This window comes from Amaranthus tricolor, chromosome 12 (assembly GCF_026212465.1).
Source record: "Amaranthus tricolor cultivar Red isolate AtriRed21 chromosome 12, ASM2621246v1, whole genome shotgun sequence".
Classification (NCBI taxonomy): Eukaryota; Viridiplantae; Streptophyta; class Magnoliopsida; order Caryophyllales; family Amaranthaceae; genus Amaranthus; species Amaranthus tricolor.
The window spans coordinates 12,116,026-12,188,114 of record NC_080058.1 but is presented as its reverse complement, the minus strand read 5'-3'; the positions used below and the strand labels follow the sequence as shown (position 1 = coordinate 12,188,114).

Sequence of the window (72,089 nt, the reverse complement as noted above, 5' to 3'; positions counted from 1 at the left end):
AATTAAATTAAAAATAAATATTTACAATATTTTAAAATGCACATTATATAAACAACCGAAATAAAACAATCCGGGTAATGCACGGGCACCTAAACTAGTCGTCTATAATGTATTAATTTTTTTTATTTAGATGATATATTAACAGGCTGTTACAGATCACCCCTCTTAAAAGAAGTTACGCCCTCGTAACTTGCCCAAAGTCCACACTAAAAGTATTTGACGACACCACTCAATGGTTCGATCATAAACAAAACATATTGACAACATATTAACGATTCTTATCACGGACGTCACGATCACAATATACTGACAACACACATCAACTTATCTAATAATTTGCGCGAAATTCTATCGCTTTCGACCCTTCTTAAGGAAGTTATGTCCCTGTAACTTTACTAACCTGAAACAAGTGTGGGTACTTCTCTCACATGGAGGATTCAGTCTCCCATGTAGCCACCTATCTCTCTCGTAATTTTCCCTTAGGACTTTAACTATGGTAATATCGTTCCTCCTAGTACTATGGACCTTCGTATCCAAAATACGAACAAGTTTTGTTAAGCATAAGATAAGGTAGCGTCAAGTTCTAAAGGCTTTAAGTCTAAAACATGAGATGATGCGGCAAAATAACGCTTCAACCGTGAGACATGGAAAACAACATGGAATTTTTCTAACGAATTGAAAAACAACATGGATTACGAGGTAAAACGGGAAACGGTTTAACGATGGATTGTGATGATAAGAAGATTCAGTTCGTCGGTGCAACATTTGAAGTGTTTTCAGATAATGTATTTGTGCTTTTATTGTTTCTTGTCAATCATTTTTTTGATATGTTAAAGAGTATACTTTTCTAGATCGAGAATTATGTCTTCTTATTAGTTGTTATCGGTTTACCATCAACAGCCATCTTTTCATCAACGGTAAAGATTATAGATTGATACATGAAAGCGAGGACCAAATTGTTGTAAAGGATCAATAGGGCTTTCGTTATAATAGAGTTGAACTTTGATCATGTTTATATTTAGTAGAAGAGTTAGTGGAAACAAAGTACTACAAGTCATTGTGATAGAAAAGCCTAAGATAAGAGCATGATATAATTATTAAGCCTAGTGATTGAGTTGCATATAATGTTCATATTTTGATGTAAACGGTGAACTTTTCAGTGTTGGATCTTGCCATACGTTATGGATTTAGACTAGTTTGTTCGGATATTGAAGCCTATAGATTTAGTTGAGCTTTTAGAAATTCATGTGATGATTGCTAAGAATGTACAAATTTTTTTTACATATTAGTAGAATAAATATATCTTGTGAAAGTGTAGTACAAAATCAACAACTAACCCTTGTTGACACCCTGCAGTACGAAGGGACATATGTTCAGATTTTAGATTGGATAACGCATGATACTCAACGGGGTAGTGTAGCACTTGTGAAAGTGCTATTGTCTAACCATGTTACCGAGGAAGCCACATGGAAGGCATAAGATGCATGAAACGTGACTATCTTTGGTTTTTTTACTCATGTATTAGTATGTTTATAATTTTTATAAATATTACATCTCCTTAGTCTTTGAGAAGTAAGTTCGGGGACTAACTTTATTCTATGTTGGGTAGAATCTTAAGATTTTAGGGGGAACTAGTTCTTGGTTAGGTCTTGGTAAGAGTCTTAAGGTTAGTTAGTTAACATAATTTTTTATGTTGTGCATAATACTACTGTATACTCGAGAATTTATTGAGTCAAGACTTTGGGGTTGAGTTTAACTTCGAGGACGAAGTTCATTTCAAGTTTGGTAGAATGTAACATTTCAAATTTGAATATGGGATTGAGTTTAACTTCGAGAACAAAGTTTGTTTCAAGTTTGGTATAATGTAATAATTGCATTTTTGGATTATTCAATCAATTAATTAACGAGGCATTATTATATATTTCAATTGACAAGATTTGAATAAAATAAGACAATTGAACAACTTTTTTCCCAAAATAAGCTCCGTGAAAACTTAATTACCATAATAAGCGTCCGTACATCCAAAGCACTGGTTTGGTATAAGTCGCTGTTAGTAACAGTGAAAGACCAAAAAAAAATATATTAAAAGCCATAAGTCGTTATTATTAACAGCGACTTAAGGGGTTGACTGGTCAACTCCTTAAGTCGCTGTTAGTAACAGCGACTTATCTCTTTTATTTTATTTATTTATTTTTTGTACGAATTAAACTAGCCGTTGTTAATTAGAAAAATAGCCGTTACAAACTTGAAAATAGCCGTTGTAATGATGTTCTATAAATAACTCCATCATTTCCATACTTCATTATATCCAATCTACATCAATCTTGTTCTATTGAATCATTTTTAAAGGTAACATAAGGTATTATGTTAGTCTTACTCTCAATTTATAAATGTTAATATTATTTTTGAAAGTTTACTTACGTTACTATATTATATGTGTTCCGTAGATGTCAAAGGAGCATTGTATTGAAGAGCTTTGTGATTGTGGTTATGAAGTTGAGATTAATACAGATTGGAGTGACTTCGATCCAGGCCGTGATTTTGTTGCTTGCCCTTTCTACTTGGTTGAAGGATTAGGATGCACATACTTTAGATGGATTGATCCGGAGGGTACCAAATGGCAGAGACACTTAATAATACGGCTTGAAAAGGAAAAACAAGAGATTAAAGATGAGGTTTTTAATCTCAAGAGACAAATAGATGATATGACACATAGGAAAGAAGAGACTGAAAGGATTATGAGAAAGTCTAAGAAGCAATCCTAGTTAGCGACGTTGGTTTAGCTTAACAAATGAACTATTTAATTTGATATGTATTCGTTGAACATGAATGAAATTCAGTTGAATTTTCGAGAGCATTTTCCATATTTGAATATGATTGTCTTTTTATTTTTGATTTAATTCATACTGCATTCTTGGTGGAATGATTCATCGCCGAAAAGTCTAAGTACTTAACATCATTTCATTCATAATAAACGTGTGATAATACGATAAAAATATATACATCTACATATATGTTACAATTTATACACAAAAGACCAAATGTTACAAATATTGAGTTTGTACAAATATTCAAAATATACAAACAGTATTCTAATGCTAATCCTCCTCCTGTACCCTATCTAATTATGACGGTTTACGACATCTCCTACGATAGTAAGAGGCCGTAGCATGACGCTCGGGTAGGGGAGGTGATTAATACTGTGATGATGTGGCACCTTGTGAGGACCCGACACCGTAGTTCGGGCACCGTAGTTCTTGGCGGAATGATTCATCGCCGAAAAGTCTGAGTACCACGGCATGTAATCCGCCGAAGTAGGTGCGTCTACAGCCTCGATCGGCGCACCTTGAGCCAGCAGCTCTAGCCTGTGCTCCCAATGAGCGACATGGCGAACGTTGATCTCCAGCCAGTTCTTGGGCTCCCGACCCTTGCGAGAGTTATGGAGCTCCACCTCTGTGTCACATGGCGGCGGGATGCCCTGTACCATCCCAATCTGGCGCAGTACGCGCTCAGGGAGATGCACTTCAACTATGTCGAAGCAGATTAGAGGTACATATGCTCTCCACGCCCCGTACAATATGCCCGAGTGCTGAGGCAATGCAGCGTATGCCTCAGCGGGGTAAGGGTCCCATCGAAACTAAACGTGAAAGTTCGATTAATAAATTACGCAATGTGATAGTTACAAAATAAGTTGTAGTGAGGTTCTTACCTGGTCAGCTCGTAGTAGATCGAGTTGATCGCGGTAGAAACCCACGCCTGATCCTGTGTGGGTCCTTGTTCGTCTTTCAAAGGACCACCGCGATCCATACGGCACATGTGGGGGTGGAAGAATTGGTGGCGCAAATGCACCACGTCCCACACTCCTCATCGGTTGACCAATGAGAATGTGCTCCCACGCCCAAAGCTATGAATTACAATTATAAGTAAGTAAAAGAAACACAAAAACATTTAATAAAAGAAACAAAGTGATAACATGTAAAGTTAGTATTACCTGCAGAATAATCAGGGGCCCAGCGATCTCCTTCACGTTCTTCCGTGAAGCTTCACAAAGTCTCCTGTACAGATACGCTAGGGCTGCCGAATCCCAGCTGTACCCTGAGATGACCTCCCATGACGTATCAAGCAACGTCAAGTACACTAGTTGTACTTGGTTGCCAGTCTTGTCGGAGAACAAGACAGCACCAATCAAATATAAGAGATAGGCCCTAGCGTATCTCTCAATGGTGGCCTCATTAGCACCTTCAGGGAGGTGCGAGAAGTTCTGCGCAAGCCATGTAACGCGCAAGGTGCTCCCTTTGGTTACCTCTGCAGGAGGTCGGACTCCTAATAATCTATAGACGTTGTCTTGCCAACTTTCGAGTTGGCATCTATCGGTGCACACGGCATGTCCCTTGATGGGAAGCCGTGTAAGCACAGCTACGTCAAGTAAGGTGACGGTAGCCTCACCTAGAGGTAGGTGGAAAGTATGGGTCTCCTGGCGCCACCGCTCGACTAAAGCCGTGACTATCGCCCGATCGACTCTCTCGTACGCGATAAGGTGGAAGTCATACAACCTCGCGAGCTGAAGATATGGGAAGATCCGTGCGACAATCGCCTACGGAGTAGAATCGGGATGCCTGGTGTACATGGTCTCCGTGTCGGACACCTAAACGCAAATATTGTGTTAGTTTAAAGTTAAAGTATTAAGGCATATAAATTCAAAAAGGGTAAATTCAATTACCTGGACATCCCAAAGCACACTGCTCCTATGATCCGCCTGCATCGTAAGCACACTAGGGTCGAGAGGGCCTGGAGCTGTTGGATCCATCTCTGCTGCAATTCAACAATAACTAAGCGTTATTTATTCTAAAAAATACTTAAGAAGTACTCAAATTGTTTACTTATGTTATTTATTTGTTTGATAATCTTTATGTTTATATACTCAAATACAGATACTGTTTACCTTGATGTGCAAGTTCTAGTGTTGTAACCGACACTACCACATCGTCGACAAGTGTTGCGTCTCCGCGATCCTTCGTCCATTTCGTTCGTGATCCTCCTAGACTTAGGTCTTCCTAGTCCATGAATGTGATCTGGATCGTGTATCACCTCACCACCGGTGTATTGAGGCCATGATCTCTTATCAATCAACGACAAGTTAATGGATTCATATGTGTTGACATATCTCTGGGTCGTGTAGCAGGAGTCCACAAAACGCTCATACAATAAATGTCGTTTAATACATACGGCAAGAACATGAGAACAAGGTAAGTGATATATGGAGGGTTTGTTACAAGTGCATTTCATCTCTCTCATATCCACACTTTGTATTTTACCACCCTTGGCGGATCCTCTATTACCACGTCCAGTCTTAACTTGGAAAAGGCCTTGTCTGTAGTCAAATGCGACGATCTCATGGTAGTTTGCCTTCTCGGTGTTACGGGTGATAATTCTAGTGGCGTGTGAAGTGTACTTATTTCCCCCAATTAGCCACGCGTTTGCATTCTCACGTCTTTTAACAAAGTAATCATTAACACGATAGAAGGTGAACTCCACAAGAGTAGTTATGGGCAAGAAACGTACACCCTTCATCACGTTATTGAACACTTCGGCTAAGTTGGTATTAGTAACACCATACCTATACCCTCCATCATGACATATTGACCATTTACACATATCACCAACTTGATCAATCCAAAAAAGAGCCTCTCGATTAGCAACACCAATGGCCTTCAATCCCTCGATGACCTTATGTGCTTGTCTTTGCTCTGCAGTCCGTCCAAACATCTTCTTCAACTTCACATTACCCATTTGACGGTTGAAGTTACTTAACAAATGCCGCAAGCAAAACCTATGATGGGCGTTCGGAGGTCGCCATTCCGGCTCCTCTATGGTTGCTAGAATGCCCGCATGTCTATCGGAAATAACGCATAACCCTGGACTATGCATCACATGCTTACGAAGACACGCCATAAACCAAGACTACGCGGCTATGCATTCTTTTTCGACCAAAGCAAAGGCAAGCGGGAAGATTCCCTTGTTCCCATCTTGAGCAATCGCAGTCAACAACGTATGGCGATACTTACCATACAAATGTGTTCCATCAATGGCAATAAGGGGTTCGCAATGCTTGAATCTCTCAATACTAGGTTGGAAAGACCAAAACACGCGTTGGAAAGTTCTAATACTAGGACGGACATACACACCGACATCATTATCTTCCTTAAAGAACCACTCAACTACAGTCCCAGGGTTTGAAACTTGCAATGCCTTCAAGAAGCATGGAAGAAGAGGATAAGAATCTTCCCATGTACCATAGATGGAGAGAAGGGCTTGCTGTTTAGCACACCATGCCCGCTTATAGGTCACTTCGACACCAAATTGGTCTTTGACCATTTGACGCACGACAGAGACCTTAATTGATGGGTCTTGAGCAACACAACTTCTAATAAGATTGTTAATCACGGAAGATGTCAAATGAATGTGTCCAGCTGACACATTTTCAGTACTTAATACACAACCCCTATGCTTCCCTTTATATGTAACAATCTCCCATGATGGTGAATAGGAGCTCTTCCTAGCCCTAAGCCTCCAACCACACCCTCTCTTACACTTCAGGGTGAGCACGGTTTGATTTGAAGTCTCAGTTCAGTACTCAACGTTCCTACGAATATGATACAATCTAACAGCGTCCAACAAGGCATCCTTGTTATCATACCCTTTTGAAACTCTCCTTCGTCGGTGTAGGTTGTATCACAATCCCAAGACCTCCAAGAGTTGTCCTCCATGTGTTCATCTAGAGGGGGAACCAGTGCATAGGGTGTAGGAGCAACGATTGTTGGAATGTTTCCTAAGGTCATGTCATTAGCTAGAGCCTCCTTGTCAACACCCACATCGTCCTCAGAAGGAGCTTCAACGAATTCATTACTCTCACTATTAACATCATCCCAAGGCTCATTTGTATCTTCTAAGTTAAAAGTATCATCATTTGAGACTTGAAATTGAAGTTGATTGGGTTCATTAGAAGGATAAGAGGAAGATGGCATAAAAGGATTTTAGGTTTCTTGGGTAGGGAAGGGCGTATGAGAAGGAGCAGAAGAAGTTATATTTATGAATGCATTTGTTTCTACAACATTGATATCTTCATTCCCTAGGGGTACCTCTTCTACATATAACTCTAAAGAAGGAGTAGGGGTAGACCTTGAATACTCCCACAGTGCATCTATAGCCTCCTCATCCTCAACTGAAAAGCTAACAAATCTCCACTTAGATTGTACTTAAAACTTAAATTAACAGTACTTCTTGTAGTGTAAATGTCAATCTTAGAGCATATAAAATGTTTAAATTCATTCAAATCCATGTATGAGTTGCATGCAAACAGTTTACGTCTTCCCCCAACATACTTAACATTGTTACTAGTTGATCGAATTGAACAATTCCAAAAGCATACAATAGTCACACGAAATGAATCCATTTCTACAACAACACATACAAAATCAACATCACCATCATGTTCATAAATATATGACCACTTTACATTTTAAATTCAACAACAAATTCACGAACAAACTTTTAATTATGAAGATCAAGGTAAATAAAAACTGCATTCGACATATTCGTATAGTTTAAGTGTAAATGACCACTATACATGACATACATTTTGAAAATCAACACCAAATAAAAAAATTTATAATAAAAACGTACCTCAATAAGCTGTAGATCAACAAGAATTAGTAAATTGCAAGTTTATGAACCTACATTAATGTGAAAGATGATTAATATTCAGTAAACCCTAATATTCCGAAAATGGAAAAAAAAAAAAAAGAAAAAAAAACCTTAGGACGAATTAGGAAGATGACAGAATTAATTAGTGGTACAAACTTGAAATTTGATGAGTTTAGTTGAAGGATTGAAGTTGATTTTAATGGTGGAAAGAAGAGGGAGATTTCGGAAGGTGATTGGGGAAAACAAATACGCGTGAAGTGAAATGAAGGAGAAGGAAACTGGAAAATTATAACAGTCATAAGTCGCTGTTACTAACAGCGACTTATCTCTTTTATTTATTTTTTTTTTTTATTTTTTTTGTCTTTCGCTGTTAGTAACAATGACTTTTACTAAACTTATGTTTGGATGTGCGGACGCTTATTTTTGAAATTAAATTTTCACGGAGCTTATTTTGAAAAAAAAGTTATTCAATTGTCTTATTTTTTTCAATTGTTCTTTGAATTGATTGGGTAACACATAAGTTGGGCTTACTTGTTCTTAGTAATAGAATAAATAAATAATTTTGGGTTCAGGGATATTAGCAATTTCTTTTCTTTTCTTTTATATTATTAATATTAATATTTGTTTTCTTTCTAAGAAAGCCCTAAACATCAATCTTCCTTTTCCCCTTGCACTATTCATTTCCTTCCTTAAACTCATAACCAAATAATCTTGGCAGCCATCTCATTCCTGCTCTCTTTGAAATTTCGATCCAGTTGCACAACATTTCCCTGCCCATTGATTCTCTGTTTTCGAAAATGCCCTAATCGCCATTGTTGCTTGTAGAGTGTCGAGTACAACATCACCTTCCTTTACTTTTCTCAAACCTTAATTGCTCGCCTTCTCCCTCATTTCTTCCTTCCTTACCTCATTGAATCTTACAATGGCGAATCCTGCTGAATCTCTACAAAAACCATAGCACATCGACCACTGTTCTTCTTCTGAAGTTTGTTTCAGATTCTGCAAAAATTCTTCTTATTTCTTGCGCTTGCATTTCTTTTGATTGTGGACCAGAGATTCGAATTGAATAACAACGTAACCCCCTTCTTTTCTAAATTTCATTCGAGTTCAGGTTGTACAACACTTAATGCTTGAAATTCAGCAACTCTTTTTCTTGGTTGAACAATACCCAAAACTCATTGAATAAGGTATCATTTCTTTTTTTAATTTTGCTAATTCTTACATTGATATATACATATTCCCACTTTAACTTTTACTATGTTTTTGTTTCATTAATTCTATTTGCCAAATCATTAGTCTTGATTGAAGACCACCTTACTATCTCAACTTGTTTACTACACTTGTTTTAGTTATATATTGGACAGATGACAAATATTAGCAAATTATTGGATATTGGGTTAAGTTTGTTAATCTTGATGGTTAAGTACAAAGTTATGAAATTATTGAGATTAGGGGTTTTTGGGAAAGGTTTAGTACTTGTGAAAGTATTGAATAGTTTGGTGTCTATAAATAAATTCGGAGATTCTTCTGACAACCATTGATTGTAGGATAGAACGATTGTTGTTATATTGACTAGATAGTTTGATATTCTTGAAGAAGATTATTAAATTTTTTTGAGGATTCTTGAGTTTGGGTTTGAATGTACACATGGAGTTTAGTTGAAAATATAAATAGGATAATGGAGGTGAGTAATCTCTAAAAGAATGTGAATTAGTTCATATTATAGTTATAATGTTTTGATGATAAATTGGGGGTTTGAATTAGAACATGCACAATTGTTTTATAAATAGAAATGTTAGAAAGGAATATTGGTTTAAGCTACAGTCGAGCAGATGTAATTATATGTTAAGTTTAGTAACATCGAACGCACCTCAGTGACATTATATTTATTGTTATGCTTTAGGAGATGACTTCGTCGAAAATCCCTTCTAGTTGATAGCTGTGAGCTGGACTCAATTTGTTGAAGCGACGTTATTGTTGAGCAGTTGCAATCTCTTGAAAAAAAAACTCTTCCCAGACTACATTTCTTGAAATTATTTTCATTAAAGTTCCTTTGTGATAAAAATTTGTTTAGTTTACTCTGCTTTTATTGTGATATGGTCAATGAATCGGGCTTATAAGCTGGTCATTGACGGAGTAGGGGACCATTTTCCATACTTCCTATGTTTGAGGCGTGCATTGAAATATTGACTAGCTTTACCCAAGAGATACATTGAAATATTGAAATAAGAGTTATGGGGTTCCTTTCAACTAGACTCCTAGTGCGCATAAAATCTAGAACTGATGTTGCTTTTGAGTTTTTTATTTTGTTTTATCATGTTTTGTTTTGTTTTGGATTACTTGTTCTCATTCAGTGAATTCTGACTCCCTGTTATTTACTTCTTTTAGATTTCTCGCAGACCAGTCTTGATCGGGAAAAAGAGAGATAACAAAGGTGATTAGAGCACTTTTTGAGGATTTTTCGATTTTGTGTTAGATAGTTTTTGTAGAGACCATGTGGTCCATAGTGAAGCTTTGTAATAGTTTGATTTTGTAGACTTATCTTAGACTTGTGTAGTTTCTGAATGTGTTTTGAATTGAATTTTAGCTGTTTGGCTTTGAGATTAGTTATTATAGTTAGGTTTAGACCTTTTAATACCTCTCTGGAGGTCATGGTTTGAGATATGTTTCCTTCGAGTTAAGCAAACCCCGTAATAACCTATCTTAATCAGTCAATAACTAAGTCGGGCTGTTATACCGAATTGTTGGTCGTATCAAACATATTTGAATAACCTTAATCAACACTCTCTCCTTACTACATCTTTAAACTCTTTTAAAAGAATATCCTTTACCCAATTTCATTTTTCTCTTATTTAATACTCCCTCTTATTAAGCACATGTGTTCCATTTTTATTTTGAGTCAAGCCATTTCAAATGTCTCATTTTTATTTTAGGTATTTTTTTTAACCATAATTGAACTCTCTCTCCAACACATGTGGTTACGTTTGACTATAAATTGAACTTTCTCTCCTACACATATGTTAAACCTCACTCTAAATTGGATTCTCTCTATCCTACACATGTGGTCTTATTTCATCATCTAAAAATTGGTAAAAAGTCAAATGGGACACATGTGGTCAATAGGAGGGAGAATTTTTTTTCACAATCATACATCATACAATACTATTAAATTGTTAGAAAATTCCAGGTGTCATCTTTTAATAAGGCATAACAAATCATACAATACAATAAACATTGGAAATTACAAGCCTCATTTTTTAAAGAGGCATGACAAATGAAAAAATATCATTGAATGTGAAATGATTACATGTCATATTAATTAATTTTCATTTATTAATAGTATGACTAAAAATCATACATTAATCAAACAAACAATCAATCAAACAATATTATAAAAGTGTTGAAAAATTCCAAGTGTTATTTTCTAAATAGGCATGACAAATGGAAAATATCATCGGATGTGAAATGATTACATGTCATATTGATTAATTTTTATTTAGTAAATGACTAAAATGGTAAATGAATAAATTGAAATATATAACAATAATTAAGAAAATAAATATAGTAAAAATTTTGACTTAATGCATGTTTTGTCTTAGGATGAGAAATAAGATCAAAAGATTATGTATAGTAGATAATAGTTAATTATAATTTATATTACAATATTTGTCTTATTTAAAAACTAATATTTTTTGTTTAAAATCGCAGCTAAATTAGGTAAAGTATTTGTATGATTTACTATAGTAATTTTATTTAGTTAACTTAGAATTTAATATGATTAATTGAATGAGAAAAAGTTGTATATTAGATAAATAAGTTTAAAAAGTCAATAATTATGTTTTAATTTAAAAAAGTGATGTAATTGGTAAATTCAATAATGATAGTATATACTTACATTATTATTTAAAACTTTTTGTATTATAATCCCTCCAATTCATAAAAAAAGGACATACTTTTTCACACTATTCAATGTACTTATTCAATGCTTTAATATCTCTTATTATACATAACAAATTATTATAAAAAGTGGATATTATTAATATTTACATTGAGATGAATCAAACAAGATCCCCTTGACTATGTTTTAATTTATGGATTAAGAATAAAATACAAATTAAGAGTAGTAGGTGAATAGTGTTAAAAAGCAAATGTCCCATTTTCTATAAATTAGAGGTTATACTAACAAATTAATATGATTACACGAGTTTCTATACTAGTTACTTATAATTTTTCATAAAAATCAGTCACTTTATATTGATTTCATTTCATTGGCATAGAGGGGTGAAACCTACAAGGGTATTATTATTCATTTTGTCACCCTTTTTATTTTATCACCACCCCCAAATGAAATTACGAATTTGCCTCTGGACTTAAAACTTGTTTAACAAATGTAAATCGCACTTAATAACACTATTATCACTTAATAACATTATTATCGCGACTCTATATATATATTGAATTTTCAGAAGCGTCCTTGTAGGATATACGAATTCAAACACGGTACTATCTCTCTAAAAGCTCTCTAAAAGCTATAAAATCTCTCTAAAACTCTCTAAAAACACTACGTTAACTTAAACAAGCTAAAATTGTATATCGAACAACAATGGCATACCAAAACGAGCATGATAACGATTCGGTAAGTAATTAATCAATTCAAAATTTTTCAAAAAAAAAAAAATATTCCAGAAAGTCCAGTCACACAAAATGTGCGACCAAACCTAGGTAGAGTCGCATAAAAAGTGCGACTGGTATTAAATTTCTTTATTTATTTATTTATTTTTTTTTTGAATTTCGAATTATAAAATTTCTTTTGTTTAATTATTTATTTTTTAAGTTATTTTTATTTAATAAATGTTGTAATAAATTATTTTATTTTAATATATTATTACATCATGATAATGTTATTATAATAATTAGTTTTGAATTTAAATAATTTATTTAAATGTTTGTTATTTTTTAATATAATAATAATATATTAATTAAAATTTAGTTATTAATTAATTTTAAATTTTTTATTAATAGTTTAATAAAAAATAATAAAAAAATAATACCAGTCACACAAAAAGTGCGACTGGACCTAGGTAGAGTCGCACTTTTTGTGCGACTGGTATTAATTTTTTTTTTTGAACTTCGAATTATAAAATTTCTTTTGTTTAATTAATTTTTTTTAAATTATTGTTATTTAATAAATGTTGTAATAATTTATTTTATTTTAATATATTATTATATTATGATAATGTTATTATGATAATTAGTTTAGAATTTAAATAATTTATTTAAATGTTTGATTATTTTTTTGAAAAATTAATTCTTTTTATTTATTATAATTATTTTTTAAGTTATTATTATTTATTAAATACTATAGTAAATTATTTTATTTACTCATATATTTATATATTTTTTTGTGTTTACTTAAATATTTATTTATGTTATTTTAATTTATTATATTTTATATATGTATTTTATTTATTTAAATTTTTTTATTTCATATTTTTTTATTGATATTGTTAATATATTGAAATTTGAATTATTAAACTAATTGATATTGTTAATATATTAAATAGTTTAATCTTTTAGTTATTATGAATAAATTTATATTTGCAGGACTTTGAAAACTTAGGGGATAATGTAGATTATTCTGATAGATTTCTTACCGATAGAGAATTTGATTCTGTAGATGATTTACATGCTTGGGCTGATGAGATAGCACTAAGAATTGGTTTTCAATTTACACTTGCTTCATATAAACAAAAGGAAGGACGTTCTAGAGTGAGTTTGTAATTAAGATGTCATCGCTACGGTAATATAAGGGGTGATTTGCATAACTTAAACAATGCTGCCCGACCTGGTTCCAAAAGTAGGGCTTGTGAGTGTAAATTTATGATTATAGGAAGTAGTCGTAAACCAGGGGAAAGACCTTGGACGGTAAGAGTGTTTCCTGGTGAAAAAGAAAGACATAACCACCGGTTCTTGATGTACAGAGATGGTCAAATAAGAGTAAATAGGATGACTGTCGATATTAGGCAGCACATACGAGATCTCAGTGCAATTGGCATGCAACCAGCGTTTATAATGACATCAATTAGAAGGAATTTTCCTGGTTTTTTTGCTAGTATAAATCAAATTTATAATGTAAGACAATCAATAAGGAGAGAAGAGATGGATGGTAGGACTCCTCTTCAACACTGTCTATATATGGCCACAGAGCATAATTATGTAGTCTAGACAGACTTGGATAGTGAGGGGCAGTTGAGTAGATTATTGATTGCGAATCCAACATCTATGTAGATGATACGTTCGTGGCCCCATGTTGTGTTGATAGACACAACTTACAAAACTAATAAGCAAAAGTGGCCCCTTTGCGAAATCATTGGAATGACGCCAACCAATTACAACTTCTTAGTTGCGTTCTGTTTGATGCGAGATGAGGCAGCTGTATCTTATTCTTAGGTGTTGGAGAGGTTGAGGGATATTTACGGCAGAGTTCAGACGCCTAACGTAATCGTAACGGATCGGGATGAGGGTTTGTCTGCAGCTATTCTTGTTGTCTTTCCAGTAAACAGGTTGTAATGATTAATTATTGTCGATCTATATACTATATATATATCTCAATTAATTTTAACTTTCTGTTTAATGCAGATATATGACATTTATTATGCGTATGGCATATTGGCAACGACGTGGAGAACATGACCGACAAATTGTGCAGCGGCAAGAGAAATCAACAGGGGCAGATATTCAGGCAAACAAAATGGAACCCCTTGGTTAACAGTCTGAAGATCCCTGAATTTGAAAACAGGTGGGAAGGGATTGTGTCTACTTGGTCGACTAGGAACAGGAGGGTCGTGCGATATTTGGCTGGAACATGGATTCCTCATAAAGAGAAATTTGTGCATGCGTGGACGAATAAATGTTTTCACTTGGGTAACCAGACTACCAGTAGAGTTGAAAGCCAACACTCTTCCTTCAAGGACGTCACAGCTTAATTTTTTGAGACCGTTGTATCATCATGTTTCCATATTTGCCTTGGAACAATTGATGATGGAGCACAACCGGATGTTAAACTTGGGGAGTTATGTTTTTGACAAATGCGGTTGTGTCATTCAAAGAACCCACAGATTACCCTGCGCGTATTACTGTTACTTGTCAATCAGGTCTCATGGTGCTTTGTACTTGGACGATATACATCCATTTTGGAAAACGTTAAAGTACTTAGAGGCAGAAGAAGACGCCAACGAAGAATTACGGCATGCAAACGCCGATGATAAAGAGTACTTTCAATCGTTGGTGGATGAAGTTTTTAAAAGCTGACCCCGTAGTTGTACGACGCATGTCTCAGGTACTTGAACATGAACTACACCCTGATGATACCGATATACCTGAGCCACAAGCAAGTCCACCGAGGAAGGGAAGACCAACGACAAGCAGAACCCTCAGGAGAAATAAAAGTGCGTTTGAGTACAGTAGATCGTCCTCAAGGGGTTGCGGATCCAGATCTTCATCACGCGGGAGATCTAGTGGTAGATCTAGCAACCGAATAAACCAATCGTCAGTTGGAATTAACTTTTGTTTCAACTTATCTGGTACCCGTATTTCCTTTCCTATAATCATATATGTTTTAGATCAATTGATTGATATTAATATACTGTTAGTTTTTCAGATGGTTCAGCAGGTCGTGATTTTTCACTTTTTTCGTGGCCAAATCACATTCCGTATATTCTTCCGCCGTACCTGTTTGATTGGATTGATGTTATAGGTGACGGTAACTGTGGATTTAGAGCTATTGCCATCACAGAGTTAAGGGGCGAGGAGGCATGGCCTCTTTTATGACATGCAATGAGTTTGGAAATGGAAATGCATAGAGATCAATATGCACGCGTATATCTATCAGCAGGTTTGGTGGAGGATGCTATATACAGAATTGGTGCGCATAGCAAAGGACCTGCCCCGTATAGTCATTGGATGGAAATGATAACATTTTATTCTGCAGCAACGTTTCTCAACATTGCAATTGTGTATTATGGCTCTGCCGATGGTAATCCAATGTATAATTGTTTAGTTCTTCCGTTAAGGAGAACAGGGGGAATGCATAGTGTTAATAAACTTGTACATATTCTTTGGGTGAACGGGAATCATTATGTTCAGCTTTTAATGAACGATGATTCATCTCCACTGCCGCAAGTCCAGCAAAATTCGAGAGCAGTAGCAAACAATTCATGTAGAGATTTAGAGAGACAGTATCGCAACAGGATATCACTTTGGAATAGATTGTGCGGCGTACAACGACCACAACAAAATAACACCGCCAAAGATGCAGTTAATTTAGATACTCTATAGTACAATGTTGTGTAGTTATTGTGTTGATTGTGTTATTATACTGATTGTACTTAGTGTTTTCATTTTATTAATTGTATTCATTGTAGTAATTGTTTTTACAGTATTCATTCCATAATTATGTTAGTGAATAAATATGTTAGTCAATAAATATGTTAGTGAATCAAACGTAACACGTAATAATACAAATTCTTCATCAATACAAACATAAATGTCTGGGTTGTGCTCTCTAAACGCTTGCCATTCGGCAAACAAATCTCTAAGTTCATCCAAATACATATCAACAACCTGTCTTTCCCGGAGCGTCATATCAACAACAGCTGGCATCCTGAGCAATGGTGCGAGTCGAGTTGGAAATTCAGCTGCAAACTGTACAAACAAAACAATTATATTATCAAAAAATTAGACAACAATTTTGGTAATGACACATAAAAATGAAATAGATAAACAAAAACACTAACGTATTCAACTCTGTTATCCGCTGCACCAAACGCAGCAGTAGGTCCTTCACCGGGGATGAGAAATGTGTGGGAAGACACTCTAAACCAGTCGATATACTCAGGGACAACCTTGATGGAACCGATGCTCGACGCAGTGTCTAATCACCAACGCGGGCACAATAGGGGAACCTACTCCACATCTCTGTGTACATAGACATAGAAGCGAATGTCACTGAATAGGAACCCTGTGCTGGTCGCAGAGCTTGGGTAGGTCTCAACGGAGGGGGGGAATAGCTTATGCAAAACCAAGCTGTCTGACTGTCCTCTCAAGCAAATACACCTCCACGATATCAAAACAGGTGATACCCCTGATATAGGCGGTGCATGGGTGCTCGTTCAATAAAGCCTTAGGAGAAGTCATGTACGGAGTCCATTCCACTTGCTTACAAAGAAAATTAACATAAACAACATAATATAAAATTAAAATAATTAGTATAACGATGTGTGAGGTCATGTACAAAATCTGTGTTCTGTCATGGAGTCCAGTATACTCCTACAGTCTCTCAGTCTGCTCAGCTCACGGATTGGCTTCTGCGGGGACCACATCTCCGCCTTAGTCTTATTAGGCATATCAACTTGACGAGGATGGGGGGCAGAAGGATGAGAAGTACTCGTAAATCCATGTCTGCAACAGTGTCAGACAACCAGCAATAGTCTTGCACCCAGTCCTTGTCGCCATACCCAGTTGGTGATACATGTTAGCCAGCGTCACTGCACCCCAAGCAATCTCATCCTGATCAGCAGTCACAGCAAGTATAGGGTGAGGTCGCATCCCGACTCTAGTCTTATCCACCAGTGCGTGGAACCCACTATAGCCATGTAATACGCAGTAGCCTGAGTCTCCAGAGACTGAGAACGGTGGCATAGCTGCAACATTTCACCAACTTTAATGCTTCCGCTGGTGAAGTACCCCTTCCTACGCAGCTCCGAAATTGGCTCCCCAAACAGACCAGCCAGACCAAGCTTCCAGTCACCACCAGCAGGTTCAGCGGGAAGTGAACCGTCAATGCCAACTCCTAAAATGCGTTGCACGTCGTGCAACATTATGGTCATCTCCCCCCATGGCATGTGGAAGGTGTTGGTATCAGGCTGCCACCTCTCCACAAATGCCGTAATAAGAGCACTATCAATATATTGGTGCATTATATACGGCAAACGACCTAGAGGAGTGACAGGTAACACCCCGTACAGCTCATCAGACATGTCCTGTAGTCTGATGATTGCATCCAACGTCCTCTTCCTAGGACGACATTCCAAAATCGGAGGCGTGCGCTCCGATCCCTCAAATATAACCTTTGCTACGTGCCCACTATAGCTGGGTATTAAAGTGGTGTCAACAGTGTAACACCCCTGAATTTTCAACCCCTTAACGAAACCAAACCGTAAAGGAAGGGCCCCCGGGCTGGGGTGATGTGATCAAGCAGTCCATGTCCGCGGACTGTGAGCGCCTCCTCCCCCGTGGAGCCGCATCCTCAACCTGGCTGACTTCTGCGTGATCAGAAGTGCTAGCCGTGCTATGCCCTCTAATCCTAAACTGATCGGCATGCTCTCTGATGAGCGTCAAATCAACAGTATGACCGGCAGACTCATCCTGACCGACAGACTCTTCTCGACTAACAGAATCTTCGTAATCAGTATCATCGTCACCTGAGCTGACCATATTACTACGCAGGCTAGTCTAGCACTCAAAGCGACTATGCACATGGTCTAGGGTACTCGAACGTTGGGCCTGACTATGTCTGGCCGCCTGTTCCTGCCTGGCTCACCTTGTAGAACCCATAACCCCCCTCTCAGTAAATTAGGCCTAGAACTATTGCCGCTCAATAACCCTCTAAAAAACGCTTTTTCTTTTCCTTGATTTCTAGCCATTTTCTACAATTTTCATATTTTAATAAACTATTAATAAAAAATTAAAAGCATAAAAAAATACATTAAGTTATATTCATTTTAATTACACTTACAATATTAATTTAATAAACATTTAAGAAAATTTAATAAACACTTACAATCATATAAATTATTAACAACTCAAATAATTCACACATATAAAAACAAATAAACAAATATTATATTAATAAATAATTAAACAACTAAAATTTAATTAACAACTAAAATAAAATTTTATTAACAATTATTATATTAAAAATTAATTAACAACTAAATTTTAATTAATATATTATTATTATATTAAAAAATAATTAAACATTTAAATAAATTATTTAAATCCAAAACTAATTATTATAATAACATTATCATAATATAATAATATATTAAAATAAAATAATTTATTACAACATTTTTTAAATAACAATAACTTAAAAAATAAATTAATTAAACAAAAGAAAATTTATAATTCGAAATTCAAAAAAAAAAAATTTAAATACCAGTTGCACAAAAAGTGCGAATGTACCTAGGTACAGTCGCACTTTTTGTGCGACTCAACCTAGGTACAGTTGTAGTTTTTGTGCGAATGTATTATTATTATTATTATTATTATTATTTTAAATTATTAATAAAAAATTTAAAATTAATTAACAACTAAATTTTATTAATATATTATTATTATATTAAAAAATAATTAAACATTTAAATAAATTTTTTAAATTCAACACTAATTATTTTAATAACATTATCATAATATATAATATGTTAAAATAAAATAATTTATTACAACATTTATTAAATAACAATAACTTAATAAATAAATTAATTAAACAAAATAAATTTTATAATTCGAAATTCAAAAAATAAAAATTTAAATACCAGTGCACTTTTTGTGCGACTGGTATAATTTTTTTTTTAATTTTTTTTATTTTCGAATTTCATTAAAATAAAAATTACCTCGAGGTTTTGTTAATGACTTCGATTCCAAAACTTTAGCTCCGATTAATTTTATGTGTAGATTTTGCGTTTTTGGAAGTGATAAGAGTGTTATTGAGTGAAATTTGTAATTTCTAAAGTAAAATGGAAAGGATGGCGAAAAATAAGAATTGGGACTTACAATACTAAAGTAAAATTGAATCTGACCTCAAAATCTGAATCACCAGGCAAAAGCAGCCAAAAGACAAGCATCCAAGAAGAAAAATGAAAAAATTGTGCTTCAAGGAGGCCCCTACGAAGGCGAATAATAATAATACCAAAAAAAGCAGTTGATTTGTTTACCAAAACCAAAATTAAAAGTCAATATCATCAGTGTAACTGATATTACCTCCCCATGTTCTGCATTCTGCATTCTATTTGGCGGCCACGATCAGAAACTGTGTATTGATTTCCCTGTAATGAAACAGTAGTATCAATGGGGCGAGAAGGTTACGTTGTTCCAGTCGACCCTAATTTGGGCGTTGTTCTAAAGAAGAAAACTGCGTTAAGCTCACGCAGTTGGATATTGCTTGATTCAACTGGTCAGGGTACAAATCTTGATCTCGATAAGTATGCTATTATGGATCGTGTTCAAATTCATGCTCGTGATCTTCGTATTCTAGATCCTCTTCTCTCTTACCCTTCTACTATTCTGGGTCGTGAGAAAGCAATTGTTTTAAATTTGGAGGTTTTTTCCCCTTTTTTTTTTTTTTTTTTTTTTCTCACTTTTAATTTTCATTTTTGCCTCTATTTTTTGGTTTTTGCTAATGAACTTTTGTATTTTTTTTTGTGTTGGGTGATTAGCATATCAAGACAATCATCACAGCTGATGAGGTATTTATCTGAATTTGACTATTTTTCAATGTTGTTTTTAGTTCTCTGTTTACTGGTTTGCTTTGATTTCTGTAAAAGGATGTATTAGTCAGTTGGACGAGTTTGATTTTCACGCTGTAATGGTTCAGTCAACTTTGTTTTATAAAAATGAAAAATAATTCATTGCAAATCTCTGGATTGAATGGTTGACTTGTACTACTATTTATGTCTGTCATATTTGAATAATTCCTGTTCTGTGATGGGTTTTAAGGTACATTCCTTATGTTTAGAGAAATAATTCTAGGCTTGGTTTTACACTTGCTAGCTTTAAGTTTGTATAAAAGGTGATCATTTCCTAAAGACACCTTTAAAAATGTTTTATATGACTAAATTGATATAAGTTGGTGTCGCATATTATTTTATACATTTAACAAGACTAAGATATTCGTTATTTATTTTTCTGAAAGACTGAGGCTTGGTGAGTTGATGTTTATAAGAATGTTGGTTGTTTTTAAATACAATAGGTTTTGCTTCGAGACCCTTCGGAAGAAAATGTAATTCCTGTTGTTCAAGAACTTCAGAGGCGATTATGTCCTGCAAGTTCTGCACTTAGAGTTCAAAGTGATGGGAAGGAGTTGGGAGGACATGATGTGGAAGCTACAGAAGAAGATGGTGAGCTACTTGCACAGCAAATTTTCAATTTCATGTGGAGCCTGACATATGCTTTTATGATAACATATAACAACATTTTTGGTTATTGTGTATTGGTTTTTATAGCAATGTCATTCTTGATAGAGCCAAAGATCTATATTTCTTTTATTTAACACTATATTGGACTTATGTAAAATGGCTCGATGAAGGGTAATAGTAAATCAGTCTTGGAGAGAGTCTTGTAAGTGAGTCTTTGTCCAAGATTATTAATGGTGAAGTAAATGAAAATGTTGAGTCTTGAATTAAATCTTGAAAAATAAGACTCACTTCAAGACTTTTGAGATGGGACAATGTGATGTTTATTTCCTTGTTTCCTTGAAAAATAAAGAAAAAGTATAAAATAGAGTTTAAAGTAAGTTTGGGAATATAGTGTAATACTAGAAAGAGTCTTGTATGAGCCTGAATAAAAAAAAATGGATAAAAGTTGGTGGAAATATGATATGGTAGAGTCTTAAGTTTGAGGTTTGAGTATACGGATATTTACACCGTAAGTTATTTATGCGTCCTTATAATGTGATGTTTTAGAGGATATTTGCAACCATGGATCAATTAAAAACAACCTCTTTGTTATTTACAAGGGTAAGGCTGTAGAAATTACCTTCCAAAACCACCTAAGAAGTAGCCACTTAGCATTGAGGTAGCAGGTGATGGATATGGTGGCTTAATTGTTTTCTTTTTAAATTTTTTTATTTTTTTTATTTTTACTATTTTGTTTCTTCTTCATATGTCAACTCTTTTGTATCACTTCTCTTTAGTTTATCTCTATTAATTTTGTAGAATCTCCCTTTGAATTCCGTGCCCTTGAGGTGGCTTTGGACTCAATCTGTAGCTTTCTTGCTGCACGTACTACTGAACTAGAAGCGGCCGCTTATCCTGCCTTGGATGAGCTCACTTCCAAGGTTAGTGTACCTTGATAGTCCTTTTTGACTATTTTTAGTTCTCTTGTTCTTCAAATGCCTTCAACCAAGTGAGCTTAATATTATGCACAATTTTTTTTTTCATTTGTGCCATTTGTGGGCATGGAAAGTGCCTTAAAAATCTGGAGGCACATTACCACAATTTGATACTCTTTCCATTTTTGTTTTCGGTATTTTGACTTTTATGTCTGGACTTTAACAACTTCGACCAACATTATTTAAAAACAATTATAAAATAGGAAAAATCACCGTGAATAATACAACCTTTCGTTATTTTCCATATAATAATACCAAATTTTGATTAACCATGAATAACACTAACTTAAGGAGTTGTTTTCCTAGAATAATACCAACTTTAGTTTATTAACTAATTTACCATTTTTTTTGTCATCTAATCTCCTATAGTTTAATTTTTAACACGTTAGGGATATTCTAAGGAAACACCCCCTCGGTTGGTATTATTCATGGTTAATCAAAAGTTGGTATTATTGTAGGGAAATAAGTAAAAGGTTGTATTATTCCTGGTAATTTTTTCTATAAAATAAGTGATAAAAGTATAATTGAAAAATTTGCATAAAACTATTTTTTTCATATAAGTACATTTTATTAGTATACATTGATTTGTACATTTAAAATAAGGAGTGATCAAAATCATTAAATTCAAATTATCAAAAGCGTAAAATTATCAAAAATATCGTGGTCATAAAAGTCTTAATAAAAAAGACTAGAAAATCAATTTAAAATTTTGTATAAAAATGCATTTTCGTAATGTTAAATTTTATATATACTTATTTTCCTACATTTAGAATAGATTTAGGATATGTGAGAGTTTTTAAAATTTGTCTATAAAAGTCAAAATTCCAACAACAGCAAAAGAAAGGAAGGAGTTAATATTGATTATAGCTATTGAGATTAGGGCACTAAAAGTCAAAGCTAATAGTAAAAATTAACATTTAAGCATACAAAATGAGTTTATCAGGTGTTGAGCAAATGATCTTAGATTTTTATTTTGAAAACCCTAACCAACTGATGTACTTGGCAGCAATGATAGATTGGGTATAATTTGCATGATGAGGCCTTTTATTGTTTAGGGCCAGACCATTGTCAACCTTATTAATGCATGCTCCTGAATTTAGGGTTTAAGAATATGTGGATGTACTTTATATGACATTGATTTATTTTTTTTGCATTCCATTTATGTCACGTGGCCACGTGGGATAAACTTCCTTATTTATTTCTCTTATTCAATGTTGATGTCCCTCTACTAGCATAAAATTGTACTATATAGCCTTATACTTTTTTGGATTGTCATGTTCCTGTTGTGAGATATTTTGTTCATTATATTTACTATTGTTTTAATTAAATTATTAAGTTTTCTTTAGATTTTGATATTTAGTTGATGTTTTTGACTCATAAGCTTCGTTTAAGATAAAATGAAGTATGCACACGTTAGATTGTCTACATTGTTCTTGAACATAAGTAGATCATATGAATAATATGGTTAGGTTTCTATCATTAAGGAACATCATATAAGGAATTGCTTTCATCCAGAAGCAATACCTTTTGAAAATGTAGTGCTCTTTGATCACCTTAAATGAGTTATTTTCTCATGTTATATGTCACAATGACTAAGTGTAAAAAATTCTATGCTATTTGTTTCCGCATTTTTATGGTTTTCATGTTCTAATTATGCATGCTCTCTATCTTCCTCGATTTTTTAGTACTATTGTTGAAGCTACATTGTTCTTGTAGTTTCTCATAAAAAAAAGTCACTTCATGTGAGTTAATTGTGCAATTTTTTGTTGGCCGTGGCTATAAGGTAGTCTATGTAGCTAGTGTTATTTATTCTAATGTCATTGATGTATGATGCTTTTGGTGCCTATTCTCGAATTCTCATTAGGTTTATCTTTAATTTGCCAAAAATTTATTGATGATTATTAATCTAGGTATGGCATTTTAGGTGTTATTTATGCATTGTTTACATTTTAGTTCTCCGACATTGTTGTTGTATTGTTTACTTTCTTGACATGTTTGTAGTTTGTGATTTTGTGTGCAGATTAGTAGTAGAAACTTAGACAGAGTAAGAAAACTGAAGAGTGCAATGACGAGGTTGACTGCTCGTGTTCAGAAGGTACTACTTTTCTTTGTTTGAGACAACTTTTTAGAAAACTTATCTCCGAGTATATTGAGTAGTCCTCACCTTTTTTTCATGTACAGAAATGGGGATGGACTGTTAAGAGTGTTTGCAACTAGATATCATTTTATGTGCTTAGAGATTGTTCATCGACACTTGAATTATAGTTCACTCTAACTGAATGTTTTCCAGGCTCATACAAGCAAGATAATCAGATAAAAACTTGTAAAATGACTACAATTTTGGCCCTTTGAGTGTAACACAACTTTACTGTTAAATTTATTATTTAGCCATTTGTTTGATGAACAACCAACAACAATAACAATGTTAAAGCCTTAATTCCATCATATAGCGTTTGCTATGTGATCCAAAACAATCAACATGAAAGACCATGCTTTATCAAATACTTCACAACTAAGAAAATAGATCCAATGATCATCATATTTTCCTAGTTGTTTTTGGAAATCTATTTGAGAGTGTAACAATGATAATCCTGATATCTTTTCTTATATGTTCTTGGAAAGCAATTTGAGAGTGTTACTATGAACTATGGAATCTAAGTTGTGAAAAGACAAGCAAATTATCAAGAGACAAGCAACGAGTCATAAAGGAATTGGCTAAAGTATTATACTCCCTCCGAACCAATTTAGTTGTCCCATTTCCTTATTTGACAAAGTCTTTTTAGTTGTCCCATTTCTATTTTTGTCAATCTTTTTTTACCTAAATATCCTTAGTTCACACAAGTAATTACGAATATATCCCCATATACCTTACTTACCCAACTACCCTTCACTACTTACCCTTTTTAATGGACCCCACACCATCCTTAATAACCGTGCCCAAGCAAATGGGACATCTAAATTGGTTCGGTGGGAGTATTTAGTTTAGTTATTATGAGCAATATTTCTATTTCATTAGTTTTATGGTGGTTTTGCTTTCGCTCTTACAAGCAGTGGGTTTTACAAAAAACATTTTTCGTCAATGTAAGAATAAGGGATTGTGGTGGACATATTTTTAATTTGTATGTCCATAAAATTCTAGTATTCGTAGAAGTGTAGTTGAGTAGGCGTCTTAGCGGTTGAAGAGTTGTATCATATGCAAAGTTGTGTCTTGCATGTTAGCATTCTAGCAATTAGCATGCAGAGTGTCATAGTTTACATTGAGTTCTAACTTAGGCGCCTTCATTGGGTCTAACCAGACTATATCGTGTCTCATTTATCTTTTGTCCTAGAGCCAAACCAAGACCTAGATCTAGACCAATAGGATCACACTTTAATGAGTGTAGGGTCTTAAAAGGTCCTTAATGGGTAATAATATGATTGTTGTTACTTTATAATTTCTACTTTTTAAAGGTCTAATCAAGTCTAAAATGAGTCTTTAGTCAAGTTTAGGTCTATAATGGTTGAAATGAATATAAAATAGGTATAAAATAAGTTTATCATAGATTATAGGTGAGTTATGGATTAATTCTAGGGTGAGTTTGCGTCTACAAAACCTTGAACCTTGACTCAATTTTTTTTCAACCAAGATTCATTGGCTCTAAAATTTGACTAGACCATATATCTATAATATCAATTTTTCCTTTTTTTTTTTTTTAAATTATGCACAATTAAAGATTTAAGGATTACAATAATTCATTGGACAGCTTGAAAAGAAGTTTAACCAGGTTTATCCCCAAAGAAAACCAAAAGCACTAAAACAAAAAAGTACAAGGTGAAAACATGGGTAAAAAGCGCACATGCACCTTATATATTTTGCTTAGCCTAGATTTAATCAATTTTTCTAGAGCCCCTCAGAGGGACAAAAGTAAATGTATCTTGTTAAAGAAGACAACCTGTTAAAAGGAAGGGAGTCAAGGAAATTAGAATTCTATACAATTAGAGGGAATGTGAGAGGGAAATAGGGTTATTGTTGGCAGTTTTGTAAAAGCACGTTTCTCCCATAGAAGATAATTTGATAATGTGATCTCTCAAAAGCGTGTTACATATTGTTTATCTCTGTGTTTTAAGTTCGATTCCATGTTCACCATCATGTTCTTCCTTTTTAGCTTATGGGAAGCCTCTTATACTGAGGTTAATAGGTTGCAAGCAGGCACATGCAATAATATTTCTGTGTTTAAAAATTGATTTTTGGAAAGATGCAGAATTATAGCTATGACACTGGAAGATGTAGGATAACATTTAAGTAATTTACATTGATCCTTAGGAAGATTCGTAATTGTTGTATGTTTTAGTAGATTATGATGCTTTCTGACAAACATTATTTGATGCGAACTAGGCTAGTTACTAGTAGTGATTAATGACAAGGATGAAATGAATTACGACTCCTTAAGTAATTTATGAAAGCCTTTTGAGTTGAGGAGTTATAAACACTTTCGTTCTCTACTCTCCAAATCGAGTTGCAATTCCTAGCAAATTATACATCAATCTTATTGCTTTGAAGGAGCTAGAATGATATTTTGTATTTCTTTGAATATAGAACAAACCTATGATTCATACTTGAATCTAGCAAATAAAACAACAAAATAAGGGTTTTGATGAATTGCTTCTTTTTTTGTTTGGGCCTCTATTGTCACTCTCATTCTTTCTTTTAGTTTTGATCATGTTTCCATTACATAAAATAGTGCTATTAAGATTTTAGATTCACCATTAAACCTAATGCTCCCAATTGTGCAAGTGCACGTGGTTAATAAAAGCGGTTGAAATTGATAAGGACAATATTAATAGACATCAACTAGAATTTAAATTGTGTTTTGAACTCTTTGAATGGGTTTGTATATTGTAAAGCTTAGTTGGATTTAACCTAAATTCGGTAAAGTTGTTGCTTGAGAGTAAATACAACTTAGAATGTTTGATCTAAATCCAGTAGAATTGTCACTAAGAATTACACAGTTTGAACCTAAATCTGGTAGCATATACAGGGCCATTCTTATTAAAATAAGGTTTGTATTTGATGATTTCAATGTCTTAGCAAGGGTAGTTTTTTATTTTGCAATGAATATCCTTACTAGGGTGACTTTCTTAAATAAGCCTCTAAATTTATCTTGGTTCATCATGTTCCTTATGTATGGGGAAGAAATCTTTGAGCCACATAATACGTTAGTACATTGCCTTCATGACTCAGTGTCTCATAATCTTGGGATTTTGTACATCCGTTCTCCCCAAACCCTGCCTAGGTGGGAGCCTAGGTATGAGCCGCTTAGAAGCATTGGTGTAATTGTGTAATAAAATTTTGTAGTCGTAGATCAAAGCAAGATGTTTGTTCATTCATTACCAAGAAAATTTATTTGAATAAAATATGCATGTTTGTATTTTTACATACATTCTTTGAGTGTAGGTGAGAGACGAGCTTGAACAACTTTTAGATGATGACGATGATATGGCCGACCTTTACTTGTCCAGAAAGTTGGCTCCTTCTTCTCCTGTAAGTGGATCAGGAGCAGCTTGGTTCCCTGGTTCTCCTACAATTGGCTCTAAAATATCAAGAGCTAGTAGAGCTAGTGTGATCACTGGTCGTGGTGACGAGAATGATGTGGAGGAACTTGAGATGTTGCTAGAGGTTATAACCATATCCTTTATGAGTTTATAGATTTAACGTACTCTAATGTGTTGTTTTCTTGCATTATTTTGTCTTCAATAATTTGATATTTCATGTGTTTCAATTTGGTGCAAAGTGTAAATTACAATCTTTATTTTCTTTGGATTTCACTTTCAGGCTTACTTCATGCAAATTGATGGGACATTGAATAAATTGACAGCGGTATGTGCTATAAAGATTTATTAGATCTTATTATGTGATTTTTTAGTTACGTTGCGTTCTTTTGCTATTCTACTTGTATCCATGTGAAAATGTTTATTTGGTATACGGAGGGACCTCAACATCGGTCTAGAGGTTAAGGGAAGAAATATAAAAAAAAAATTCAAATAATTATAAGAAATAAAGAATTTTGTTGGAAATAAGAGGATATGAGTTGAAGTGACACACAAGATAATAGTTTGTTCAAGGCATCATGCCATCATCTCTTACCTAATATCTACTTTTCTAATTATATTTCTACTTTTCTAATTATAGTTCCTAACCAAAGCTCAACCCAAGAACATTTTGCCGAGCCCTTAACGAGTGTCGTTCATTGTGAAAAAAATACGGTAACATTCAATCGCGGTAACAACACGATGATGTAGTAGTGGGCTTGATGAAATTATTGTAATTCATAACACCACATAGCTAATGAAGGAGTAAGATATCCCTTTGTATGGCTCAAAATGCAATGTGTTACACCTTTAGAATGTGGGAAATATCGATTTGATTATTTAAAAACCTTTATAAGGGGATAAATCGATGCGATGTGGCCTTAAATTTGCACTATGTTGTCAAATTTTCCTTTTGTCTTGAAAGAAATACCCTTACTAGGTAGAAACAATATCCGATTAGTATCAACAACGTTCATAGCATCAGTAGATTTGTGATAAGAAGCATCTTACATATGGAGGAAATAAGTGTGATTTAGATGTTTACATTTTTTTGGTTTTAATTGGGTATATAAGCTCTTGTAAGTTAGCTACGACTATGTTCACTTCGTAATAAATATATGAATACCAGTACCTTATATACATACTTTGATCACTGAATTAAATTTGTAAACATTAGTATTGTTCAATGAAATTCAATTTTAAATTAGTTTGCTAGCGAATAGTACCAAAGAATATGTATAAATCAATTTTAATCTTTAAAAAATATATTTGAAATCAGCAGGATAAGTATCATTAGATTCAAAAAGCGCGAGGCAAAACAAGACACAAAAGGTTATTAGAATATGAAGAATGACCAAAATTATTTTCTTCTTTTTCCTTGAACTTCATATTCAAGTGAACTTAAATTTCAAGTTTTAATTCTTTTTCATAAAGCAAGCTTAAGTTAATTACCCAGCTTAAAGAGGAGGCGAACAAGGCATAAAATGCATTGAGGCACACCTCTTGTAGTGGGATTTGAACAAGGAAGTGCACACTTTTACTATTAAAGTGTCATTCTACAAAAATCATATCACCAAAAGAAAGTTTGATCAACAATAACAATTTTTGTTTTGTAAAAATCTATTGAGGTGAATTGGATCTACTTGCATGCACTTAGAGTGTGAGTCGCATTGTTTTGATCATATTAACATTTTTTATTTTTGCAAAAAATTATTTGTGCACTAATTAGTTAAGGGGGAGAAAGGGAAAAAAAAATAAAGATATAATATAATTTAAACATGATGACAAGCTATTGATTTCAATTTCATTTATAGACTAATGCATACATTTCTCACTCCATCACAAATCATAAATTTAGACCTCCATGTATGTGTAACTATGAAACTATCTCTAAACCACCTCAATTTGCAACTGCTACAAACTTATTTATATTGGAAATTTAGAATCACATCACTATCAATATCACTTCTTCAAAAATTAACTCTAAGGTAGTCAATTTGGTTTACTTTCAAATCTACGATTTTTGTGGCAAATTTCGACAACAATGTCAATGGCTTAATCCCAAAAATTTAAACGCTTTTCAATACTGTACAACTTACACAATCGATTCCAATGATTATCCACATATATTTGTCCCCTTCGTTCGTTTCAATCTACTATCATATGCTCCAACAAATTTCAAATTTTTATCTATTTTTCAATTATGTTATTCATGTCATTGGTCTACCTCTTTCTTATCTAAAGGCTTAATTAAGAACATCATTCTATTAGGTAGAGCTCTATAAGGTTGCCGTTTGAGATTTTCCAAGACTTTTATTTAATTTTGTGATCTTTTTTGGCCTCCTTTCTTATCATTTTAGTTCTTGCTCTTTTTTTATATTTTCAAGTAATTAGCTAGAATCATAGTACAAAAATACGGTAACGGTCGCGACCGTGGTAACTGAAGTGATGCAGCTATCTTAATATATATATCAGTTGAAAGCATGAAATGTCCCTTGATACAACCCAAAATGTGTTTTTTTACACCTTTAAATTGGGAATATTGATTCTTATTTTTGGAAAACTTTAACAACACGGCTGATACAATGCGATGCGACTTTCTTTTTGCAATATGGCGGGATGAAGTGTGATGATGATGCATGTGTATCCTTCGTGTTTGGAGTCGAGGTTCGATGGTGATCAACTGATTGTGTGGTTGCCTATATGGTGAGGTATGGTTTATGAAGGTGGTGCATAGGATGCAGTGAGCTCCATAGATGGTAGTCAATGTTAGACAAAGGTTCCATGGTGAAAGAGGATTATAGCATTTTTTGAACTCATTGGATGATGGGCTTATAGTAGAGTGTATAGGAATTTAATGGAGTTTTAAAAGAAGATACATGGAAAGGGAAGTAAACCATTAATAGTACACTACCTAAGGGTGACCTTGATTTTTATTGTTTGCCTTTCTTAGTACCCCCACAACAAATGCCCCCTTAATATTTATGACTTATTTAGGAAACTATTGTAGATGTTCATATCATTGTCATGGAAAATGGTGCAACGTTGGTGCATTAGGAGTCTAAACTGCAATAGCTTTTTTCCATTTTTGTTCCTTGAGGTTAGGAAAGAAACAAGAATAATTCCGTAGTTGGTTAGTTGAATCATGTCCTTGTTGGTTGGTCATTCTGGTAATGAATATTGTCTTGATATATGCATAATATGCAGTTCATCTAAAGGAATGTTTTATGACCAATAGTTGACGTTTTTCAATTTGAGCTTGCAGCTTCGTGAATATATAGATGACACTGAGGATTACATCAACATTCAGGTAATTTTGTCCATTGAAACCAATTTAGTCTAAACATTACCTTTTTTTGATTTATGAATATCTTTTTTTCGTACTGAATCTTGATATTAACCGTGCAGCTTGACAATCATCGAAACCAGTTGATTCAGGTGTGCTCCCTTCACCCAGTTCCACTTCTAACACACACAAAAAATCTTCCTTAAAGATTCTATTAAAATTTCCTCTTAATGATATACACTATAATAGGGGAAATAGTTGTATTTAACAGAGGGGAATGTCTACTATATTTTGTTTTTGGTGCCACCTGTATGATGTCATTCTATAGTCTTTATCTTCAAGTCTGTTTTATGATAACTCGATAGTCTTTGATGTTTTCCCTTGATTTTCAGATCTTCCCATCCAATCTTCTATGATTCAAATTTGTAATTAATTTAGAGTGGTGCAAATAATTTTTACTTCGAGATACCTAGTCATAGTTGATAATTCTACAAATTTACAACATGAACATGGGGACATAGCCACTAATATTCAGTATTTTAAACTCTTTCTACTATTACCAATTTGCCTTTTAAGTTCATACCACATACTTTTTTTTTGAATAATACCTAATTCATTAATTAAGAGTCATACGACATCTACATTAGAGATAAAAATTAGTAAGTACATAACAATTTTAACCAAATATAATTCACAATTAACAAAACTACGGTCGTTGTATATGAGATCTGACAAATCTGAATTTCCTCTTCCTCATCGTTGTTTGACACAGCTCTTTATGATGGGGTCTTTCGATCTGTTGTAGTCTTGAGATAGAATTGAATTTGATGTAGTTGATGGTGATTACAATTTTAGTGTCTGCTGCATTATCGCATTAATCTCAACCAACAAATCAATTAGAAACCAAATTTTATGACTCCAAACTCTCACAAGGAGAGAGAGATCAAAACCCAATATTTGGGTAGAAACCCAATATTTGGGTAGAATCAATCCAATGAATGGGTAGAACAACTCTCCTGAAGAGAGAAGACAAATATTTATTCTAATCATATTCAAAAAGCTTAAAACGCACAAATTAGGGGCTTACCATCAACCAAAAGGTTGATGATAGTCCCAAACCAACTATGGAGATTAGAGTTTTTTTTAGAGATAGAAGAGAGAAAAGGAGAGGAAGGCGACTAGGGTTTTAGACTTGCTATTACTTAGAAGTATTAGTTCATACCACATACTTTGTTATTGATCAAGTGTTTGATTTACTTTTTTTTTACTAGATGTATCTTAAACATGGATGTGCATGTGAGCTCTGTGGGTGAAAGTGTGTGCATAGCATACATGTGCGTTTTATGTAAACAAGAATACCACAATCAATGTTACTTCTCTTTTAAGGATCACACTGCCAAATCTTTCCCTCTCGGTGATTATTAGGTCAATCTTTCAATTTGAATTGTGATGTTTCTGTGGAGCGGAGCTGGAGAGAAGATTAACTAATCTATAGTCTAGGATTTTGTGCTTAATTTCGGTGGAATCAATTAGTAAAAACTTTGTTTAGTAGATGGAAAAACATTGAAACAAGTTTAAAAATTTGATTCTAAAAACTGGTTTCTAGAGTTTGGAAAACTAAGATTAGTTCTTACGTTAAGTTTGTGGTGCAGTTGAACCTATAAGGATTCACTTCCTCTTACATATTTAGGTTCTTATTGTAGTCCAATACTCCAACGAATTGAGTCTCTTATCTCTCTTTACTAGCTCTTTCATCTATGTTATTTCACGTTATGAACAAGCTTTCAAGTTGAAAAGTGTGAATTATCGATACATATATCTGCATAATTTCAGATCCATCGACCCAATTTTCAAGCAATTAAAAGATTAAATCAACTACCTTAGGAATTATTCTAAATTGACAAAAACTAAAATAACATCACATTAAATTGAAATATAAGAATGATTTTTAAGAGCACTTGGGCCTTCAAGAAAACCCTTAGACTATCTTGAACCCAATGCCAGCCTTTGCTTAGTAAACCCTATGTAAATTTCAGCTTTTGTTTGTCTCTAATAAAATATTTCTTATTTGGCATACTCTTTATTCTTTTATTCGATTCCAATTCCACTTTTACTCCCACCAACTCCCATTATTATCTCACCACCTCTTATTTATTAATTTTCTTTATTTTCACTCTTTGATTCATTGTATCAAATTGTATCATCGTTGTCTCATCCTCCTTGATAATTGTAGCAACAACTACAAATACACAAAAAGGGACGTAAGGAGTAATGCATGCAACTATGTAAGACCATGCGATTCCTCTAATCCAAGCTAAAAAATGGGTTAGAAATCATTGAATCCCAACTGTGCTTATTAAGACTTCTTATTCCATTTCCATTTTCAACCAATGATGGTTGTTATGAATACCTACTATTATAGTTTGGTAATGTTCGTCTAACCCTTGTCCTCACCACTTGTTTTCTAACTCTATAAGTTCCTTTGCATTTTCCCCTCAATCAAATTAGATCATGGGCAATGTCAAGAGAAATGGGTGGGCTAAATTTTTCAATAAGGTCAAAGGAGTAAACTCAAGGGATGCTAAAGGAGACTAGGGGGTACCATTTGGACATGGCACGTGTACTTGCCAAGTCTGAGCATCAAAATTGCCTTTTCCTGTAAATCTTGAATTAACATAAGCCTTATCTTATTGGTGTATTGATGTCATGAATAATAGTTATACTACCTCTGTTTTTTTTAATAACACTTCTCCTGTCTATGAGAGAGCTTTTTGAGGCAAGTACAGTTGTTTAAAAATGAAGTATAGTATTGTAATAAAAGTGTTCCTTGTTAATAGCTTATAACTTGGTTTCTACTTGAAAAATGTACTTATATACATTCTCCTTATCAAGTTTCTTCTCATTTGTGTCTTTAAGTGCACCTTATCCCCAAATTGATCGAAACCAACGAGGCCTCTCCACCCTCACATTGATGCTGAATGTTGAATTTTTGATGATAGCCAATGGTTTCCTTCCTAATTTTCCACTTTATTAATTTTTTCGTTTATTGTAGCTGGTATGATATAAGCTTCTTGAGATTGGTTGTGACTTTGCTGAAGTGATACTTCATTTAGTTTTCTTCGTTGTTCCTTTGTATTCTCTTTCATTTTTATTGACTTACGTATGAGATGGTATTGGCATATCAAAGAAACAATTTGGATTTATGGCAGGGAGATTTATAATGGAAGCAATTCATCTTTTAGAGAAATGGAGTGTTATAGGGTTTAAAAAAGAGACTTGCACATAAATTTATTGAATTGGAAAAAGCATATAATAAGGTACTAAGAAAAGTATTTTGATGGGCAAAGGAAAAAAAGGGTATTTCCAAGAAATACATAAATATAGTGCAAGATATGTATCAAGAAATAAAGATGAATGTTAGGACATGTAGAGGGGCAACAAAGGATTTTCCAATCGCAATTGACCTATGTAAAGGCTTAGCCTATGCCCCATTCTCTTTGTAGTGGTCGCCGATCCTGGATGAGATAAATAGATCGATACAAGAAGATATGTCTTGATGCATTTTGTTTATTATGGCATTGTTTTAGTAGATGAGAATAGGCATGGGGTAAATGTTGAGTTAAAACGATGGAGACAAGAGTTGAGTTATGAGGGTTGTCGAAGTAAGGAAAAAGCACATGAAGTGTAACTTTTAACAAAAACAAATAACGAGAGGCACTATAGTTAGAAGAGAAATATATCGCTCCAAGTGGTTCTTCAAATACCTCGAGCCCATATTTTAGAGTTGTGGGGACATCTAGCAAGATGTGAATCATTGAGTGAATTGTGGGTGACAAAAATGGAGAATGACTACTGGGATATTATATGATCGAGATATGCCCCTAAAGCTAAAAGGAAAGTTTTGTTGAACGACCATTAGACCATCGCTACTATATCGATCAAATGTTGGGGCTTTTAGAAAAGATCATAGTATAATAGATAGAAGTAGCGAAAATGTGAATGTTTCGATGGATAAGTGGACATACCTTGAGGGGTGGAATTCAAAATAAAAGAAATGTTTTAGAAGTTGTAAATATAGAAGAAACGGTGAAAGAGAATCGTTTATGATGGTTTGACATATGCAAAGACTGGGTATTCGCAAACCCATAAGGAAAATAGAAAGTTGGAGATCAGGAGATTTAGAAAGAGGGCGAAGAAGAATGAAGATGCCTTGGAGGGTATGAGTGGAAACGAATGTGAAAAATCTAGACATACAGATTGAGATGGTAGAATATGTAATGAATGAAGAAGAAGAATCCATGTGCATGACCACTGGAACTGATATACTTTTTCTTGTAGACGACCCCATTTTTTTGGGACTAAAGCTTTGGCATTCTTGTTGTTGTGTATACATGGACTTACGTTGACGTTGTATGTTTGAGAACAATCTTGCCATGATTTTATTTAAAGCCTTGTGAGATGCAATACTTTTTTTTAGTATAGAATGGACTGCGGGAAGGGGAGCAGCAAGAACTCTCTTGAATGTTGGAGAAGGGGAAGTTGATAATATCTTTTGGACTCTCATAAGGATTAGGAGTTGACTATGTCTTGGTCATTCTGGGGTTCTTTGAGGATACTTGATATTCTTGCTTGTATATAGGATGTTTTATTACTCGTGCGTACACAATGTGTAGCTTATTCTCGGATTTGGAAAGATGTTGAAGTGATAGAAAGCTGTATTAGCTATAACTCGCAAATGACCTCATCAGATCCATTCATCATATCAAGGTATTACTACTTATTGATAATTTTTGTGTTAAGATTAGAATTTTCTTGAATGTGTATAAGGGTTAAGCATCCCAAGAGTATTGGAGTCTCAAGCTGTTGAGCCATAGTTCATGCTAGGTGTATTACTAGGGCCGGCCCTATAAGGGGGCAAGAGAGGCTTGTGTCCCGGGGGCCGGGCCCATTCAAAAATTTTAGAAAAAACGACGCTTTAGTAGTTAATAGTTAATGGCCCACAATAGTATATTTAATAGTTGGTATGCTGCCCATAATTAATATTTTGCCCTTGGCCTCACAAATCTCAGGGCCGCCCTATGTATTACCATGCATTTCTAGCATAAAATTCAAGTATCTTTTTGTTATAGAGCACATGTGTTGACCCAGTGTTGAATGGTATTTTTTTTTTGAACAAGTCTTGCTATTTTTATTTTTCCGTTGTACACTGATTTTACCAAAGTCCTAAACTTGGCTTGGGGTTTAATTTTATGGCTATGATTGGGGTTTGATTGGTTTGATATTAAAAATATAATTGATGCTATTTGTCAATGACAATCTCTCACGTTAATTTGTTTTAGTTCATACAGTCAATCACATATTGTTAGGTTTAAGGCTTTGGCATTGTTGTTGCTAGCATTGTTGTGTATCTATAATTTGTTTATATAGTTTTACTAGATTAGGGTTGTACTAAAAATCCTTGATGAATATGGATTGAGTACATATCTTTTCTTAGCTACTTTGTTTGAGTATCTTCTAACTTGTGTCTGGGACTTCTTACTTTAAGTTTATTCATCAAAGCATTGTGCATATTGTTAATTTGATCAAAATCCTCTCAAATGTGTATGGTCGAATGCTTGTATGCCTCAAATGCATTTCTACACTCTCTTTTGTACATGCAGTAAATGGGTGAAAGACATGGACTTAATCTCAGAAACAACTGTTAAGTGCTAGTTTTTAGTCGTTCTTGAGCCTTAAAGAACAGTCAATGCTTTCGTTATAGTCAGAAATTCGGCATAAATATGGACCGAGTATGATTTAATAATTCATAGTTGAAATGAGTCTGCATTCTCTGTGCTCCTTTGTCTTGCAAAATTGCCAAGGCTTAATAGTGCTGGTAGTCTGTGGTTATATGTTTGCTATTTGAGCTGCAACTGATTGAGGAAATGATCCTGAATGCATATGGACAGCATGTGTGATGTTGCAGTCAATTGTATCCAGTTTAGCACCTTTGCTTGTCATATAGGAAATATAGTACGGCAATTTGCAAGCAACTGGCTGACCAATATCTTGTACCAATTCCGAAACCAACAAAGTTTATCTGGTAGTCTGATTTGCGGATGCTCCAAAAATGCTATGTTGCATCGTATGAGGAAACTCTAGTAAAGATGCTTAGACCAGAGAAAATAAGCATTCACCTTTTTGTTGGACTTTCATTTCGACTTCCTGAATAAATTATAACGGGTTAGAAGAAGTTAACTGCAACCATGTTCCTTAAATGAGCCTAGTACCGGCAATGACTGCCCACCTAACATTCATTTGCACTAAAATCAACGATGTGGCAAAGTCTTATGCTTGTTTTCACCGACCAACGCTAACTGTTTACCTGTGCTTGGGATGTGCAATGGTGGCTATCTGGTAAGACTCTCCAGCATTGTCAAGACTTTCCATAGAATTGCTATTTTTTTATCTGAATATATTTTTGTTTTTCTTTGATGACGTATAGATCAACCCTGATAGTTTACTATCTTTTGATTTAATTTTTGTTCTGATACAGAGATTAACATATTGTTGTAATTATTAACCCAAAAATATACTTGGCATGCAGCTGGAGCTCTTCTTAAGTTCTGGAACTGTTTGCATATCAATATACTCTTTGGTGGCTGCAATTTTTGGAATGAATATACCTTATACATGGATGTCCGATCACAGCTACATTTTTAAATGGGTACTTGTCGTAAATTAAACATATTCAGTAAGATTCTCATTTTATCTCCCTATCTAATATAACTCATTGGAGTTTCATTCAATTGCAGGTTGTCATACTTTCAGGACTAGTTTCTGCAATATTGTTTGTAGTTATTATGTCATATGCACGATTTAAAGGTCTTGTGGGATCATGAGATTAGTTTAACTAAATTAATCTTTTCCTTCGAGATTGATTTAGAGGTCTCGATTTATACATGCATTGTTTCCGTCTCTCCTAGTCTTTGTGGATTACCGAACAGGCTTAACTTCACTGATGTCGAGCCACGCAGCCATTTCATGGCTTCTTGTACCGATATTGATACCAAAATACATTCAACAAGACACATTGTCGTTGACTGTACTTCTACATCAGAAGAACCTCTGGAGGTTCGCAGTTTGCACAGGCATTTGTAGTTTTTGTTTTGGATGTTCTCTTGTAAATTTAGGTAACCTCACATATATAATGTGATCTTGTGAATGCTACTGCCAAATTCAGACTGCCGGAATTGTATTACTCCTATGTTGTTCCTGATGTGTTAAATAAACCTCACATATTATATGCTCTTTTGAATTTACTCTTGACTTTAAACACAACAATAAAGTTGATGTGAATCTGTTGATGTGTATTTGGTCATATTGGCCCGACTTAGAAAAGTTTTAACCATAAAAGGTTTGTTGATGATTTGATCTTTTGGTTTTTATTCCAAAGATTTTTTTAATGAGCTTTTACAATTTTTTTTTATCAATACACTAGTCTTTAGCTATATAGAAAAATAGATATTCACCTAACTATAATGAAAAACAAGTGCTTACACTTTTTTGTAATTCACTATGACATTTAGATTTTTAATTTATTTATAACTATATAAAAAAGACAAAAAAATATCTTTATGTTATATCAATTAATAATAAAATACAGAAAAAAAATCGACACAACTAGAGGCAAATTGCATAATATATTTTATAGTTTTTTAAAACAAAAAATAATTTTGGACCCAGAAGAAGATTAAATACCTATTAGACCTTAGAAAATTTGAAAAAAAATAAGATTATTTAACAATTTAATTCCAAAAATAAGTTCCGTGAAAACTTATTTTCCAAAATAAGCGTCTGTACATCCAAGCCTAGCCTCGAGAAGAGTAGCTGTTAGTAACAGCGAAAGTGAAAAAAAAAAAAAAAATTAAAATCCCAAAGTCGCTGTTAGTGACAGCGACTTAAAAAAAAATTTTAAAGCTCAAAGTCGCTGTTACTAACAGCGACTTAAAAAAAAATATTATTTTTTTTTTTAAAATGTGTATTAGCATATGGTAAAGTCACTGTTTACTGTTGATAATAAAATCAATTATAAAACTTTCAATAATCAAAATGTAAATAATCAAATCTTATTTCACAATATTTTAACTGTATGTCAATACTTCAATGAAGAACTAACCATTTTCTCTCATAAAGAAGAAGAATGACCAGAAGAGGATTCTAAAGGTGCACAAGCACAACTTTTAAGATTCAAACATTGAACTTTATTAATTCCATACTTCAATCTACGGAATTCACTCATTTGTGCACCAATTTGCAATTCACCTTCCGGATTTCAGAGAATGGAAAAGGGTTTGTCATGTTTATGACAAGAGTAAAGAAGCAAGAAATTCAGAAGAAACATTTTAAAAATCGGGAAATCGGGAAGAAAAAAAAATTTGACAAATGAAATTGACAACTCAGATATAAGCTGCTTCTCAAGCAATCCAGCTGTGTCCTCGATTCCCGAACTTCTCATGTTACTAAGGAAAAAAAAAAAAATTTTTTTTTATGTCGCTCTTAGTAACAGTGACTTTGGGCTTTTAATTTTTTTTTTCTCTTTTGTTGTTATTAACAGCGACTCTTGCCGAACCTAGGCTTGGATGTACGGACGCTTATTTTGGGAAATAAGTTTTTACGGAGTTTATTTTGGAAAAAAAATTGTTAAATCGTATTACTTTTTTCAAATTTTCTAGACCTTAAGGGCTTGGGTCATGGTCCAAATTTTGCAGATCTTATGATTCTGGGTTTAATAAAAAAATTTGGATTTGACTCTAGTTGGACCTGACTAATGCCCATATCAATCTATGACGCTCAAGTGAGTAAATAGAAAGGTCAATCTCAACAGCACGATGACCTTAGCCTGGAGAAACTTATGAGGGTGTATTAATGGAGTGAGGTCTAGTAAATGTTCATTAATGTAAGAAGATAAAGCTAAAAATAAATAAAAATAATTTAGTTTGGAAAAATTTAAGGGATCATTAATATGTCACAAACTATAAGGAATAATTGTCTTATATAGAATCTTTTCCCAAAATATTGTAAATTAGGAAAATAATTCTCATTTTATGTCAAATGGAAAAATAATTTCCTATCTACCGTCCACGTAGAACTGGCAGAGAGAATTTTTTTTTTTCCTTTTTTTTGCTAGAACCGCCGCTTAAAACATCAATTTTGGTGTAATATCTAATATAAAACGCTACCTCACTTGGCGTTTTATTTAAAACAATACTTTAAAAAGAAAAATTATAATATTACTAAACCGCCATCTAAGGTGGCGGTTTTAGTTGGTACATAAAAACACCAAGATGACGGTTTACTTTAGTATAATTATTTTTGCTTCGTGTAATAATTTTGAGATTTTCGTCATCTCAAAATACAAAGTTAAATTAGTGCGTAGGTATTATTCCTTCTTCCTTTGCTTCAGTTGTTAACACTTAAGTTGCTAAGCTGTGAGGTTGTGAGATCGAAAACTGCGCCCCACATTTTTAGCATTTTCGTTGCTTTTTTTAAATTATAGAATAAAGCAAACCGCTATCTCAGATAGCGGTTCGATTAAATTACCAAATCGCCATCTAGGATGGCAGTTTGCTCTAAATATTTTTTTTTTGAAAAAACTGTCAGACGTGGACGATAGATAGAGAATTATTTTCCTAAATTACAATATTTTGAGAAAAGATTCTCTTATATACATGATCAGTTATAACTTTTTATAGGTATCAATTTGAACCTGATAAATATCAACTATGACCTTAAATTGATCAATTTAGTGATTGTGTATCGTAAAAAATTGAAATTAGGCCAATTTAACTATTGTATCATTGATTTCACAAAAAAAATCTCACACAATATAATGGATAAAAATGACAATTCAAATTGAAAATATGAGTTGTTAGATGAAATCAAATGAAAGTGTAAAGTTTGCTGAATCGCTTGTACTTGTTAGTAGGGATGTGCAAAAGTATTCAATCTGAAATATTCGGTGTCCGGTTTTACAAATTGAATATATATTTTATCCTTTTTTTTTGGGAATCCGATAATTCGGATCGAATATTTGATTTTCAGCTTTTAAAAATTTTTATTTTTAAAATATACATTTTTAAACTGAAAAATTTATGTAGTTTTGAAAATCCAACTATATTTCCGAAATAATTTGTTTTTAAACTTTAAAATATAAGCTTGGTTAAAGAAAAAAAACGAAGTGAGTTTAAATATTAAAGCGTAATAATGTGCAATTTTTTTAAAGAGGCAAAAGAAAATAAGAATGTAAAAATTAGATATCAGCATAAATTGTAAATCTGAATTCAAGATATTTGATTTTTTAGATCGAAACTGGCTTATGATTTATACTATCCGTAAAACAAAATATCTGAATTTCAGATCCGGTTCAATCCGATATCCTATTTGAAACACTCCAACCACTAAAGTTTCTTTTTGGAGGCTAATTGAAAGTGAGATAGGAAGGCTGTCAAAACACAAATTGGGAATATAAAGCTGTCAATCTTAAAGCAATTACACTCAATTTCAGATTCAGATTCTGATTTTGATGATTCTAATGATGATGATATTCAGAAAGACCGAGCACAAGCTCAGTTTCTGAACTTAACTGATCAATTCAATACACAATATGTATTCTTATACATAGATAAATCTGGAATTGTTGTTCTTCAAAGTAATGATATTTGTTTCTGTGAAGAAACGAGGAAGTGCAAAAAACACTTAAAATACCTGGAGATAGGTAGAAGTGTGATCAAGAGGAGCGACTCGTGGAAGGAAGCGACTTGAATTCCTGCAAAACAACACGTTAGCCTTGTCCGGGGGTGATCTCCCGGAAAACCCCTCCGACGCTCAAGTTAGAACGTTAATGTGAGATTGAATAGAGGATTATAAACTGAATGTAATTGAGTTTCGAGATTGATATAGCTTGGATTTCAGTGGGCTAATGAAATGGAGAGTGAGTAAGGATACTAAGAAGGATTATTTTCCAGATGTCCTCTCCTCTCTGATGGCTGTCCCTTTTTATAATGCTCAAGGAGGAGGTTACATCAGAGAGGGGGAGTTGAAGATCATGGGAGACATGGACAGTTAGTTCCTATGGAAGAAGGGTGACCATGCATTTAAGGGGAAGTGGGAGGTTACCAACCTTGGAAGAAGGATAGCCAAGGAATGAGGGAGAGTGGGAAGTTACTTTACTGGAAGGTAGTTAAGGTATTGAGGGGTCACTAATCCATGGCCCATTCAAGGGAGATAGAAAATTCAGAAAAAGGCCCGTTGACCGAAAGTCAAAGTCAATGCGAAAGGTCAAGGGGCAATAAGGTAATATGACATAAATAATTTAAATAAATAAATAAATAAAATAAATGATACCATGACAGTTAGCCCCACGCGCGAAGAATGATATGAGAAAGGCAATCTTGATGAATCGAAGAATCTTTCTTCGTGTGGAAATAGTAACCGTCAATCGGCAAATTCTCTGGAAGATCCTGAAAATTGGATTTGCAATCTTCAAATCGACTACTCATATGCCGAGTTCCGAGTTGTAACGGAGAAGTTATAGCCTTTTTAAAATGACCGCAGGAGAGGCTTCAAGAAAAAGAAAAATGATTAACATCAGCAAAGCCGCGACTTCAAGCATGCCGCGGAATATCTTTGGCTGCCCTTATCATTTATTAGCAGAAGAATAGATGCAGGAGTCGGACCCTGATACATGCTCTACTGATGTCGCGGAAGCCTCAATACTTAGAATATTTTGGAATAAGGCAGCCCCCAAGGAGGGTCCGACTTATCGACCGCACGGATTTCCAAGGACCTGAATATCTTTGAATCGAGATCACCATCAAGGCGGGTCTGACTTATCGACCCTACGGACAGGATGCTGGTTTGACCTGATCTACCTTTCTTTTCATCAATGCTTCGAGCCGGAGAATAGAGGGAAAACATGATACCGCGGCATAAATGAGCTGGTCCGCCAGCTAAATGAGTTACATGTATGGAAGACACGGTTCGAACATATACTTTGATTTTTATTCTTCACTGAGGTACTTAAGGGAGTCCGACTTATGAATGTGGCGGGGAATCAAAAATGACTTCGAATCGTTTCGAATTTCCTCGTTCTAACATGTCCCCCCTTCTTCCTTCAAAGACGCGGAAAGATTTTGTAATTACATTTCTCGGATGATACTGAAAAAACGGAGGCACCTCTCCCATACTTAAAACTTTTTCACCCTAACCGGGACCACTTGAGGGTCCGACTTATCGACCATGCGGACATCCCAATACTTGAAATAATTCGTATCCGTTCTGGAGTGTAATTCAGGGTCCGACTTGTCGACCCTACGGCTTTAACGAAATTTTTAAAACTTAGAAAATCTATTGTCATTTTATCCCATCCTGATAGTCCGACTTATCAAGTATACGGTCATAATCAAAATTTGATACTTGGAGAATATTTTCAATATTGTCCCTCATGAGGGGTCCGACTAATCGACTTCTCGGACATTATGTGAAAATACTTAGACAAATTTTAGACATTTGTCTCCTTATTGGGGGTCCGACTTATCGACTCCCCGGTTTAAGTTTTGGATACCGCCTTTCGTTTAAAGGAGGTCTAGATTCGATGTTTTCAGCATTTATTGCTGCTAGGCATGGCCACGGGGCGGGTTACCCGGAACCGAACCGGTCCTGAATCGCTTGGAACCGGATCCGGAACCGGAACCGTTTGCGACAGGTTCCGAACCGCCCCAAACCGCGAAACCGCCGGAAAAAAAGTTGCCGGAACCGTGAAACCGCCGGAAAAAAACGTCGTGAACCGGGTAAACAACCCGCGGTTTGGAACCGGAACCGGTCCGGGAGAACCGGTCCAACGGTTCCATGGAACCGGTTCTGGAATCGGAACCGGAACCGGTCCGGTTGAACCGGCTCAACGGTTCCGTGGAACCGGAACCGGTTCGCCAAAATGTTACCGTTTATGACCGTTAACTAGCCGTTGGAGTTTCCTCTATATATACTCATCACTTTCAATCATTTTCATTCACAACTCATCTCTTCTCCTACTCTCTCTACTTACTCTCTCTACTTAATTCTTTAATTACGCAATTATTCTCTTAATTACATAATTAGTCTTTTAATTATTTCTTCATTTAGTTAGTTACATAATTAATTAATTATTTATTTCTTGATTCTATATTTCTATTATTACTTCAATATTATCAATCATGTCTTCATTTTTGAAAAAAGCCTCAAAAAAAGTTACTAAAGTGGCAAAATCATTGGGAGGTTCCAGTTCGTCCAAAAGAAAGGCCACTTCTACTCCGTCGGTATCAACAACACCTTCCATTAGTAATTATAATTATGAACATAATTATCCGGAAGGGTACGACCCAAAATTACATAATTATGCAGAAGAAGTAGAAAGAGAAATACAAATTGATGAAGAAGAACAACAAGAAGAGGAACCAACGACCCCTATTGGGATACATATATCTCGACAGTCATCAACAAGATCACATGAAGAACAACAACAACAAAGACAAGCTCGTGGTAAACGAGTCAATTTCCAAACTATCGGTTAGTTTTATAATTTTATTCTTCAAATTAATTAAATTTTAAATTATTTATTTATTTAATTATAGTTTTATAATTTTAAATTATTTATTTAGATGAAGATGAACCAGTAAGACAACCGTTTCCGGCAATGCCACCTCCTAGTGGTAGAGCTGTTTCACATGTGTGGTCGTATTTCACAAAAGAACCAACCGAGAATCCAGATATTTTCTTATGCACTTGTCAAATTTGTGAAAGTCAAGGAGTAAAGCCCTTAGTTGCATACAATTTCGCCAGAGGTAAATACTTTTTAAGTTTTTTATACATACATTATATATTCATATTTTATAAAAATTTATTTATTGTGTTTTGTGAATACGTGTTAGGTGGTGGTACGGAATCTTTTAACAAACATTTGGCAAAGAAGCATGGAATCACAAAAGAAACTCATGCAGCAAGCGGCAACGGGACCACAAGTGGAAGTGGAAGCCGACAGACACAGTGGGACATTCACAGCACAGGTATGCCTTTTAGATATAATTGTAATGATATGATTGATGAATTTTCTAGGTATGTAATTTGTGATGAATTGCCTTTTAACCACGGTGAAAGTAGGGCATACGAGCGTTACGCTAGAAAAACTATGCAACCACAATATAGAGCAATCCCTAGGAGCACTCTTAAAAGACGCACAATTAAATTATATGAATCAATGCGCTATGAATTAGTTGAAATGTTTAAATCTTTTAATGGTAGGGTTAGCATAACAACTGACATTTGGTCTGCTCCCCCACATTTAGAATCTTATATGTGTGTAACAGCACATTGGATAGATCAAAATTGGATTATTCAAAAAAGAATAATTGCTTTTGAGACAATGCCAGAAAGACATACCGGTGAAAACATAAAATATAGATTAGTAGAGATATGTAGAGAATGGAACTTATTAGATAAGATATTTTGTTGTTCAACTGATAATGCAACCGCGAACATTAAATGTCTAGAACTTTTGTATAACGAACCTGCATTTAGTTTTATCCTTGGGGTAGCTTATTACACATACGTTGTTGTGCGCATATAGTTAACTTATCTTGCCAAGCTGGCATAAAACAATTAAGCGATTTATTAGAACCAATTAGGGATATAGTGAAGTGGCTTAGGATTGGAAAGATAAAGAGACGATACAAACAATTATGTGACCAATATCAACTTAAAAAAGTGTATTGGTCATTGGATACTCCTACACGTTGGGGCTCAACCAACGATTTATTAAGAAAGGCGATTGCTTATCGTCCAGTTATAACACAACTATATAGTGAGTGTACAGATAGTTACATAGCTGATGACACTTGGGAATTAGCTATAGGTGTACATAACATATTAGAAGCGTATGACCACGCGACTAAGATTTTTTCATATGTTTATGAACCGAACGTTCACTTAGTAATAAGTGAGTGTGTTACTATTTTTTATCATCTCCTTAAATATACGCATGATGATACTAACCCATATTTGAAGCCGATTCTTGCAGATATGATGGAAAAATGGAAGGCATATTTTACCGAATTTCCTTATATTTATGGAATCGCAACCATTTTGGACCCATGTTTTAAAACTGAGGTCCTTACTAAAGTAATAGGATTTTACTACCAATCGTTAGATCGCCCGCCTACTGATGTACATAATTATGTAGGAACATGTAAAAAATATTTAGCAGAACTCTGATTATTACGCTAGTGTGTATAACCCAAAACGCGATACGTCTAGGCGTGCTAGCGTTTCGGCATGTCCCTCTTACTATAACTCGGTAATAGCTAATATAATGAGTCAAGATGATAGTTTTGTAGGATCATCTTCTTCCTCGACCTCATATTTAGAACTAGATAGTTATCTTAAACACCACTTTGAAATAGACCAAGGTAGTTATAATATTTTAGAGTGGTGGAAAGAAAAATCTGTAAAATTTCCCATTTTATCGAGAATTGCAAAGGATATCCTTGCAATTCCCGCGTCAACAATTGCGTCGGAGTCTGCTTTTAGTGCAGGTAGAAGAGTTTTGGACGAAAAGAGATCTCGTCTTGCTCCACAGAGTATTCAAATATGTATTTGCAAGAAAGATTGGGATCAAGCAGAGATTCGAACACAAGGACTAAGGAATGATGATGATCAAGACGATGATGATGATCCATGGATGATGATGGATACATCTGCATCATCGTCAGGAGGAGAGTCAGCAGAAGCATCTAACCAACCACATGATGATGACGAAGACGAATAGGATCAATCCGACAACGATAAATCAACATTCAACAACTATAAATAAAAGGTATGACAAAGAACTACGTGGGCTTTGATTCCTTCGGGATACGTAGGCAGCTTAGTATTCCTTTGGGTACTACTAGGTTCAAGTCCATTTTCTCCCTTTTTTTTATTAATCATCTTTATCGGACATTATCATTGATTCGTTTGTTATTAATATATTTTTTTCATTCTCTTTAGTAAATATTTCAATAACGATGACAACTTGACATGCAATGAATTTCGCTAATAATCAAGTAATCATCAAAGGTACGTCCGCAATATTATAGTATTTTTTATTATATAAATATTTAAAGAAAAAATAAAAATGGAACCGATGGTCCGACCCGCCCGTCCCGTGAGTTGGAACCACCGGAACCGCCTCATGAACCGCCAAGGAACCGTTTGGAACCGCCCGGAAACGGAACCGAAACCGGAACCGTTCGCGACAGGTTCCAAATGGAACCGGAACCGGGTGGAACCGGAACGGAACCGGACCAACCCGGACCGTGGCCATGCCTAATTGCTGCAATAAATAGGATTGTTGGAACAGTTCTTGCTTCACCTAACTCATTAATTCCCTCAATTTTTCATATTGCTAGAAAGAGAAAGTAGAGAGAGACGCTCTGAGAATCTTCAATCCTTGTTCAAACTTCTGACAATCCTCTCGAAGATCTTCAAGGATTCTGACAGAACTTCATCAAATTTCTGACAAATCTTCAATATATTTTCAAGGTATTCAAATCTTCCTTCAAATTTCTTGAATTTCTTCACATTAATCTTCAAATTGTTCTTCGCATTCTTGAATATTTAGTTTTGAATTAATTTTATGAAATTAGCCCCAATCCTTCACAAGTTTCGCCTATTATTTTTTGATTCATTAATATGGATGTCGCGGCTACTCATGAGATAATAGCTAACTTCGACATTAACTCGGATATCCCGACAAAAATTCCTTTGGTAGCATGTAGACGCTTTAATAAAGAGGGATTATTAATGAATGATTCGGACGAAAGTAGTTCAGTGAGAATCACCCCCCATTATGAACCAATAAAAGCAGGGGATGAGTCGTCTGTATCCCCCGTATACCCCCCGGAGATAATGAGAACTGCTCCTTGGGAAGTGAGCGTTGCTTTCTTTCCCAATTACTTGCCGCGAATAAATCCTGACCTGGAAGGGTTATTGTATGTAGATATGGAAAATAGTGAAGGATCAGCCGAGTCTTCGGGAAGGGAGAGCGCAGCGCCAGTTCCTCCTCCATTCTACATTCCCAACGGCGGTCCCCTTAATTATTTCATAGATTTACAAACCAAGAGAGACCTAGACAAGCGTCGGGAAGCCATCTCTCAAAAATGGGGTTTGAAAGACAACATAAATATCATTACCCCGGGAAATTATGACACCGTTAGGTTTCCTCCCCCACACTGTATAGCCGTATATTTTCCCTCTTTTGAGTTAGGACTCAGGTTTCCTCTTCACCCATTTTTTAGGGAGGTGTTAGAGTTTTTGAACCCGAGTTATACCCAAACGCCTGGGGTTGTATGGTGGCATTTTTGATCTTATGTAAAGTTTTGGCCGTGCCACCAACACTCACTGCGTTTAGAGATATATTTAGAGCCTGCCTATGTAACTCTCAATCCTACGGCTGTGGCTGGATAACTTTTACCCACCGTCGTGGACTGAAGATAGTCCACGACCTCTCCGATAACCAAAAAGGGGTATAGGACTAAATTTGCCTACCTATATAATTCAGAAGGATGGAACATCAAAACCTCCTTCGACATCAAACGCAACCTTTCGGGTTTTAATAATGGGATCCCGCAGTGTTCTCTTAGCGACGCGGTAATAATCGAGTATGCAAAGATGGACGTTCAATTGGGAAGGAAACCCATGAACGTCCAGCTCAACTGGATACCAGGTCGTCCTGAGTTGGAGAATGAGAACCTCCTCTCAGCATTCGGCATCAGCTTGGCTATCGATCGGAGTAAGAGTTTTCGGACTTCTTCCTTCTCTCTTCTATGGTATATTTGCTTGTCTCTAACTCGTGGTTTTGCAGGGATAGCCAAGGAAAACCTTCGAGCAAAAGATCCAGAACTCATGAAGAAATTCAGTGTCATGAGATTTGCTCAAGGGACCATCCAACGGCCTGAGGAGAAACCTCTACCTCTTCCGCCAAAGGTATACCTTTCTTCATTCTTCCCGAACTGTAGGAGATTTCTTTGATTTCTTCAAATTTTTTCTCTTATAGGACTCGGCAACGGCGGAGAAGGGGCTGGACGAGGTCCCCTGCGAAGAGGAGGCTCTCCGGCTCCTTGAGGAGAGGAGACAGGTCCACATTCCCGATGACTCTCAGTGGGTAATCCCTTCTAAGAAGAGGGAATCGAAGAAGAGGGAGAGGAAGAGAAAGAAAGTCTCTTCCTCCCATGAGGAGGGTGCCTCAAAGAAGGCCTCGGCGGGAACAACAATAATGTCAGTCGTACCTCTGCAGATGAGGTCGGTGGAAGAGGAGGTGGCTTCACCTCAAGCTAAGGCGTCCCCCGTCCTGAGCCGGGGCAAAGAGAAGGTGGGGGAGTCTGCCGCGGCTCCTAAAGCGAAGGTGGAAGAGGTGTATCGTCGTCGGGAGGTTCTTCCTTTCCGGCACGACACCCCTTTCACCGATTTGGGCCATAAGGGCATGATAACCCGGTTTAATAGGGCGACTTCTCACTTGATCAGCCAAGTGGATGTTGGTCTCTTGGAGTCCCTTTCCCCCACCGATAGGGTGCGTCAGCTCCAAGTTTCCGCGGCTGAGGTAACATCCTTCCTCTTATATCTTCTTAAGTTAACTATGTCTGGATTTTGACTTATTCTTTTTGCAGGCTTTCCTGAGGTTGTCTTTTGAGCTCAACCTCAGTCGCCAAAGCGCCGCGGACAGGGAGACTCTGGCTGCCTTATCCTCCCGCTGCAATGAGCAGGACGAGGAGCTTCAAAAGCTCCGAGATGAACTGCCGGGCTTAAAGGAAAAGCTGGCTAAATGCTCTGAGCTGAAGGAGCGTTTAGTCAGAACTGAATAGTGGCGGGAGAGGGCGAGGAAGCAACTGGAGGAGACCGTCGAGAGTCTGGACGCGGCTTCCAATAAATCGGCGACCCTCGGCCACGAAGTCGGTCACCTAATGGATGTTCATGCTAAACTGGTTCATCAGAACCAGTGTCTTTTGGAACAGGTGTCGGCTGATTCGGCCAAATTCAAGACTTTGCTATCCGCGGCTCGGGTTTATAAGACCAGCTTGGGGAGACGAGCTCGGATAGCTAGGGATTGGCTTACTTCGGACGAACTGGAAGCGTCGAGTTTCTTAGGGAGTCTGACAGCAGAAATGGTAGGCACGGGGTCCACAATTACTGAAGAGAGGTACCGTCTGGCTGCCGCGAAGTTAGGCGTTGACTTCGATTCCCTCAAACAAAAGGCATATCACAAGGGGGACGAAGCTTTGGCCAACCTAGCTCCAATTTTGGAACGGAAGTCGGCGGTACTGGTGGACCCCAACTGGGATGTGGAAGAGGCGAGGGCTTGGTCGAAGAGGGTTGATGTCGCGGCTGAGAAGGAGGCATTATGCCTTGATCTGGATAACTTAACTCTCTCCCCTCCTTCGACCTCGGGGACCCCTGAGAACTTGGCGCTTTCCCAACTGGAGAGTTTATGCTTAGACTTGTCAAATCTCCTTATCGACGAAGGAAGAAACCTCCAGGGTTTGTCCAAGGAGCTATCCGGGATTGAAGTGGAGCCATTCAACGTTGAAGATTTTGTGAGCTTCACTCCAAGTCTTGAAGAGGGGGCGGCTGAATCTCCTCCGTTGCCGGCCCAGGACACTGAGGGGGACGTCGATGCCTTTTTGGATAATGTTTAGTTTTTGTAATATAAATTTTGTAATATCAACTTTTGTAACCTTGAATAGAATCAATTTGTGCGTTGAATTATTCGTATGATTTATGATTGTTCTTGATACCGTATTGTTGTATTTAAATATTTCAAATTCTCTTTCATTGGCCGCGGCTTCTTTCCATCAGTAGACGAGAAATAATCTTTACTTGATGTCACGGCTAGAAGATATTTACTTGGAGTAGATTTGACAACTTCGACCTTGGAACCAATTTAAGTGTCCGACTTATCAATGTCACGGCTGGGTGACCTTAAAAATTTGCTTAGTCTGATGTTGAACTTCAGGACCCTTATCAGAGGGTCCGACTTGTCGACGTTGCGGACAAGAAACATTAGCTAGATATTTATTTGGAATGATTTTGAACTTGGGACCCCAATCTGAGGGTCCGACTTGTCGATGTCCCGGTTGGGAAATATTTTAGCGAATAACTTAGAATATTTTTGAAGTTTGGGACCCCAATCTGGGGGTCCGACTTGTCGATGTACCGGTTGGAAAACATCTTAGTGAATAACTTAGAATATTTTTGAAGTTTGGGACCCCAATCTGGGGGTCCGACTTGTCGATGTCCCGGTTGGGAAACATCTCAGTGAATAACTTACAATATTTTTGAAGTTTGGGACCCCAATCTGTGGGTCCGACTTGTCGATGTCCCGATTGGGAAACATCTTAGTGAATAACTTAGAATATTTTTGAACTTAGGGACCCCAATCTGAGGGTCCGACTTGTCGATGTCCCGGTTGGGTAACATCTTAGTGAATGACTTAGAATATTTTTGAACTTAGGGACCCTAATCTGAGGGTCCGACTTATTGACATAACTGAATTTTATAAGATTTGCAATATTACCGGAAGTAGAGTATAACTGAATATTTTTAGAGCCGGATAAATCAGAAAAATGAAATCTCGATTATTATTGAATGTAATGACAACGCGACTCATGCCGCGGGATGAAATACAACTGATTCTGGATAATGTGATAATGCCGCGGGATGAACTTGTGATGACATTAATGATCAGACTGGCCTCTTGCGAATCTTATTTAAATGAAGTACTTTTTCAAATGATCTCCATTCCATGGGCGGGGTAGCTTCTTTCCCTTCATGTCTTCCAGTTCAAATGTTCCAGGCTTGATGATACGGACGATTTTGAACGGACCATCCCAGTTGGCTCCAAGCTTTCCTTTCTCTACGATTTTCCCTGTTGCCTCGACTTTGCGTAGGACATAGTCCCTCACATGGATATGTTTGGTTTTGACGAGCCGATTGAAACTGCGGACCATTTTTTGCTTCTGGGCCATGGACCTTAATAATGCGTTCCCCCGTGTTTCTGGGAGCAGATCCAAGTTCTCCCTTTTCCTTTGTTCATTCTCGTCGTGTGAGTAGTAGGTGACCCTTGTGGATGGTATGCCTATCTCTACTGGAAGCACTGCTTCAGATCCATATACCAAAGAGAACGGGGTATGCCCCGTTGCTTCTTTGACGGTTGTTCGGCTTGCCCACAAAATGCCGGGCAGTTCTTCGTCCCATGTACCTTTAACCCCCTCTATCTTCTTCTTGATGCCATTCAGGATCTCCTTGTTTGCTGATTCAACTTGCCCATTTGTTTGTGGCCGAGATATGGAGCTGAAACGGATTTGAATACCAAACTTATCACAGTATTGTGTTGTGTTTGTACTGATAAACTGTCTCCCATTGTCAGTGATGATCACACGAGGAATACCGTATCTTGTAATGATATTTCGCCATATAAACTGACAGACTTGCTTGTCTGTGATTGAGCTAAGGGCTTCTGCTTCTACATACTTGGTGAAATAATCAATGGCCACAATGATAAACTTCCGTTGCCCCTTTGCGGGGGGAAAGGGGCCAAGGAGATCTATGCCCCACTTGTCGAAAGGCAGAACGGCTTGCATGACGGTCAAGTAATTTGAGGGCTTCCTTCCTATCTTTGAGTGGTACTGACATTTGGGACATCGTTTGATCAATTTTTCCGCGTCTTCACGCAGTGAAGGCCAATAATATCCGCATCTGAGTACTTTTCCAATGACAGTTCGTACACCCTGATGTATACCGCATCCGCCTTCGTGTATCTCGCGAAGGATGTAATTACCTTCTTCAGGGGAAACACATTTTAAGAGGGGATGAGTGTATGACTTTTTGTAGAGTGTTCCCTCGTGGAGTTCGAACCATCTAGCCTTCTTCTGGAACACTTTTGCTTGATTTTCATCCTGGGGAAGCGTCTGGTTTTGCAAAAATTCGATGTAGGGTTCTATCCACGTTTCTGACCTGTCAATGGTGTTGACCATGTGGTCGATACTGGGGTTTGGAAGCACTTCCCAGATGATGTCACAAGCCGCGGATGTTTCTGCTGAGCTGGCGAGTTTCGCTAGAGAATCGGCCTGTGCATTTTGGGATCTCCGGATGTGGATCAACGTGAACTTGTCGAATTTTTGAACAAATCTTTTTACTTGCTGTAAGTACATTTTCATGCTGTCATCTTTGGCTTCAAATTCCCCATTAACTTGTCCAACTATTAGTTCGGAGTCAGAAAACGCGGATAGCACTTTGGCTCCTGCCTCGTAGCAAATTTTCAATCCCATCAGTAATGCTTCGTATTCGGCCTCATTGTTGGATGCCGCGAACTCGAATCTGACCGCCCTTTCCATACGGACCCCAGCGGAAGACACAATGAGGAGTTCCAGCCCCACTTGCTGATTTCGTTGAGGACCCATCTACATACAACTTCCATTCGTGATCGGTTTCAGGATGATGGGGATAGTACTTTCAGCAATGAAGTCAGCCAGGGCTTGCGCTTTGATTGCTGTCCGAGGTTCCTATTCAATACCGAAATCCGCAAGTTGATTAGCCCAATCAGTGACGCGACTTGATTTATTCTTTCCTTCTAGAATCTTTCTCAATGGTTGATTGCTCCGTACGTTGATTTGATGGGATTGGAAGTATGGTTTCAATTTCCTACTTGCCATCACGACTGCGAACAGGACCTTTTCCACTTCACTATAGTTCCCTCTGAGCCTCGGAAGGCGTGGCTTATATAGTACACAGGGAGTTGCTGCTTCTCTCTTTCAGCGATTAGCACCCCTAACAGGGAATATTCGGAAACCGAAACATATAAGATGAGCCCCTCCCCGTTGATAGGTGAGACTAATCTTGGCAGTGATGATAGGTGGTCTTTTAACTGACTAAAAGATTCTTCCGCTTCTGTAGTCCATTCGAACTTGCTCTGCTTAAGGGTTTTGAAGAAAGGGGAGCATTTATCCGCAGATTTGGATAGAAATCTCCCTAAGGCAGCTAGGCACCCTGTTAGTTTCTGTACCTCTTTTACGGACCTGGGAGATTTCATATCTGGGATTGCCTGAATCTTTTCGGGGTTTGCTTCAATGCCTCTTTCATCCACTAGAAACCCAAGACACTTCCCTCCAGTGATCCCAAACACGCATTTCTCAGGATTGAGTCGCATTTGGTGTTTTCGGAGGGTCATGAAAGTTTCCCGTAAGTCCGCGGCATGGCGGGACGCCTGTTTGCTTTTTATGATCATGTCATCCACGTATACTTCTAAGTTTCGCCCGATCTGGGACTGGAAAACTTTGTTAACCATTCTTTGGTAAGTGGCTCCGGTGTTCTTCAACTCAAAGGGCATGACTTTATAACAATATACTCCAGTATTTGTGATGAAGGCTGTGTGTGGCTGGTCTTCTGTGGCCAAGGGAATTTGATGGTAACCAGCGTTAGCATCCATGAAGCTCAGTAGAGCGTGGCCCGCGGTAGAGTCTACCAAATGATCTATTTTTGGGAGGGGATAGTCATCTTTGGGGCATGCTTTGTTTAAATCCGTGAAGTCAACGCACATCCTCCACTTGCCATTGGACTTTTTTACGAGGACGACGTTGGAAAGCCAATCTGAATATTTGCACTCCCGGATGAACCCAGCTTTCAGCAATTTCTCTACCTCTGTCTTGGCGGCATCTATTCTTTCCTTCCCTTGATGCCGCAGCTTTTGCTTCACGGGCTTGTAACCTGGTTTTATGTCAAGTTTGTGGCACATGACACTTGTTGGTATACCAGGCATCTCTTCCGTGGTAAATGCGAAGATGTCGCGGAAGTCAGCAATAGTGGCCACGACATCGTTCTTGATTGCGTCTGGAAGATCTTTTCTGATTTTGATCTACTTCCCGTCGAAAATTTCCGTCTCCTCATATCGCTCCACGGGATGAGGCCTTTCGTGGCTATTGGGACCGTCCGTGTATACGCTCATGACGGTTGGAGACTCTTCTTCCCTCTTTCTCTTGGAGGGAGTGGCGGATGTTTCTCGCTTCAGGGTATTCACGAGGCATTGTCGGGCTGTTACTTGGTCTTCTTTAAGGACGCCCACCCGGCCATCATCCTGTTCGAATTGCAACAGGAGTTGATGAGGAAAGATCGCGGCCTTTATCTTGTTGATGAGCGGGAGCCCCATGATGGCATTATAGGGGAATGTGAGATCCACTACCGTGAATCGTACGGGCATGGCCCTGCTTCTGTTTCTTTCCCCCACCCTTACGGGTAGAATGATCGTGCCTAGTGGAATGACCTGATTACCTCCAAACCCAATCAATGGTTTGTCGAGAGGCTGCAAGTGCTTTTCTTCGAATTTCATTTTTCTTAGGCACTCCATGGTTATGAGGTCGGCCGTGCTTCCGGTGTCTACCAATACTCTCTTGACCTTCATTTGCCCGACTTTGAGGGTGACCACTAGAGGATCGGTGTGTGGTTGTTGCAGCGGTTGAGAGGTAGTGGCGTCGAATCTCATGATCGGCCCCTTTGATACGGTTTTTGGTGGCCCCTTCAGTAGAGTATGGACGATATCCTTGGCGGCTCGAATGGTAGGAAATTCTTCTGTGTATCCTCCGAAAATTACGTTGATAGTTCCTTGTGTGTTGGAACTTTCATGCTTGGCCTCATCCCTTCTGGGGGACCTGCGTCTTTGATTCCATGGCCTCCTGGCTGCTTCTCTTCCCGCATCATAGTCCTTCATGTTGAGGAACCTGGACAGCTTTCCCTCATCGGCCAGTTGATGTAGGATACGCTTGAGTTCGCGACATTGTGTTAGAGTATGGCCGTGCTCTTTGTGGTAGTCACACCTAAGGGTGTCAAACAGGTCGGGTTGGGTCGTTTTCAGGTTCGGGTCATATATAAATGGGTCAACAGACCCTTGACCTGAACCTGACCCATTTAATTAAATGGGTCAAAAATTGAAACCCCGACCTGATCTGTTGCAGGTCGGGTCAACCTGCTAATGACCCATTTAACCTGCTTTTTTTTTTCAGGTCATTGAACCCATATAATTCAGGTCATTTGACCCATTTGACCCAAAAATTACAATATTACAAAATTACAATATTACAAAATTACAACATAAAAATTACAAGCTTCATCCATTAATGGAACACAGTAAACATACTTTCATCCATTAATGGAGTTGAAAATCGAACACAGTACAAGCTTGAATTGAAGAACAGGAAGATTGAACTGAAAAATCTGAAAAATCAGAAAAATCGAACACAATCCAAATCATAAAAAATCGATCAAAAAAAACTCAGAAAAATGGGAAACAAAGAAATAAATCAATAATTCTTACCTTGGTGCCGCAACAGAGAAGAGGAAGGAGAAGGCGCACTCCGAAGTCGCACAGAGAAGCAGCAAGCAGGAGACTGGAGAGTAGAGAGGATTTGAGGAAGGCGCCGCAGTTTTTAGGTTTTAGATATTTAGGGTTTTTGATATACCAGTAAATTACACATCAAAATCAAAATTGGGTCAGAAAACCAAAAAATAGAGTAAATAAAGAAAAATGGAGTAAAATCAAAATCAAAACAGAAAATATTACCAGTTTAGTAAAACAAAATCAAAATCAACACAGTATTAACACAGATTAAACAAAAATTACAGTAAAATAAAAATCGATGAAGCAACAAGCCCAGAAAATGAAACAGAAAATATGAATCTTGCAAAACATAAAGAAAAATGGAGTAAATATAACACAAACAGAAAAATCGAAAAAATCGAAAAAATCAATAAAAATGAAACAGAAAAATGAAATAAAAAACAAGATTCAAATTACCAATTTAGTAAAAATGAAACCCCAACAAATTCGAAAAAATCGAACCCTAAATAACACAAACACGAACCAAATTATTATTAAGAATTAAAGAGAGAAAATCAATTCCAGCAATCAGCAATGAACATCAAAATCAAACACAAAAAAATCGAACACAATCCAAATCTAAAAAAATAAAATCGATAAAAAAAAAACAGAAAAATCGGACTTACCTTGGTGCCGCAGAGAAGATGAAGGAGAAGAGAAGAATGTGTAGGAGGCCGTAGGTCGCAGTCTCGCAGAGAAGATGAAGGTGTAGTGTAGGCGAGAAGAGGAAGGAGAAGAGGAAGTGAGGAGGAGGCGGCAGCAGGAAACAAACAAATGTTTAGTTTAGCCGTTTAGGGTTTTATCTGATTTCAATTTCAATGCCTTGCTGGCACGCTGCTCGCTGGATGCCTGGATGATTGAGTTATTTAAATATTACTTTTAAATATTAAGTTATTTAAAAATTAAAATTTTCAATGGGTTATTAAATGGGTTAATATGGGTCGACCTGACCTGATTGACCCATTTAATAAATGGGTTAAACAGGTTTTTTTCGGGTTTAAATATTCAACCTGAACCTAACCCATTTAATAAACAGATCAGGTCGGGTTGACCCATTTAATTAATTGGGTCAAAAATCTAAACCCAAACCCGCTAATTTCGGGTCGGTTTCAGATCAGGTTAGCAGGTCGGGTCAGCTTTTGCCAGCCCTAGTCACACCACAGATTGTAATTGCGTCTATCGGAAGGAGTGGTAGTAGGTGGCGGAGTTGGCAACTTGTCACGAACGGCGAAGAAGATATCTTTTCTATTTCGGTTAAACATCGGGTCATTACCTCCATCTAGCAAATTGCGTGTTCTGGATTCTCCTTCCGTGACATATACGTGACGGGATCGTGGAGGTCCCATGTCTGACGGGGGCGCAGGACGGCGCGGCATGTAATTCCTTTCCCTCCTTGACGAAGGCTCTTCTCTGTTCCTTGAGGATTGATGGGAGGTCGCGGCATCTCTCTTTTCGGACTTCCGTCTTTTCGGGTCGTGTGCCTGGCATATTTCGGAGGCGGTGACATAGCTTTGACATTGCTTCATGGCTTCTGCATATGTCTTCACCTGACTTTCGACCAACTGGAACTTCAGTCTCTGGGCCTTCATTCCGTTGATCAGGGCGTTCAAGGCGACTGATTCTTCCAGATCCGTCACCTCTAGTACGGCCTCATGGAATTTCTTTAAGTAAGATGATATGGATTCCCCTTCCAGTTGCGTTATGCGAAGCAAATGGAAGTTGGATTTCTCCTGCCTCCTGGATGCCACAAAATGACCCAGGAATTTGCTTTCTAATTGGGCAAAGTTATGGATACTTCCTCCCGGAAGGGAGGTGTACCATGTCAAGGCTACTTCAGCAAGAGTAGTTGGGAAGATTTTACACCACAAGGATGGGTTGGTAGTGTGCAGCACCATCAAATTTTTGTAGGCCATCACTGTTCTTCGGGGCATGACGTGCCGTCGAATACTGCCATGTTTGGGATTTTTATTTTCCCCGGGTTGGGGGTACTTAGTACTTCCGGAGCCAACGGGGAGATTATTGGCGTAGGATCTTCAGGGAGGTTTTTTGTCTTGACCTCATTCCGTGGCATGATGACAGGACTCACGGAATGGCTAGATCCTGCGAGCTGCGCCTTATTCCTTTCTTGCCTCCTTCTATCCACCAGTGATTGGATGCTTTCGGATGCCTTTTGCTTTTTGCTTTCTAGGTAGGTTCGGGCATCTTGAGAGGCGGTCTTGGACACTCCATCCTGTGGATCACTCCTGCTGAGACTTTGGTATCTCCTGGTGGGGTTCGATTCGTTTCCGCAAGTTTTTTATTTGATCTGCCATATCTTCTAATACTCGTTGTTGAGTAGGAGCATTATTTATGACGGCGCGGAGTTGTTCAGAGAAAGCGGCAGTGAGGTTTCGTGCTAGCATGTCCAGATCACGGCGAGTCACGGCTTGATTATTAGCGTGACCTGCAGAAGTGTCTGTATCTGTGCTATGCACGGTGGCGGTTTGAGTCGGATTTTTCTTAGGAGCCATGACTTCTTATCCCTTTCCCACAGACGGCGCCAAACTGTTTCTGTGAAGAAACGAGGAAGTGCAAAAAACACTTAAAATACCTGGAGATAGGTAGAAGTGTGATCAAGAGGAGCGACTCGTGGAAGGAAGCGACTTGAATTCCTGCAAAACAACACGTTAGCCTTGTCCGGGGGTGATCTCCCGGAAAACCCCTCCGACGCTCAAGTTAGAACGTTAATGTGAGATTGAATAGAGGATTATAAACTGAATGTAATTGAGTTTCGAGATTGATATAGCTTGGATTTCAGTGGGCTAATGAAATGGAGAGTGAGTAAGGATACTAAGAAGGATTATTTTTCAGATGTCCTCTCCTCTCTGATGGCTGTCCCTTTTTATAATGCTCAAGGAGGAGGTTACATCAGAGAGGGGGAGTTGAAGATCATGGGAGACATGGGCAGTTAGTTCCTATGGAAGAAAGGTGACCATGCATTTAGGGGGAAGTGGGAGGTTACCAACCTTGGAAGAAGGATAGCCAAGGAATGAGGGAGAGTGAGAAGTTACTTTACTGGAAGGTAGTTAAGGTATTGAGGGGTCACTAATCCATGGGCCATTCAAGGGAGATAGAAAATTCAGAAAAAGGCCCGTTGACCGAAAGTCAAAGTCAATGTGAAAGGTCAAGGGGCAATAAGGTAATATGACATAAATAATTTAAATAAATAAATAAATTAAATAAATGATACCATGACAATATTCATGACGAGATTTCATTTATGATAATTCTTATTCAAGGTCTAGTTTCTTATTATACAAAACGAATACTAATATTTGTCCTTTGCTTAAATATTGAAATGATTAATAAAAGGAAAATTATACACTGTAAATAAACTTCCATTTGACTTTCTACATAAAATATAGTTTCTTCTTTAATTCACATGGTAACCTAATAGTCATAAGTGCAATGGACGAATGTGTCTTCTTTGACTATATATGTCAATTTGACTTAAAAAGCGTGTACACAATTTTAACGACCAATTAATAATTAATTTACATTTATAACATAAAAGACTACTTACATAACAATCAAAAAGTTACCATCTAATATAATAAAGGGGTTATTTAAGTAATATCCTGAATTTTATATGGTGATTTTGAATTTTTTAGTTGAAAAGGTCACGTGATTTATTTATTTCGTATAAACCTTATTGTTTATATGTGAATAAAAAATATTATGCGACGTGTAGAAATTTGAGAGTCAATAAGTGGAAGTTTCCAAAAATTTTGCAAAATAAGGTGATCATACAAAAATATTACATTTAAGATAAAAAAAAATGTAGTCCGTGCTTTGAATTAGAGGTTAACAAATGGAGGAAAATTTGAAAAAAATAAGATTATTTAACAACTTAATTCTAAAAATAAGCTCCGTGAAAACTTATTTCCCAAAATAAGCGTCCGTACATCCAGACCAGTGCTTTGGATAAGTCGCTGTTAGTAACAGCGAGAGAAGGAAAAAAAAAATTAAAAGACTTAAGTCGCTGTTACTAACAGCGACTTAAGTCGTTTTATTTTTCCAGTTTCTGCTTCTTCTTCATTTCAGTTCGCGTTTTTCACTTTCTTCTCCCTCGTTTATCCTCCATTAAAATCACATTCATTCTTTCAACTAAATTCATCAAAGTCGAAGTTGGTACCACTAATTTGTTGTATAATCTTCCTACATCGAAGTAAGGTATTTTTTTTTGATTTTTTTCAATTTTTGGAAAATTAGGGTTTAGTGAATTTTAATGAACTTTCCCATTAATGTAGATTCATATACTTGCAATTTACTAATTGTTGTTTATCTACAGGTTATTGAGGTACGTTTTTATTTGGTGTTGTTGTTCAACTTGTTGTTGAATTGTTGCAATTGTTTCAAGTACGAATTTACTAATTGCTGTTCAATTTTAAATTTTTCTATTTGGAGTTGATTTTAAAATGTATGTCATGTATAGTGGTCATTTAGAATTAAGGTGTACGAATATGTCGAATGTAGTTATTATTTGCCTTGTTCTTCATAATTAATAATTTGTTCGAGAATTTGTTGTTGAATTTAAAATGTGTAGTGGTAATATATTTATGAACACGACGGTGATGTTGATTTTGTATTGTGTTGTTGTAGAAATGGATTCATTTCGTGTGACTGTTGTATGCTTTTGGAATGGTTCAATACGATCAACGAGTAACAATGTTAAGTATGTTGGGGGAAGACGTAAACTGTTTGCGTGCAATTCATACATGGATTTGAATGAATTTAAACATTTTATATGCTCTAGGATTGGTATTGACACTACAAGAAGTACTGTCAATTTAAATTTTAAGTACAATCTTAGTGGAGATTTGTTAGCTTTTCCAGTTGAGGATGGGGAGGCTATAGATGCAATGTGGGAGTATTCAAGGTCTACCCCTAGTCCTTGTTTAGAGTTATATGTAGAAGAGATACCCCTAGGGAATGAAGATATCAATGTTGTGGAAACAAATGCATTCATGAATATAACTCCTTCTGCTCCTTCTCATACGCCCTTCCCTACCCAAGAAACCCAAAATCCCTTTATGCCATCTTCCTCTTATCCTTCTAATGAACCCAATCAAAGTCAATTTCAAGTCACAAATGGTGACACTTGTAACTTAGAAGATACAAATGAGCCTTGGGATGATGTTATTAGTGAGAGTAATGAATTCGTTGAAGCTCCTTCTGAGGACGATGTGGGTGTTGACGAGGAGGCTCTAGCTAATGACATGACTTTAGGAAACATTCCAACAATCGTTGCCCCTACACCCTATGCACTGGTTCCCCCTCTAGATGAACACATTGAGGACAATTCTTGGAGGTCTTGGAATTGTGATACAACCTACACCGACGAAGGAGAGTTTCAAAAGGGAATGATGTTTGATAACAAGGATGCGTTGTTGGACGCTGTTAGATTGTATCATATTCGTAGGAACGTTGAGTACCGAACTGAGACTTCAAATCAAGCCGTGCTCACCTTGAAGTGTAAGAGAGGGTGTGGTTGGAGGCTTAGGGCTAGGAAGAGCTCCCATTCACCATCATGGGAGATTGTTACGTATAAAGGGAAGCATGGTGGTTGTGTATTAAGTACTGAAAACGTGTCAGCTGGGCACATTCATTTGACATCTTCCGTGATTAACAATCTTATTAGAAATTGTGTTGCACAAGATCCATCAATTAAGGTCTCTGTTGTGCGTCAAATGGTGAAAAATCAATTTGGTGTCGAAGTGACCTATAAGCGGGCATGGTGTGCTAAACAGCAAGCCCTTCTGTCCATCTATGGTACATGGGAAGATTCTTATCCTCTTTTTCCACGCTTCTTGAAGGCACTGCAAGTTTCAAACCCCGGGACCGTAGTTGAGTGGTTCTTTAAGGAAGATAATGATGTCGGTGTCTATGTCCGTCCTAGTATTAGAACTTTCCAACGCGTGTTCTGAGCTTTCCAACCTAGTACTTCATATTTCTTTAAGTTGAAGCTAACATAATATTTGGATTTAGGTGTCCGATACGGAAACCATATACACCAGGCATCCCGATTCAGCTCCGTGGGCGATTGACGCACGAATCGTCTCGTACCATCAGCTTGCGAGGTTGCATGACTTCCACCTGATCGCGTACGGGAGAGTCGATCGGGCGCTAGTCACGGCTTTAGTCGAGCGGTGGCTCCAGGAGACTCATACCTTCCACCTACCTATAGGTGAGGCTACCGTCACGTTACTTGACGTAGCTGTGCTTACACGGCTTCCCATCGAGGGACATGCCATGTGCATCGATGCACGCCAATTCAAAAGCTGGCAAGACAAAGTCCAAAGACTATTAGGAGTCCGAACTCCGGCTGAGGTAACCAAAGGGAGTAGCCTGCGCGTAACATGGCTTGCACAAAACTTCTCGCAACTCCCTGAAGGTGCTGATGACGCCACCGTTGAGAGATACGCTAGGGCGTAACTCTATTATCTGATTGGTGCTGTCTTGTTCTCTGACAAGACTGGCAACCGAGTACAACTATTGTACTTGACGTTGCTTGATGCGCCATGGGAGGTCATCTCCGGGTACAGCTGGGGTTCGGCAGCCCTAGCGTATCTGTACAGGAGACTTTGTGAAGCTTCACGGAAGAACGTGAAGGAGATCGCTGGGCCCCTTATTATTCTACAGGTAATAACAATTTTACATGTTACCATTTTGTTTCATTTATTATATATTGTTGTACCTCTTTTACTTACTTATAATGGTAATTCATAGCTTTGGGCATGGGAGCATGTTCTCATTGGTCAACCGATGAGGAGTGTGGGTCGTGGTGCATTTACGCCACCACTGCTTCCTCCCCCGCATTTGCGCCACCAGGTAATAACAAGTATTCTTCAACATTGATTATTATCCATACAACTTACACTTTAAACATTTCATTAATAATTAAGTCTTACTGCAGGCACAGGGCATTGCATCAGTCATCAGCTCATTCCGGAAGTGACTGCGCCCCACACCACTACGTACGAGTACGAGTCATCTCCTCATCACCCCGACGTTCATCTTGAGGAGGTTGACTTAACGTGCCCGGACTACGGTGCCGGGTCCTCACAGGGTGCCACATCATCACACTATCAATCCCCTCCCCTACCCGAGCGTCATGCGACTGCATCTTACTATCGTAGGAGGCGTCGTAAACCGTCACAATTAGACAGGGTACAGGAGGAGGATTAGCATTACAATAGTTTTTGAATATTTTGAAGATTAGTGACATTTTGTATATATTCAACACTTGTACATATTCAGAATTTGTAACATATTGACTTTTGTGTATACTCTGTAATATATGTGTACATGTATATATTTTAATCGTATTAGCAAACGTTTATTATCGTTGCCTTGATGTTAAGTACTCAGACTTTTCGGCGATGAATCATTCCGCCAAGAATGTAGTATGAAATAAATCAAAAACAAACAACCAATCATATTCAAATAGGGATGTTGCTATCGGACATTCAACACAATTGCAATCATGTTCAACAAATTCATATCAAATTACATACTTCATTCGTTAAGTTAAACTACCGTCGCTAACTAACAAGGCTTCTTAAACTTTCTCATAATCCTTTCAGTCTCTTCTTTCCTATGCGCCATATCATCCATTTGTCTCTTTAGATTAAATACCTCATCTTTGAGCTCTTTTTTTTTCCTTTTCAAGCCGTATTATTAACTCTCTCTGCCATTTCATACCCTCCGGAGCAATCCATCTAAAGTATGTGCATCCTAATCCGTCAACCAAGTAGAAAGGGCAAGCAACAAATTCACGCCCTGGATCAAAGTCGCTCCAATCTGTATTAATCTCAACTTCATAACCACAATCACAAAGCTCTTCAATACAATGCTCCTTTGACATCTACATAATACATATAATATAGTAACGTAAATGAACTTTCAAAAATTATATTAACATTTAAAAATTAAAAGTAAAACTAACATAATACATAATGTTACCTTTAGAAATTAAGAGGAGAAGAATGATGTAGAATTGATATAATGAAAGATGGGAGATGAAGGAGCTATTTATAGAACATCATTATAACATCTATTTCAAGTTTCTAACGGCTATTTTTCTAATTAACAACGGCTACTTTACTTCGTAAAAAAAAAAAATTAAAGCACCTAAGTCGCTGTAGCCAATTTTTTTTTTTTTTTTTCCTTCTTTCGCTGTTACTAACAGCGACTTACCCAAAGCTGTGGTCTGGATGTACGGACGCTTATTTTGGGAAATAATTTTTCACAAAGCTTATTTTGGGAAATAAGTTGTTCAAATGTCTTTTTTTTTCACTTTTTCACAAATGGAGTACACTTACACGTAAAGTATATCGAGTGTTTCTCACAATACTTTTGAAAGCCCAAGATAAGGAGTGTTAATGGGTCCATAGGCACCTATGGACCAAGATAATATGTACCAGTCTTTCAAAATTATGTAATTTGTCTTTTACAATAAGCCGTCATTGTATACTAAGAGTGGCCTCTCAAGTTTTTGAAATAATAAACTTGAGTAATGTTATTTTATAAACTATGCTTTTGCGCTAATTGTCAGATAAATGGCCATATAAAGCATTTTTTAATAACTTTATTTTATTTATTGAGTGTTTTAATTCTATTACAATACATTTATACCCATGGACTATGTTTTATAATTATTGAAATAGAATTGTTGGAATATGCGTATAAATATAAATTGTGTTGTTTCATTCATTTGGAAATATACAATTATGATTCTATTCACTCTTCTTATTCTATTCACTTATGTAAGAGTGGTATTTGCTCCACATCTCAAGTAGAATGTGTACATTACTTTTGGTGGGTATGTTAACCCTGGGAAAATCCAGTCTATTTACACATGGGATAGTTGATAAATAACTTTCTTAATGCAACGACAAGCTCGTGTCACACCATGCATTTTCATATCAAACACATGCTAAAAACACAACTATAAACATATTTCTCGCATACAAATGTTATACATATTATTACCACTAATGTGTGTTGATGATTGCAGCCATAAGAAGACTTTGTGAAGACCTTAAAAAGACCTATGTTTCCAACACTAGTTACTTACTATAATAATATAAATTATTTTAAATTCAGTATATATTTGTTCCCATAATATTTGTTAAGTTTTGGCAACGATACATAATGAAACTAATTAAAACAATGTTGGTGAATATTTATTCTAAGCATTTGAAGATATTAAACATTTTTGTTTAAAACCTTATTCTTTTATCTAAAAACTTTTAACAAATAAAAATTTTTAAATGTTGAACTATAATTTAGATATTTTTAGTTGGTTTCTACTTTGCTCCTTCCATCACCAAAGGTTGTATTTTTGAATTGTGTTCACTGGGTTGAACTTTAAGGATCGTATTTTTCAATGCATAGTATGTCATAACCTGGTATTTGATTAAGTTTTTGGATAATGTTATATATATATATATATATATATATATATATATATATATATATATATATATATATATATATATATATATATATATATATATATATATATATATATGGCAAAGTCATACTCCTCCCAAAGCACAGCTGATTGTCTGGTTAGCACACCTGAAAAAGCTAAAAACAAGTGATATCCTATTGGAGAGAGGCATAATCGACCCCTAGCAGGCACTTTGCCCCTTTTGCAATCTGGAAATAGAAACAGACTCCCATGTGCTGTTCACATGTTTATTCTCTTGGGATATCTGGATGGAAGTATTAAATTGGTGGGGTATCTTGGGTGTCCTATACATAAGAACTGCGGGAGTTTATGTGTTGAATGGAATGTCTTAATAAAAGGCCGAAAATGGGGTAAACTCTGGAGGCTTGTCCTAGGATGCACGATATGGTCCTTGTGGTATACGAGGAATAAAGTCAAGTTCGAGATGGTCCCCCCGACCAAAGAAAAGCCAACTACTCCTTGAAAATCAGAATAGGAGTGTGGGCAAAGGAGATGCTGGGATATGTAGGTCTCTCCCCCCTAGTGAGTAACAAGGAGCTTCTTCTAATGTAGAAGACATAATCAGCTAAAGGAGATAAAGACACATGATGATGATGCTTTTTGTTCGGTCTGCAAATGGGGGTTTCTTTTAAATGTTTTGTATGTATATGATTCACATACGTTTTTTTTTGTGCTTTTTGTCCTTGCTGTGTTAGATGTAAATGAACAGGGCATGGAGTAGTTATTGGTGATGCATAGCCCACCCCAATGCTGTTTCGGGTGGCCTGATTCTGCTCCCCCTCGCTCAATGGCTTTTTCCCCACGGGGTTTTTTATGCCGGCGGACTTGGGGGTTCTGCGGTGTCAGTGTTTCTCTTGTCCTCTACTTTTATAATACACCTCCCTAATTTTCAATATATATATATATACATATATATATATATATATATATATATATATATATATATATATATATATATATATATATATATATATATATATATATAGTGTGTGTGTGTGTCAATATTAATTAATTAATTTGCATACATGATGTATACACAAATTTTTAATTATTTCAATGAAACTATCGATTATTATTTTCATTAAAATATATAATATATATTTATGTTTTCATATTATTAGTTCAATTGCATGTTAAAAAATGAATATAATGTTTATACAAACTTTTTAATTTTAACTTGATAAAGAGTATTTTCAAATAAGGAAGAATACTAAGTTGGTAAAGTAATAAATCCTATACTTCTAGAGATTTGAGATCTTTGTGTGAATTGTGATTGACCAAGTATTTTGGTTTAAGGGAAAAAATTAGAGTTATAATATAAATAATTTAAAATTATAAATGTATTGCAAATAGCAAACCAATTTAAATAGGAGGAGACTTAAATAGTTTTACTATACTCATCTATTGAAGAACGTCATTTCATGCTTAAATTCAGTATGTTACACTTACACTATTATATTTTCAGTAACATTTTATTGCCTCTATTTTCCTCACAATTGAACCATTGATTCTGAATAAATTTGAAATTAAAGAAAATTTTTGATATGAAATCATAGTTAATTTGTGATTTTCAATATCATTTTACTTTAGAACAATAAATTTATTCTATTTAAAAAGATTAAAAATTAAAATGGTCTAAGATTCAATATTATTAAACTATAAAGGGAATAATTGTAGGAATATATGTATATATTTCATTTTATTCTTTAATTATTTTATTACCTTAGTTAACATGTACTCCCTTCGACATTTTATATTCTTTCACTTTGAGTTTTTCACACATATTAAGAAAAATAGAATCTTTAGTTTTAGTGGGTATTATTTTAATTAAATAATAGTGTGAAGTAATAATTGTATTGGAAGTATCACTAGTGGAAAAAACATTATTTGCTGCGGTTTTTTGGCCATTATTTACTGCGATTTTAGCCCCAAGCAATAGTAATAGCAGCAAATGGTCTATTTTAAATGCTGCGGTTTAACACTGCAGCAAAAAAGGGCATTATTTGCTGCGGTTAGCCACCAAAACCGCAGCAAATAATCACCACTTATTTGGTAACTTGATAACGGTAACCCAAACAACTTCACCAAATCAAAGTACCTCAAACAAAATTCAGAAGCTTCAAAGATCAGTATCTTGAAAAAAAATTAGAATCAGAAGTGGAGATCAGAAGCTTCAAAAAATAAAAGTCCACAAACTCTTCAAAATCAGTAGCCTTAACAGTTATGAAAAAAAAATTATTTTAAATTCAGTATTATTTGTTCCCATAATATTTGTTAAGTTTTGGCAACTAACTAAAACAATGATGGTGAATATTTATTCTAAGCATTTGAAGATATTAAACGTTTTTATTTAAAGACTTATACTTTTATCTAAAAACTTTTATCACGAATAAAAGTTTTTAAATGTCGAACTATAATTTGGATTTTTTTAGTTGGTTTCTACATTGTAACTACCATCACCAACGGTTGTACTTTTTGAATTGCGTTCACTGGATTGAATTTTGAGGGCTCTTATTTTTCATTGGATAGTATGTCATAAGATTGTATTTCATTTAGTTTTGGAATAAAGTTATATATATATATATATATATATATATATATATATATATATATATATATATATATATATATATATATATATATATATATATATATATATATATATATATATATATGTAGAATCAAATAAGAAGGATTTTTAAATGAGAAGGGAGAGAAGAATTTTTGTTTAATTTTGTTTGGTTACTATATATACAAAAAAAGATACTATGTTATAAATTAAGAACATTTTAAAAATTATTTCATAATTACCATTCTGTGTAACATAGTTACTTTTACAATCATAAGTTTTTGGCTCAATCGTGACCATAGATTTTTTTTTATTTTAGTGAAATCAAGGGTGTAGAATCCTTCTTACCCTTCTCATTTTCAACCCCTTCTCAATGGATCTCTCCCCTATATATATATATATATATATATATATATATATATATATATATATATATATATATATATATATATATATATATATATATATATATATATATATATATATATATATATATATATATATATATATATATATATATACTAGCAAGTGATTTACCATATGAAAACCAGAGGTATTCAAAACAGATCTAATAATCCAAAATTTACCCAACATTGTAACCAAATCCGATTCAAAACGACTCGACACACCTAACCCGAAATCAACTCGATGTTTCGAATGAACACCTCTAATAAAAACTAGCTAAGCTATGGAAATTTAAAACCATATATACTAAAATGAACTTTAATCATTGCAAAATTTACATGTAATAAATGTAGTTAAAGCTGCCTTATAATTATCCTTTTTAAAAAAAAACTAATTTTGACTCCATACATTTACCTAGAAAGTCTAAAAAAGCTATTAAAATTAAGATAGCAAAAATATGATCACTCATTAAAAAGGATGAATGTGAAATTATGAAAGATCAAGAGTAATGATATTATAATATAAATTTATTAGTCAATAAAAAAAATAGTTTAAATTAAAGTTTGATCCCTTAACCTTAGATTTCAAATGTGTTATTCTAACGGGCCTTGTATCGAAATGATCGACACCAAGCTTTTGTCTAAAGCCGTATGCCAATAACGGGCCTTGAACTTATCAACAGTTTCATCAATCTTCATCATGTTACGAAAGATCCACTTGCAACTGATAGGTTTACAATAGGTGGAAGATCTATTAATACCCAAGTTTTATTTTCCATGATGTAATGCATCTCATCATCTATTGCCTCTTTCCAAAAGGCATTGTCTTGTGATGCCATTCCATCATTGTAAGTCAATGGGTCTCCTTCCACATTTAATAAATATGGAACACTAGAAGATATTTCATCTCTAGTTCCTTCGACCAAATATACACAAGAAGATATTGCCTCTTTGCTTTTCGTTGTCTTTTACTCCTTTTAGGAATAAATTCAACATTTTCTTCTTCATCTAATTGTTGATTTTCATCAACATCTAGAGGGGGTTCTTGTTGATGATTATCAACATTTTCTTCGGTACTAATTTGTAGATACTTTTGTCTACTCAATGATGAGAATCTATTCTCATCAATTATGACATCCCTAGACTAAATAATCGAATGTATCGATATGTAGTCATTTTTGTTTATTACATAGAACCTATAGGTTTTGCTATGGGTAGCATAATCTATAAAGACACATTCTATTCCTCTTTCACCAAGTTTACTTCTCTTGTTGTCGGGCAATCTTACAATTGCCCTACAACCCCAAACCTTAAGATACTTTAAGTTTAGCTTTCTTTTGTACCGAAGTTCATTAGGAGTTTCCTTATTGATCGGTTAAGAATGTGACATGCGCCGTCAACATTGCTTCACCCCAAAATCCATCACTCAAACTAGAGTAGGAAAGCATGGAATCAATCGTCTCTTGTAGAGTACGGTTTTCCTCTCCACTACACCTTTTGATTGTCGTGCATATCCTACGGTTATTTCATGAATTATGTCCATAGATTGGAAATAGGAGGGATCATAGTATTCTTCGCTTTTACGCGTTCTGCGCCTTTAAAGTTTACATCCAACATGTATTTCTATTTTGTTTTTGTATATCTTAAAAGAACTAAGTGTTTCATCTTGTGCATGCAACAAGTACACATAAAAAAAACATTGAATAATCATCAATAAAAGTATTAACGTACTTTTTATTTCCTAAAGATGGTGTACTATGAAAATCACATAAATCACTATGTACCAGATCTAAAATTTCAGATTTTCTCACAACACTTTTAATAGGTGTTCTAGTGATTTTGTTGAGCATGCATGTTTTACAATTATATGATTGTTGTGGACAAAACGAAATTAAATAATGCTTTGACATAAATAAAACTTTATCAAAATTCACGTGTCCCAACCTTAAATGCCAAAGATAATGCAAATTCTCACATATATTAATAAAGATATCAACATTTTACACAATGTTTTTACATACAAGAGAAAACTTAAATAAATTACATTGCAAGTAGGCAAGGCCAATAAACAAGTTTCCTTTTGAAATTATACATCCATCGGCTTCAAATACTAATTTGTACCCCAATCGATTCAATATGGAACCCGACACAGATTACAAATATCGGGAGCGTAGTATACATCTCTTAACACTAAGAGATTTCCCGATGTAAACATAAGTTCAACTTGCCCTTTCCATGGACCTTGATAGAAGAATTGTTCCCCATGTAGAGAAACTCCTCTTCGATCAACCACCTTGTGTAAGGTTTTGAACAAATGTTTGTTCTTACAAACATGTCACGTTGCCCCTGAATCGATAAACCAAGACAATGGATCACCTGCACAATACTATTGTTAGTATTCATTAAACAAACATCAAAACTAGAATGTTCATTTAATATGGAACAATCACCTCTAGTACAGGGGTCCTTGCTTGTTGAAGCTTGACCCTTAGTCTTCGTTTGCTTGTTTTTAAAACAAAACAACTCCTCTTTAGATGTCCGGACTTTTCGCATTCCCAACACCCATTTTCAACGGGTTTGATTTTGTTAGAGTTCCCTTGTAAGTCTTCTTACGCTTTTCACCTTGAGAGGGTTTTCCTTCTACCATTTTGACCGAGCCAACATTAGGATTTGGATCCTTCACCCCTCATGGGCCCATATGCTAGACTCAACAATAAAATATTGTCCAAGATCGGAAAGACTCATGTCTTCCTTCTTATTTTTTAGTGCATGTCTAATATCCCTCCATGACGGAGGCAACTTGTCTATGATGCTACCTCCAACATAGATTTCATCCATTTTTAATGTCATGTATTTTCATGTTCACATACATTCTTTGTAAGTCCTAGAATTGATCAATCGTTGGGCGATTGTCAACCATTTTATATGCATTAAAATTACTTACAAGGAATTTCTATGAAATTGCATCCTCGGCCATATATTTTTCTTCAAGAGAATCCCACAAAAGTTTGGCCAACTCATGAAATTGATAAACATCGAAAAAAGAATCTTTCATACCATTAAAGATGTGTTCCTGGCAAATGAAAGTCGCCATAATCCTAGTTGCTTCTTTTTCGTGCTTGCTCCAAGGTTTCATCTTCCTATTCTTCCGATCTAAAAGTGCTAATCACATAAGCCACGTTGAGAGTTATCAAAAGACCGAGCATCATCTTTTGCTAACGTCAAAAGTCCACAACCACAAATTTTTCCAACTTAGTAAAATTAGAAGTGAGTTCTTTAACACTTGCCGTGATGAAGATGATATATCAATAGATTATTACAATAATGCTTATTACAAATGTGTTACAAGAGAGTATTCTACACTTTTAGTGATCCCTTTGTTGATGGCTTGAACTTTTTT

At 35.8% G+C, this 72,089-nt stretch overlaps 3 protein-coding genes across 3 annotated transcripts; 1 reads left to right on the top strand and 2 right to left on the bottom strand.

The window, feature by feature from the left end:
• Positions 1-16,197: 16,197 nt before the first annotated feature.
• On the bottom strand, positions 16,198-18,453 carry LOC130796828 (uncharacterized). Its single transcript, XM_057659229.1, has 2 exons — positions 16,500-18,453; positions 16,198-16,407 (listed from the first exon to the last, which is right to left on the bottom strand). The coding sequence occupies exon 1, from the start codon at positions 17,739-17,741 to the stop codon at positions 17,283-17,285; it is 459 nt and encodes a 152-aa protein (XP_057515212.1). The 5' UTR covers positions 17,742-18,453; the 3' UTR covers positions 16,198-16,407; positions 16,500-17,282.
• Positions 18,454-19,447: 994 nt separating this feature from the next.
• On the top strand, positions 19,448-38,018 carry LOC130797207 (magnesium transporter MRS2-I-like). The gene is made up of 11 exons (XM_057659703.1): positions 19,448-20,085; positions 20,202-20,231; positions 20,735-20,882; positions 21,699-21,820; positions 23,895-23,969; positions 27,309-27,530; positions 27,687-27,731; positions 30,708-30,752; positions 30,851-30,880; positions 37,315-37,434; positions 37,523-38,018. Exons 1-11 carry the CDS (start codon positions 19,834-19,836, stop codon positions 37,607-37,609), a joined length of 1,176 nt encoding a protein of 391 aa, XP_057515686.1. The 5' UTR covers positions 19,448-19,833; the 3' UTR covers positions 37,610-38,018.
• Positions 38,019-54,684: 16,666 nt separating this feature from the next.
• Positions 54,685-55,533, bottom strand: LOC130828577 (uncharacterized). Its single transcript, XM_057694543.1, has one exon. The coding sequence runs from the start codon at positions 55,531-55,533 to the stop codon at positions 54,685-54,687; it is 849 nt and encodes a 282-aa protein (XP_057550526.1).
• Positions 55,534-72,089: the final 16,556 nt, after the last annotated feature.

Excerpts from the sequence above, each read along its gene's own strand:
- LOC130796828 (XM_057659229.1), bottom strand. The coding sequence starts at position 17,741 with ATGTCTGATGAGCTGTACGGGGTGTTACCTGTCACTCCTCTAGGTCGT.
- LOC130828577 (XM_057694543.1), bottom strand. The coding sequence starts at position 55,533 with ATGAAGGACTATGATGCGGGAAGAGAAGCAGCCAGGAGGCCATGGAAT.
- LOC130797207 (XM_057659703.1), top strand. The coding sequence starts at position 19,834 with ATGGGGCGAGAAGGTTACGTTGTTCCAGTCGACCCTAATTTGGGCGTT. Across the intron at positions 23,970-27,308 it reads TGACTGCTCGTGTTCAGAAG|GTGAGAGACGAGCTTGAACA; the intron begins GTACTACTTTTC and ends CTTTGAGTGTAG. Across the intron at positions 27,531-27,686 it reads AACTTGAGATGTTGCTAGAG|GCTTACTTCATGCAAATTGA; the intron begins GTTATAACCATA and ends TTTCACTTTCAG.